Genomic DNA, 72089 nt, shown 5'->3' with positions numbered 1-72089 from the left:
AAACCCTTTTGGATCAATTTTTTATGTATTTTTGTTGACCTACTTTTGTTAAATTTACAAAATAGATTCAATAAAAATACAGTATTAGAGAGCAAAGGTGTTTTCATAGTTTTTCCTGTTATGCTTTCAAAAAGTTTACTGACATTCTTGAATATATGGACTGTTGCACTACATTGTATGGACTCATCCGAATGACGACCTGCGGCTGTTACTTGGAATACAATGAGTAGATCTATTTCCTCAGTACATGATTTCACTCCTATGGCAGCTGTGTTGTCTACCTTATAAAACAGAACATCTGCTACCAAGCTGTTACCTGACAAGCTAAGTTGCAAGCAGTTTCACATGGTATCGTCACTTGTAGATTTGTGATCTGTACTGAGTGTATTGTATTGTATTGTATATGAGTTGGTGCGGCACTTTACTAGAGTTTTTGTCATTTGCTGCTCTCTGGTGTGAATGTAGAGTTGGTATGTATAATTTAGGCAGTGTACCCCTATAAAAAAGATTTTTTTTTATTTTTTATGCTTTTTGGTTCCGCATTTTTAATATTAACTTTTGATTAATGAAGAGACAAGAAGCTATTTTTCAATGGGTAGTAGATAAACCATTGTTGATGTGTTTGGCTGGTTAATTTAATCTGTCAGGTTCTATTTATTTATTTTATTATGTGTTTATGCATTGACAAAAAGATAAGCATGCTAGGCCCATCAAGCTTATTTTTTGATGTGGTCAGAGAGGTGACAAGATACACTGGTCAGCATTATCTGGAAGCCTGTATAAGGTGTGAGAGAGAGAGAGAAAGAGAAAACATTTTATGGAGCAAATATAAAACAGTAATGGCATAAACATGACAGGCCAGCATACACTATAAGTGCAACAATGTGATGAGATGAACTGGAAGGAATGATAATTCTTCAATGCACATAAACAGACAACTGAGCAATAACACCAGCCACTGAGGACAGTGTAAAATTATGTGCAATATATTTTAACAGAAGTAGCTAGGACTGCAGAATCAGAAGAACTAAGAAAGAAAATATTTGGAAACACATAATTTTGTCTGATTCTCAGTACATCACTACTTGTTTGTTGTGAGGTATTCCTCAATGATCCTTGGTATCACCTGGAAAGGATTCTAAAGGTGTGATATGGCTTCATAAAAATAGAGAAGTGGCTTTGCACAGTACAGATGTTCTTCCTTTTTTTGCAGGTCCACTAATCATCATCATATTAGAAGGATGAAGGCTCACAAGAGCGAACATCAAAAGACTGAACAGCAACATCAAAAACATGAAAGGTAAAAAAAAAATACCCACAACATCTGTCTTTTTGCAATGGAAATCTCTTCCTGTGCCTCCATATCCACTGATAATTATATATACAAGCTCCGAGAGTTCACTACATTGGGGAAAGCAGGGGGAGGAGGGGAAAGGAGCAAATGCCCAATGCCTACTGTACCATGGTCCCACACAATCAGGGCTTTGCTATTTGACCTTAAGGTTTTCCATGTTCCTAGTTCGGTCTGTTGACATTCAGTTTTGTGAGCTTTTGTCCTTCTGATAGGGAACCACACATACACACACACACATATATATACAGTTTTAGAGTTAGCGGGGTGGGAGGATGGCATAATGGTTAAGGTGTTTACCTTGCAGACACAAGGTGCAGGGTTTGATTCTCAATGGGATAACTGAATAGGTGTAAAATTGCCCACAAGGGCAGTTAGCCTAGTACTAACCTATGAACCTATATATATATATATATATATATATATATATATATATATATATATATATATATATATATATAGTTAAATGGGTAATGTTCCTTTGGTTGAATAGTACTTTGACATGTCTTTAATCACCGCAATTTGATTGCCTAAACAGTAGGTCAACAGGTGTGTCTGACTGGCAATCCCCAGGTAGTGGAATATTCCTTTGCTCTGGAGACTGTACAGTTTTAGATTTAGAATATATATAATTAGTGGGGAGTGTGGGGGTGCATAAACACTGTTGTCTTTGGGTTTGTCAATTTCAATTTTTGCATGCAGTGAGATTATTGCTCAGTGCATGAACAGCATATATATATATATATATATATATATATATATATACACACACACACACACACACACACACAAGTATCAGGGAGTTGTTAAAGGTCTTGTTCCCTATATGTATTTTTTTATTTCCTGTATAGAAATTAAAAGCCAACATCCTTGTGTTATGTTGTCTGGAAATTTCCATCACTTTTTGAGCTGCTTTAATGGAAAAGGTTTTTTTTTCCCCCTTGTTTGTTTGTTTATTTATTTGTTTGATATGTACTTATTTATTTATTTATTTATTTTAACTGGGTAATCAAAGGGATCCTTTGAAGATAATTTTTATCAAACCTCGGGGACGAGAATCAACACATGATTTTTTTAATTTAAATTTAATTTATTTAAGTAGGTAAATAAATTGGTCCTTTTCTAATTCTTTTCGGCCATTATCCAGGCCACAAGACCAAGAATAAATGTAACATATGAACAATTTAGTGGAGCCAATCAAGTTACATATTTTTGGGATGTAGGAGAACAGCAGAGTACAAGAAGAAAACTCAATCAGATATGGAGACGATGGTTGCCACTTGCCAGGCTTGCCTACAACGCACTAGTAATCAACATTAATTTATGCAATTACTAGTGTCTGACTGTCCAATTTTTCACTTGACAGTTAAATTTCCTTTGTAATTGAAATAAAGAACTAGGAATGTGAGTGGGTACTCATTCTTTAGTACTTTTCTTTCCTGAATGCTGTTCATATTCAGGATGTTTCAGTAATTTGGGATCACACTTATATGAGATGATCACAGATGATTAGTGTAACTGTCATGAAGCTAGAGACACTATCCTAAACTCCACAAAGAAAGTGATGGATGGTCAGGATTGAACTCTAGCTGTTGGAATTATTAAGCCGAGATCTTAGAATTAAGCCACCATTCTGCCTTGCACCTGCACTGTGCATGTTAATCATTCTGCACAGCTTCAAAGGAGGTGTGGAAACAAAGTTATTTAATGTGTAATTGTAAGGCACTCTGCAGAGAAGAGGAATTTTTGGAGGAAGGTTATGTAATGTATGATAGTAAGGAAGTGTGCATTGAAGAATTGTGAGAGAAAGGTAATTTAATGTGAAATAGTAAGGAATTGTATAGAGAAGAGGAAGTCTGAGAGGAAGGAAATTTAATGTGAAATAGTAAGAAACTGCAGAGAAGACATGTGTGAAGAAGGAAATTTAATGTTAAATATTAAGGAATTGTATAGAAAATAGTAAGTTTGGGAGGAAGGTAATTTAATGTGAAATAGTAAGGAACTGTGCAGAGAAGAAGAAGTGTGAGGGGAAGGTAATTTAATGTGAAATGGTTAGGAACTGTGCAAAGAAGACAAAGTGTTAGAGGAAGTTAATTTAATGTGTTATAGTAAAGATATGGGCAGATAAGATACATTTTTGGAGAAAGGTTATTTAATCTCTAATAGTAAGGAACTGGGGGAGGATGGTAATTTGAAATGAAATATTAATGAAGTGAGTACAGAAGAAGAGTGTGAGGAATGTAATGAAATATATAACAAAAAGGAATTGTGTAGAGAAGAAGACCAGTAAGGGAATGAACTTCATTCACATGAAGAGTTTATACAGGCAAGTAGTCTATGCTCAGAAGAGAAGGATTTTCAGTAAGTTGCCCAGCATATAGTACAGAAGGTAAGTAATGGAGTTAATGAAGATAATACCTTACAATTTTCCATACAAAAAGCCCAAGAGAAACTTATTAATAATGGTAGATGGAAATTATGGGGAATGAAGGCTAAGAGGGAGTCGGGAAAAGAGGATATTTATTTTTTCACTTGATATACCCCCATTGTAGCACATGTTTTCAGTATCTTTACAAACACTGACACATAGTTACATGTGGTATTATTCTTGCTGAGTATTTTAAACAATGGTCTTAATGTATCCTACAGGAATTCCCCAAATATTATGGCTAGAGTGGCGCATTAGGCCACATTTGACAGAATGGCTGATAATAGACATATAGTAATGAAACATAGAGGATGTTCAATTTATAAATATACAGATTTTACCCTGCATCCTGTTATTAATAGTCAACATTTAAAATCACCCCAGATTTGGGATTGCTATGAGAAGGCTTGGGTACATGACTTCAAGTGTCATTGTGACCTCTGTGTTATATGGCAGATTATTTGGCAGGTCAGAGTTAGGGTACAGAAGCACATTAAAGATTTTAAGAATGTATCTCCATCCAGCCCTGTCTTAATCCATATTAAACAGAAACATAATCAAAATCCCAAGTTGTTGAAGTTCTTTATTATGTTTTTTTGTTACAATGGAGATTTATATTTAGATGTCTGAGACAGGAAATATGGTTAATATTTTCATATGAAACTTTGCAACCAAAAGGCTTAAACAATGGAATAATTATGAGACATTTTTAAGGTAGTATATATATTAATTTATTTACTTACAACTGTATACATATATGTTGTATACAATGTATGTTGAATTGTTTAATAATATATGAAATGACTTAATTGCTTATTTGATGTAAGTAATATCTGATTGTTTCCCATGGTATCAAAGCATCATGTAAGTCTGACTTTTGGAGTATTTCTTAGAACATGTTGAAAGTGGTGAGATGAGGTGCTAGTTCTAAGTTTTATCATTTTTAGTAAAAATTGCATTTTATTTCCTGAAGGCTACCAATGTGTTAATTTATTGTAGCTTGATATTGGTTAGGCAAAAGTAAAATTGTGAGTGGAAAATATAGACAACTAAGGAATGACACAAAAAAAATCCATTCTGTCAGATAAAAAAAACTATTACTACCAACTACAGCAAACCCACCAAAACAAATCTAAAAAGTTCTGGGCAGGTATCAATAAACTACTGCACCCAGGAGAATCCACCACTCCAACCCCCTAAAGCACTAATCACAATAGTCCAGAAGAAGTTACCAGTACCTTTAACAGTTTCTTTACTGAAACCCTCCAATCTCTAGCCAACCAGCTATCCCCTGATGGCTTAAGTCCTATTACTTTTACACCGAGCTCTCAGCCCTCTTTTCACCTCCAGTCTGTTCCCATATCCCTTGTTTGAACCCTTATTAAGAAACTTAAACCAACCACCCTCTCTGCTGATATCTTACTGGCAGAATATCTGCAAAAAGCTGCAGATGCCATAGCCTATCCCATCTCCATCCTGATTAACAGAACTATAACTGAAGATTCCATCCCCTCAAGCTGGAAGATATCTCATATTATCCTTCTGCATAAAGGTGGTAACTATATTGAATTATCAAATTATAGAACCATAGCCATATTATCACCCCTGGCTAAAATCATGGAGAAATGTATACATAGACAACTGCTGAGCTATCTTATCCAACACAACTTACTCGCCAACTCTCAACATGGTTTTAGTCCATTTCATAGCACCACCTCTGCCCTCATTAAAAAAATCGCAATAATAACATTCTTTCCTCAGCCCTCTTTATTGGTCTCTCCACAGCCTTTGACATGGTAAACCATCAACTCCTCATAAACATACTTAGATCCTTTTCTCTAGATAATCTAGCTATACAATGGTTCCAATCTTACCTAAATGATAGAAACAGGCTGTCCTTTGGCAAACCAAGATATCAAGCCATCTTCCCATTACCCTTGGTGTTCCGCTAGTTTCCATATTAGGACCTCTCCTATTTTCAATCTTTATTAATGACCTGCACTTAGTCATTCCACATGCTACCTGCATTCAATATGCAGACGATTCCACATTAATTTGATCAACTACTTCCCCTTCTGATCTTCAGACCTTAACCCAAAAAGTGTTCAACATAGTTGAAAACTGGCTCCTTAACCGTCAACTCATATTGAATCCTAAAAAATCAAAATTACTACTATTCTCTCCTACCCATAGGTCCTTCCCGCTTACCTTTACTGTTAAGTCATACAGTGTCACCATCATATCTCCTGATCCCTCCGCCAAACTATTAGGGGTATTGATTGATAACCTGAAATTTGATCTACATATTAACCATACTATAAAAACAGTCAATAAAACACTTGGCTTACTATACAGTATTAAGCCCTTCCTTACACTTCTAGCTAGGACTGTTATTGCCCGTACCCACTTACTCTCTACCCTCCTTTATGCCTCCCCCATATTTACAAACTTGAGTAAAAACAACATTAACAAACTGGCAAGCTCCTATAATAACTTTGCTAGATTTGCCACAGGAGCCGCATACAGAACTCACCACTGTCATAACTTGAACCAGTTAGGATGGTTAGAATTGCCCAACCAACTACAATACAATCAAATTATAATTGCACATAAAATACTTTACCAACCTGATAACACTCCCATACTTAGGAACCGTATCACCCCATACAACAACCTTAAGACCCTATGTTCATCCAACAGGCTTCTAGTACAAATAGTTAAAACCAACAACACAGCCAGTGACTCCTTGTTCTCTAATTCCGTTGGCAAAAACTAGAACTCGATGCCTATTGATTTTACTTTGATTTCTTCCATAACCCTATTCAAAAATAACCTTAAACAGTACTTCAAAACATGCTGGCTATGTCCCTGCACTTACCCTAACTAACTGTCTCCTATATCCCTAGGTTCAAGGATACCTTATGCTGTACTATGTTTGAATGTTTCTGATAGCCCATGAACTCTGTATGTTTTAAAATGTCAGACATTATGTCATTGTACATGTCAATCTTGTGTATTTTCTAATGAAGTCAATACTTGTATCTTACATGTATAAATGTAATGTATAGTCAATGTCTATTGTTGGAGCTTTTCTCGCCGGGCCTCTGCTGAAAATGGACATATATCCAGTTGGAATAGCCTGGTCAACAAATGTAAAATAAAATAAATAGATAAATAAATAAATAAATACAGGCCTATTAACAAAAATGGCAGACAAAAATCATGGACAGAATCCTCAGAGAAAGCTTAGCAGCATTTCTGGATTGTTACAGTCTCCTCCATCACAGCGCTTGGCATGAGGTCATGGCCGGAAGGAGTTCTCATTTAAGTCTGTTCCAGTTTTATGAGAGTGCTACAAGAAATTCTGACAGAAAATAGCAGCACATATGGTCTATGTGGAATTCAACAAAGTTTCTGATTGAATCTCTCTCTCTCTCTCTCTCTCTCTCTCTCTCTCTGGAGAAAGAATAGAAAATTATTGGATTTGGGACAGCAGCAAAACTAAAAGAATGGAATGATATATGGATATAGGGCAGGACACAGAATGTTGCGGTGAGAGGAATCAGTCAGGAATAAGGAAACTAGCTAGTGGCATAGCTATTTTAAGAAATGTACACAGAAGATAGGCATGGGTATAATATTGGCAGAACACTGTTCAAATGTTATTAACTCATTCCCCCCGGTATAGCTCTTTTGAGTGTGTACCTTTAACTCCCAGTGGGTGTGGCTTGAGCCTTTAAAAAAATGAAGTTAATCACCTTACAGTTCTAACAAAAACTCATTGACAACGGTCAAATAACAATCCTATTGTGTTTGCAATCATGTATGCTTCAAGATAAAATATCCTGATACTTTGTATGTATCAAAGTTTTGGAATTATTAATGCTAATATGAACAAGCAATATTTGATGTCTAACGGTGCAGTAGGAGGTTGCTGCAGAAACGCCTGGAGGTGCACTCAGGTGTAATGAGTTGCCTGTATATGTAAGTGCAATGATAGATCAAAATGAGCACCAAAGTATTTTAATAGAGGAAAAAAACATACATTCAATACAAAAAGGAAAAGGCAGCCCCCCGGATTCTGCAAGCCTTGCACGGCATGCAGGATTAGTGCAGGAGCTCCAGCAGGCAATATGTCTGCTGTGCGATCCAGAAATAACCTGTAGGGGCATACACGAGCGCTCCTGCACTAGTCCTGCATGGACTCAGCCCCTGTATGCAAATTACCCTATTTGCAGGAGAAATCCATGCAAATGAGGTCAATTTGCAATCAAGGAAGCTGGAAACCGGCTGTGCAGGACTAGTGTAATCTGTAGAAATGTACTCTACCAGTTAAGGAGTACATTTCTGCAAATTCCAAAATGGAGCCATGACAGCTCCAAACAAAGGCTTGATATAATTTAGAAAGCATGCCAATGGCCAAGTAACTTTTTTTAGCTTATCTCATCTGCTTAAGCATAGGGCAGCGATGTGCAAATGGGATCGGGGGGAAAATAAAAAAATAAACCTAAAATAAGCATTCTAACTAAAATCGCTATACTGCCATTATAGTCAATTGCAGGCAGAAGACAACATGGCCAGTGAATAGTGGTTGCTAAAGGTGGAGGCTTAGTGTGAGACATGTAACCATGCATTAGCGCAATCCTATGCAAATGAGAGGAATGATAGTGAACCCCAGATTTCCCCTGCATGCTAGTCAGCACCCAACAGTGTAAGAGCAGGAATAGCTTGGTGCAAGCCTAGGAGTTAGCTGATATCATGGTGGGGGGTGTTAATCATACTGTAAGTGGATTGGAGCCCTGTGGCTAAGGTTTGCTCCTAGCTTAGCACAGCTAGGCAAGGATGTGTGTCTGAGGCTGGCTAGCATTCTTTACATTGCCTAAGCGGGTGTTTTAAAGAAAAAAAAATTAAACTAGGAAATAGCAGCTCTGTGCACATTTGAGCACTGTGTTTGTGTGGCATGCACCCCGGGCTTAAACAGGAAGGCAATGGGAAGGGAAAACAGTAGTAGGAAGGTAATCTAGGAGAACTAGCATAGCTGGCAAGTGAAATGTATCAGAAACATCCAGTTACACAGGCAGCAGACCAGCCCAGCCCAGAACACTACAATAAACTATGCAAACACCTTCCCCTCTGGTTTTTCCCATACTCTACACCACCAGCGGGGAACTTTAAACAAACAAAACTACAAAATGATAGGGGCTGCAGCAGGCATCATACAACAACATGTGCAAGAGGCTGAGGGTGGTGAGGATGTGAAGGATGTCAACCAACCCACAGTGAGGAGATGAAGAAGAGTGTACAGACCCAGGGTAACTTACTAGGGGCTACATGAGCTGGAGATAGTGGAGCACTATAGGGTGGACAGAGACCTCCTACAGCAAGTTGTTGAGCTGTGCCGGCCACGCCTGACACACCGAACTGACAGAGGGGAACCCATCCCAGTGGATACCAAGGTATGTGTAGGCCTAGGAATACTAGCCACATGTACCTCCCAAAGCTCAACTGCGGATATCATGGGGATCTCACAGGCATCAGCATCCAGAGTATTCCATCAGTTCCTGGATGTCATGTCAGCACATGCCAGTGAGCACGTATATTTCCTCAACACCTGTGAAGTGATGGCCAGCAATATGCTTCTCTTCCACCAAATAGCAGAATATCCTGAGGTAGTGGATGCTATAGACTGCACGCACATATGCATCAAAGCACCACCTAGTGATCAGGGTAGGGTCTACATCAACCACAAGGGCCTCCCCTCCATCAACTGCCAGGTTGTGTGCGATGCCCAGGGCATTATAATGAATGTGTGTGCTGGCTGCCCTGGAAGCTATCATGATTTCCACATCTGGCATCTGACGCAGCTGTACCAGAGATTTTCCAATGGAGACATCACTTACAGTCACCTAGTGAGGGATGCTGGTTATACACTGGAGCCGTGGCTGAGGACACCCATCAGAAATGCACACACACCTGAACAAGAACACCATAATGAGGCACACTCACAGACCAGACATAATAGAGCATGTGTTTGGGATGCTCAAGTCACGGTACCAGTGCCTAGACACATCTGGTGGAGCCTTGCAGTACTCACCAGCTACATGTGCTCAAATTGTTATGGTATGTGCCATGCTACACAATATGATCCTGTGGAAACAGCTGAAGCAGGAACAGCACGGGGCAGGGCCACACAGCCCCCCACCATTGCCAAGGCCTGCACAGGCACAGAGTGACTCAGAGGAGAAATAACCTGAGCCTGCCCCAGTAGGCAGAAGGAGGTGTGCCCAGTATGCCCTGGTCTTGGCAAAGAGGCAGCGCATAGCACATACACTGACACAGGAGGGACCCAGGGAATGATACCTCTCTCTGACTCGCACATGCAGTAAAGGGGATGCCAAACATAACACTAACTGTGCTCAACCATGTGTAGGGAGTGTACTATGTGCATCCAGCATAGGCAGCCCTGCAGCGCCACCCTCAATCCTGGGACACCCACAAGGTAAGTCACTCAACCTACCAATTGCTGAATGGAGTAGAATGTGTTGTTACCTGTATCTATGGTATGGATGTAAGCATGCAAGGGAATCGGGTGGCTGAATGGTATGCCAGCAGATAGTAGACACCTATGGTGGCACCATGAGATCTGTAACAAATACTGGTGTCACCATAGTAGCCAGTACTACACAGGGTGACAAAACCCACTGCAGGAAATGTGCTAGGCCACATGTGTGTCCATATGACTCACACATGACAGTCAGGGAGGTTCACATGCCCAACAACAGTCTTAGCCAGCAGGACAGGTGTAGACAAACACAAACAAAGGCTGTGCTATGGCCTCTGAATGATGCCTATGGGTAACCCCCCTCCCCAGGCCTACACAGACAGACTACAGCAGGTCAGGCAGTGGGAATTTAGTTCTGAAGGGTAGGAAGTCAAAAACTAATATGTAGGTCAATCAAGGCTAAGACCTGTAGTACACTGATATGCCTCTAGTCAGAATGATAAGTTAGAATATAGAATGAAATGGAGTACCTGACATACCAGTGCAGTCATAGCAAATGTGTACAAGTGTCAGGTGTGCCCCCCAATCCTGTGTAGAAATGTATTAACCGTCAGGTGTGCCACCCAATCCTGTGTAGAAATGTAGAAACAGTCAGGTGTGCCCCCCCAAACCTGTGAAGAAATGTAGAAATAGTCAGGTGTGCCCCCCCCAATCCTGTGTAGAAATGCAGAAACAGTCAGGTGTCCCCCCCCCCACAATCCTATGTAGAAATGTAGTAACAATCAGGTGTGCCCCACCACTCCTATGTAGACATGTAGAAACAGTCAGGTGTTCCCCTTCCCCCAATCCAGCATAGAAATTTAGTAACAGTTAGGTGTGCCCCCTCCCAACCACTGTGTAGAAATGTAGAAACAGACAGCTGTGCCCCCCAATTCTGCATAGATATGTAGTAACAGTCAAGTGTGCCTCTCTTCCACAATCCTGTGTAGGAATGTAGAAACAGTCAGGTGTGCCCCCCCAAACCTGTTTAGAAATGTAGTAACAGTCTGGTGTGCCCCCCCAATCCGATGTACACATGCCGTAACAGTCAGGTGTGCCCACCCACAACCCTAAGTAGAACTGTAGTAACATGTATGTGTAGGTACAATACCAGTGGTGCACAGATGCACAGAGGTGGCCAAGGTAGCAGGATAGGTTGTAGCGTCTGCACAATATATAGGTATGTGTGTGTTAGGTTGGTGTGTGTTTCATATTGTGTGAGAGTGGTCAGTATGTATGCATGTTGAGGTAAGACCTGGTGGCCATTGCCCACTACTGATGATGACAGGGACAAGTCTTCACAACTGCAGTGCCAAAGACAATACCCACCAGTATAACACATGCTAGCAGTAAGCCATTGTAAATGTATGGTGGTAATATGTGTCACCATCTGAAAGACTGACATGGCATGGCTGTTGGGCTAGATATACAAGCAGTGCACAGGGGGAAGTACCCCAGACATACAGTATATATTGTATCACTGTGAAATGGAGACACCCTTGAAATTGTCCATACAGGTATGCATCACATTACACATCTGGTCCTGTAGTAGGAGATACCAGTGTTGTCTGCCTGAACACTTGCAGATCACAAAGGAGGTAGGACTGATGTACTGAGAAACAGCTGATGTACCTGCACATGCCAGCATAACTGGAATGCCCAATGCATTTCTGTGTGTCAGATGCAAGTAGTGTCCATAGCACACATGCACCCAGCTCATGCAATCACCACCCACAGGTACCTCTCTGGTCGTATCCCAGCTATGGGGAGTGAGTACAATATGACCCCACCAGTATATGGCAATAGTGAATGAATGCAGCATGCAGTGCAGGTGTCCCATGCAGGTGTGTTGTAGCCATAGGAAGCACCCTGCCAGCATCCACACCACCTGAACAAGACTGATAGAAGGGATTGGCATGAACACTTAGCACACCTACCCTGTCCCCCCAGGGGAATATACAGTATGGCGGTCTGAGACTGTAGGACTGACAGAATGCAACGGCCTGCCACATTTGGCCCGCATCAACACCTAATGGCCCACAGGCCTCTGCAAAGGGCCTGCGTCTCACATGTACTGCCAATGCATGTTATGTCATGGACACCCAAATAACAACATACACTCCACATAAGCCATATGCAAGGCCAAGTGGATAAACCACAGTAACATGTCCACCATGTCCCACTGCATGAACTGTGGACCAACACCAAAACACAGCTGTGATGGGGTGATAACCTTAGGGGAAAGTATCAGAGAATGTATGCATAATGTATGGAAGAGGATAGAATAACAGGGGGAGGGGGACATGGGCAGCATGGAATGTGCAAGGTCCAACACAAAGCTGTGTGCACACACTATCCCTGGCTTCAAGCACATAAATGGGTGGCTACATACCTGCCCATACACCACAATAGGGATAATGTCCTGACTCATGGCCCCTGCCTCTGGATAACCTGTGTGAATCTGTACAGCTATGAGGTATTGCCACAGCAATATAAGGCCATACTGTCATGTCGATGGATGTACAAGTATGGGATCCTCTGCCTGCGCTGTACCAAGGTGCTGAACTGGATACACAGACCCAGCAGCAAGTGTCTGCAGCTTCCCCTCCAGAATATCATAACTTACCATGAATGTGTAGGTGTCTGCCCACAATACCCCACACAGCTGCAATCACCCTTGTCCCCCAAGACATCACTGTGAGCAGGAATGTCCACCTGACAGTACATGAGGGCAGACAACATTACAGTGTATAACAGTACACATGTCTGAATATCTAAGCAACAGCAGTACCATGTAGCTGAAGCAGGTGAGACACAATCACCTACAGTACACACTATCCCCTGCACACTTTGTCCCCATATTGCCAAATGATCAGTGGATACCCTGCAGAAACTGTTTGCTACCTGTAGGTGTACAACACAAAGGTCTGCACTGGAGTACAAACTACCTGGAATCGATCCACACATTCAATACAGAAGGGCATACTGGGCATGCTCACACACTTACAGAAATGAAGGCAATGTCAGACAACAACATACTGAAAGGTCATACTGGGCAGGCTCACACACTTAAACAAAAGAAGCCCATGCCTGTAAACAACAGTGGACCATACATATATGGCAGTTGCAGATGTTAGTGCAGACACTCCTCAGTATGCACCAGTCATGCTTTGCACACATAGTGGATAGGAATACAGACATATATCCAAGGACAACACACTATAATAAGCCAAAAGTAGATGTACATAGATGTGTGGAAGAGAGTGACTGGGACAAGGAGCCATCCATTATGAGGCCTGTCCCACCCAGCACACAGCCAAATGGCTACAACCACATGAGATCTAAATGTCACTCACTGTAGACATTAGCTACCAGTATCTGTCAGCATTACAGACTATGTGGTGCTAGTGCTAGCTGTGCAGCAAGACTGTACAAGGAAGTAGTCATCCAGCAGCTATATACATGTACCTGTGGAATATAACCCTGCGTGTGCCTGCATGTGGTGTGTCAACCTCTAGATTAATGGGTTATGGTCCATGCACACACTGCCCTCCCCATAGCCCTACTATGACAAGCCTGCTGAGGTCATCCACTTTGAAATACACCTTTGGGAAAGTTGTTGCCTAGTAATCTCCGTGGCGTGTCGTATAAATGCATTCTGCTGTAGTGTGATAAACTAGTTAGGTAATAGTCCTAATCCCAAACATGGCAACTGTGTGTGAGTGTGTCTCTCTGTCTGTGTAGAGAACAGTGCCTTTTTAGGCATGTCACATCCACTGCAATTCAAACCCCCTACTTTGGCAAGGCTGCTGATGTCATTCACTGTGAAATACACCTTTTGGAAAGCTGTAGCCCAGTAATTTCTGGGGTGCATCCTATAACTGCATACTGCTGTAGTGTGGTAAACTAGTTAGGTAGGTGTTCTAGTCCCAGACATGGCAAGTGTGTGTGAGTGTGAGTGTGAGTGTGTGTGTGTGTGTGTGTGTGTGTGTGTGTGTGTGTGTGTGTGTGTGTGTGTGTGTGTGTAGAGGGCAATGCTTTTTAGGCTAGTCACACCCACTACAATTTAAATGCCTTACTTTGGGAAGGCTGCTGATGTCATTCACTGTGAATTACACCTTTGGAAAACATTTGCCCAGTAATCTCTGTAGCGTGTCCTATAACTGCGTATTGCTGTATTGTGATAAACTAGTTAGGTAGGTGTTTTAATCCCAGACATGGCAACTCTGTGTCTCTGTCTGTAGAGATGAATGCTTTTTAGGCTAGTCACACCCACTACAATTCAAATGCCCTACTTTGGCAAAGCTGCTGATGTCATTCATTGTGAAATACACCTTTTGGGAAGCTGTAGCCCAGTGATCTCCATGGCATGTCCCATAACTGCATACTGTTGTAGTGTGATAAACTAGTTAGGTAGGAGTTTTAATCCAAGACATGGTAACTGTGTGTCTCTGTCTGTGTAGAGAGCAATGCTTTTTAGGCTATTCACCCTCACTGCAAATCAAATGTCCTACACTGGCAAGCTTCCAGATGTCATTCACTGTGAAATACATAATTGGGAAAGGAGTTCTCCAATAATCCCTGTGGTGCATCCTATCACAGCATAATGCTGTAGTGTGATATAGAATGCTGGTAGGGGTACTATTCCCACACATGGTAGGTGTGGATGTTTGTATATATGTTTCTATGTCTGTGTAGGGAGCAATGCTTTTTAGGCTAGTCACACTCACTACAATTCAAATGCCCTATGTTGGCAATTTTGCTGATGTCTTTCACTGTGAAATACACCTTTGGGGAAGGAGTACTCCATTAATCCCCATGGTGCATCTAATAACAGCGTAATGCTGTAGGGTGATATAGAACTCTGGTAGGGGGTTTATTCCCACACATAGCAGGTGTGTGTGTTTCTATGTCTGTGTAGGGAACAATGTTTTTTAGGCTAGTCACACTCATTCAATTCAAATGCCTTACTTTGGCAATCCTGCTTATGTCATTCACTGTGAAATACACCTTTGGGGAAAGAGTACTCCAGTAATCTCCATGGTGCATCCTATAACTGCATAGTGTGATAGTGTAATAAACTAGTTAGGTAGGAGTACTGATCCCAGACATGGCAGGTGTGTGTGTGTGTCTGTGTTTGTCATTCGTATCATGTGTGGAGGTGGCTGTGAGTATTTAACAACTGGACTCATTGCGGAGTGGGTTTTGCATATTTCTTATATGGTGGCCCTAGTATATGTCACAATGTCCACTGTACAGGGATAACAGATGTGAAATAGCCGAGAGGCTGGGGGTGCAAATCCATAACCCTACGTGTGACATCAAGGCCAGGTGAACAAAGTTAGCAACCCTTGTATTACCCAGAGAATACTCTCAACTAATGTCTCATGCACACACACACACACACACACACACACACACACACACACACACACACACACACACACACGCACACACACACACACACACACACACTTGCCTAGGCTACAACCTCTATGTTGGTAGTACCCTACATATTACCCACTGATAGTAACCATGGTGTGATTGCAGTGGGCTAGAGAGGGCGTGGCACCCTGTCCATCAGTCCAATAGGCACGTACATGCAGACAGTGCACCTTCCCAATGTTCCCCACTGGACACCTGCAACACCTGTGGTGCCATCAAATGTGATCCACAAAGGACATACCATGCCTGAAACACATGCCCTGTATGGACAGATGCCACTGACACCAGGGAATACATGTATCATGCTATCAATGTAGGTGCAGGGTCAACCTGCTGTCCATTAACAGTTCCCACCACATGAGGCCAGGACTGGCACATCTGATGATAATCTATGTACACAACATGGGCCAGACACCCCAGGTACAGTTCCACATGTCACTGTACATGCATGTGGGACATGTGCACATCCCAGACACCATCCATGTCATGGACTAAGGAACATGGCAAGCAGTGCACAGCAATGGCCACACACAATAGTTACCCAGGTGACTGGATGGTGAATACAATACCCACCTGTGTGGGCAAATCCAGACACTACACCCCTGAGCCACACGGCAGACCATTGTCATGTGGATTGATGCCAAGGTATACCTATCGCCAGGCCTTGTATAGTCATCTGGCGCAGTCGACCACTACACACCCGTGAAGCAATGCACCCATGCATGTCAGTACTGGCACCCTGTGTCTGTGTGTGTAGTGTATGATGCCTATGACCACATTCACACTCACTTCAACCCCTATTGGCATACTGAAGCATGCTGTCTGATGTCAGACACCCCCACATAACCTTTGCCCATATTACCTCTGTATAACTCCTATGATGCATGTGATCCCTGCACAGTACTGTGTTGTGGAAATCTAACTAGTGATGAGTTGTATTCCTGACCCTGCCAAGTGTGTCAATGTATGTGGGTCCCTGTGAGAGTGTGGCTGTGTTGACGCTGACACCTGTTCATGCGGAGAGGCATGTGCACTACACCTACAGTATACATAACATATCACTGTTGCAGATGTTACTCACCACCACATATACATTTGGAGGGCTCCTCAACATGTAACCTATGCGGTGCATCCAATAACTGCATAGACATGTGATAACAATACATAGTCAGGCAGGGATTTGATACCCTGTACTGGTAGGTGTATGCCACAAACATCCATAAGTTTTACTCTCCCACCCCTCGCTGACTTATCTTTGCCTCTGTCTGCCTCTCTCACTCCCTCTCTGGTGGATGTGGAGAATTACACCTGCTTTGCTTAGGCAGCAGCATGGGTATTGTAAGTGATGCTCATCATCAGCTGATGGCCTCTGCATGAATTGCAGCCCTCTTCTAGCTGACTGCCTGTGGAACAGCTGTGGTAACATTCCCATAGCCAATTGCATAGAAACACACTCCAATATCTAGGAACATCATATTGGTGCTGGGCCTTTTCATTCACTGTGAGCAGGAACTAGATCTGTTTGGCAAACAGCATCACAGATGGAGTGGCGATTTGCCTCTAACAACATATACTGTGGAAACAGGCCAACACACAAGAAGGGGATGTGCCTCTAACAACATACACTGTGGAAATAGGCCAACACACAAGAAGGGGATGTGCCTGACTTGACTACAGACTGTAAGTGCTGCTATACTGCATTTGGAGTAATGGTTTAACAGAGTGTGTGTGAATATGGATGTCCTACATGTTTTAATACCTCTCATGTCAGTGGTATGTTTTTGAGGAATCCCCATCTGAAGGGCCATCTGCAGACTGGGCAGTGTGTGGTGCCTTGTGTTTCTTGTGTTACCCACAGAGCACCTATCTGTGAACTGCAGAAGGTAGTGTGAGGATTGCAGTCAGTAGATGGTGACAGCCATGAGAGTTACTGACTTCATATCCCTCATAGGACATGTGTTGCAACAAACCCTGTTACAACAGTAAATGTATGAGGTTATCACAGCAACATGCCAATATTGGCCAAGTGTTTGTGCCTCCAGCCTCAACTCTGTCAACCTTTGTACATATGTCATGCAGTAAGAGGTGTATATGTTCAGTACACCATATTTATTGACATCATATCTGATAACAAGCCAGTAAGGTATAAGACTGTTACACGTTATATATAGTAGGGTTTATATTTGAGGACATAACCTGGGCATTCTGTGGTTGTGTGTACAGTACTGAGGTCTGTGTATTTATGGTGATTGTCGACAGTGTGTGCATTGTGAATATGTACCTTGGCCTGTGTACAGACTGCGGTAGATGTCATTGTTTTTGGTCCTATTTTATCTGATGTTACATGCTGCTCCACTGTATGTTACCCTATGGGCCAAACACACACATGTCCCATACCACAGACAGGCATCGGACCACACTGTGTAGCGGCCCAGTATATGTAGGGTTGGTGTGTGAGTGACACATATGAGGATGGTGTTGATCAGATAGTCCATATACTGTAGGTCCCCACCCATGGGCAGTCACTACTGCACCTTCACAGCCCCGAAGGTGGCTGTGCTGGGGGCTGAGTCACAGAGCCAGGCCGACCCTCTAGTTGCAACACACGGCCCTCGAGCTGGAGTAGCAGATCTCCAACCTCCCTGCGGAGCTTGTTATGCACCACGACCCAGACCTGGTGACGGGTGACAGGTTCCTGTCCACACCCACTCCCAGGGGTGGGATGAACCCCATCCTCTGAGGCGGTTCCACCCGAAGGTGGTGCAGGACCAACAGATGAGGAGGGACCCAGTGCCACGGCCAGCTGAGGTGGAAGAGGTGGGTCCACTGGGACTGGCCTTCCCAAACGTGCTATGGTGTTTAAATTTTATCATTATATGTGGGTTAGTAATAGTCAACACATTCCAGGGTTAGGTATAACAGCATGGATAGATATTCTCATTAACCCAGATACCAGCTATGGAACAGTTGCATAGCAAATGGAACACATACATATATGGGACGACAGTGGTAATAACAACAGCATGCAGGTACATTGATGGCACCATGCCACCAATGTTGGAATAGTTCAATATGGCACATGCATGGAAACAGATTTAAATAAATATCAATCAATAGGACATAATCAGAACAGTGAAGTAATTACATACCAGTTGAGGTGGGTACGTAGTTTATTGTTGGAGATATGATGCAAGGGAGAGAAAGATGTCAATTAACAACTGGTATATTCATGTAGTCCACATTACTTTCCTAGTCAGTGCTGTTATCTGTACCTTACAAGTATTACTACACTACCCTATAGCCTAAGTTTGGACAGTGATATGGCTGTCATCATCTTTATACATGAACTGGTTTTACCTGCAGTATACACCTCTTACCTGGTATACCTATGGAGGAAATGTTCGTTGACACAAACTGTTTCCACACATACTCGCAGATTCCAAGTTGATGTTGTGCACATAGCTGTGCATCTCTTTCTGCACAGACTCTGGCCATGTCTTGTCCATATGCAGGTGAATCGGGACATATCTAGACTATTGCCCTCTTCAACTGTTAGTGACTTACCACACTCTTATACAAGCTTTCCTACAGAGTTATATTATGTGGCACAGTGTGGGTGACGTGATCAGTGATACCTTATTATTCAGAGCAATTGCAACACTCACAATTCTATACAATACCAGCATAAACAGTACTAATACAATGTATCAAGGTTTTCATTTCTCGGCACAGTGTTCGTATCCGACGTACCTCTGGGAGCGATGTTTGTTAGCACTACCTGAATGTTGCCACACAAAGTTCCAGATTACACATTAGTATTATGCACATATATCTCACTCTGTTACTGTACACACTCTGGTCACAGCTTGACAACATGGGGGTGTAGATAAGACATACTTGGTTTATTGCTCTCATAACAGTTTCTGGAGTTGCTAGAGTGACAGGTTTGTTTTCATAGATGTGTGACAATCAGTTGTATTCCCTGTTTGCTGCCTAAATATCTGGGATCATCCCACAGACGTCCCAGGAGGACAGGGTGACAGGCAGCAGATATGGGCCCATATACTGGACATTCTGGTCTTATCTGTACAGTTGTGGGGTATGATTCTGTATGCAGCCTACTTCAACTCCCAGGATTCAGACCATGGCTGTGTCTGCTACAACTTAAATACTGTCCATCAGAGTTGTGTGTGCTATATAGATATTGCTGTATATCTCCTATCTGCTTTCTGTCTTATAATTCTCCTGTGGTTTTGCATTCTGACCTTGTATTACAACAATCTTATACGGGATTTCCTAGACAGTTATATTTTGTAGGACAGCGTGGGCAACAGTGATGAGTAATACCTTATTATTCAGAGCAACTGCATCAGTCACAATGCCATACAATACCAAAGTAAACAGTACCAGTATAGGGTATCATTCTTGTATTTCTGGGCACAGTGTTGGTATCTGACAGACCTGTGGTAGAAATGTTTGTTAGCACTACCTGAATGTTGCCACACACAGTACCAGATTCCACATTATTATTAGGCGCATACATCTCACTCTGTTACTGTACACACTCTGGCCACAGCTTGACAACATGGGGGTGTAAATGGGACATACATGGCTTCTTGCTCTTATAAGGTTTTGGAGAGTTGCTAGTGTGCCAGCTTTCTTTTCATAGATGTGTATCAATCAGTTGTATTTCCTGTTTGCTGCCTGTATGTCTGGGATCATCCCACTGATTTCCCAGGGGGACAGGTTGACAAGCAGCAGATATGGGCCACTTTACTGGGCATTCTGGACATATCTGTACAGTTGTGGGGTATGATTTTGTATGCAGACTACTACCACTGCCAGGATTCGAACCATGGCTGTGTGTGCTACAAATAAGACAGTTCACGTTTCAGTTGCATGTGCTATTCAGATTTTGTTGTCTGCCTTTTTACTGTTTTTTGTCTATGTGTCCCTCAGTTGTACTAAATGGCCTCTGCGGATTACACCAGTCATATACAGGCATCCCTACACATTCTATTTATGGTGCACAGTGTGGGTAACAGTGCTTAATACAACAGTACTATTATGTGATTGCAAATTTACATTACCATATGATACCAGAGTATACACATGCAGTCCAGCAGTTAGACCTTTATTGTCAGGCTATTACGCTTTTATTTACATACAAACTATATGAAATGCTTCCTGCCATAATCTCCAGTGTATGCAGAACTTGCCTTAAGCAATACAGGTTTTATACAGGCAATTAATTTACTAATAATTTTAGATTTATTTCCTATGACAGTACATGCAAGAGTATTACTGACCTGCCTCATGTCACAACCTCTTCAGGCAACTTCTGTGGGCCTCCTGGTTCACAGCCCATTCACTTGCAGCTGTGGAGGACATAAGAGGAATATTTAGCCATACCTATCTATGATATGCATGAGCTGGCAATTATTACACACATAGTGGAATGATACTTACACACAGCTGGGACAGCCCCTGCCATTCTAGCCTCTTGGATCCATTGCTCCAAGGGGTCCCCCTTATGCCGCTTCAGGTTGGCATAGTGATGCCTGACCTGCTCACCAGTTTCAGGTATGCCAGTGGCACTGGTGAGGTCACAGGAGAGACGGTCCCAGGCTTCCGCTTTATACTGGGAACCCTGGTACTGACCCTGCAGCAGTCTCTGCTCATGGTTTTTGACAAGTAGTCCTGTCATGACTCTGGACTCCTGGATGCACCAGCGCCAGACCTCCCAACTGTCCCGAATTACTCGGTTTTTACCGAGTTTTGGGGTCTAAATGAAGGGGTGCCACGATTAACGAGTGGCACCCCTTCATTTCCGATTTCTTTGCTTTTATTTTTTTTATTTTTTTAATTTTCGCGCTGTCGGAGCTGACATCATCGCGTACATGATGACGTCAGCTCCATCAGCACTACCAGCCAGTCGGAACTGAGCTCAAGGAGCTCACGTCATCATTTCCGGCTGGCTGCGAGCAGTAGCTGCCGAAAGAACCAGGCGGGAAGTGTTTAGAAGTAACTGTTGCTGCCAGAAGAATTGCTGGCTTTGCTTTAGCCTAGCTAAAATGACTTTGGTGCTGCTGTCAAGCCAAGAGAAGGGCTTTGCTTTGATGCTGCTGCCATACCCTGTAACAACTTAATGGATCTTCTGCTGCCGTACCCTGTAGCGACTTAATGGATCTTCTGCTGCCGTTTTCTGCTGCTGGTTTGGAAATGACTTGGATATTGGATTAGGTAAGGAACAAAATGTGAGTGTGTGTGTGTGTGTGTGTGTGTGTGTGTGTGTGTGTGTGTGTGTGTGTATTATGAGCCTGTCAGTTAAGGTAACGGGCAGAAACTTCAAATGCTGCTGCTTGGAAACATATTTTGTGTGTGTGTGTGTGTGTGTGTGTGTGCACACACACACACACACACACACACACACACACACACACACACACACACTTTTCCCATGACAACAGTTACAGTGCAGATCTTATTTTAATAATATTACCTATTTTACTATTTTAACAATAGTACCTGTGCGCACCGTTTTATGGAGGCATGTTCAGCTATGTTATGTTTTGTTTGTCATGGGTTTGTCTGCTAAGACTCCATTTTGTAAAGATCTCTGTACATTTAACACAATTTAATTAGGCAAGCTAGGTCCTATGCAACCATTTCACCATACGTTGTGTCTTTTTATGTTATGAGCATTTTATAACATAGTTTCCGGACTCCGGAGTAGTCACCTTTCATATATTAACGGTTTCCCTTTATTTATGGTTATTCATGAAATGATTGATTAGAAAATAGAGAGAAAAGTATTATAGCAAGCCCAGAAAGGAGGAAGTACACTTTACAGCATCTCGTGAAAAGCATCTTTCACTTGTTTCATGGCTAGTAAGCCAAAACAAGTTATTTCCAACACAAAGGTTACCCTTGTATGTTGTTTGAGCACCATAACTGCAGTTTTCTGAAGTGTGAAAACTCAAATGTAATTACAGGGAAATATATACCAACTTAAAATTTACTGAACCTTGGATTAGTGGGAGTGGCAAGCGACAATTTGCTAGCAGTGCTTTTACTTTTAATAGTGTGGTAACTTAAGTAGTATTTGTATGTTTACATTGCTCTCGAATTTCTGTGTCATTGTATTGTGTATCTTTGGATCAGGTAGCAGCACAGTATGATGTTATTTGGAATCGGTATTGTTTGGTTAACCTTCCTGTCCGATACAGTGGATAGCCACATTTTAATGAATAACTGGGTATTTTGAGAGTGAGGCATTGCGTTTTTCATGTGCTATGTATAGATAAACCAGGAGATGTTAATTTAAGCAAAGGTATATTAGGCAGGTGCTGTCAGCATTGTACCTGAAGTGTTCTTTGTGTGGTTAATGTTAGCAGACAAGTTGTCTGTTTAAAGCTTTTTGCTGTGCATTCCGTGTCAGTATTTGAAAAAGGTAATCCTAGTTTTTCCCCTTTTTCATGCGAGGTCTACATAGGTTTGGGTAGTAATGATCCCTTGAATAATGGTCATTATAAAGGTATGTTGGACACTGTTCAGGATGGAGGTGTGCATTTTTATCTGTGTGTGCATGTGTGTAAATGCCCCCATTATAATACACCTGGTGGCTAGAGGTACTTAGGCTCAAACCCTGTACCCTGGGTATAGGGTAAAAAGAGCCTAATGTCCCTAGCCACCACCATTTGTGAATTGTTTTTGTTCTGTTCCTCAAACTCTGTGGTTTCAGGATGCTTGTGACAAATCACTGATGAATTTATTAAATAATGACAGGCATTTAAATTTCAGACTTCATATTCTTCAGAAAATAAATGGCAACAAAAACCTTTTATTCTAGCAATTTTATAAGTTTATAAGATCAGTATTTGAATTTGTACCTAATTTGGGGCTGTATTCTCCCATTGTTGGCTTTGTCCAGGTTTTTGTGCTAAGAGGTTGAGAATTATAGTAAGAAGTGAGAAATGAATTCACTAAATGATAGCCATTTAAGTTTCAGTCTTCCTATCTTTTGGGAAACAAGCTGCTGATGTGGCATAGTGGTATGTTGCTCTGACTGTGAAATACATGGCAGTAACACATTTTATTCTAGCAACTTTCCAAAATTAAATAAGCGATGCTTAAAATGTGCCCCTGGTTTTTGGCCTTCTGCCCCCCCCCCCAAAAAAAAACATAATTTGAAAATAAGAGCTGTGCAAAATACCTATGCCTTAAATTACTGTCATTTTATTTTCTTATGTATATTGTGTGTGTGTGTGTGTGTGTGTGTGTGTGTGTGTGTGTGTGTGTGTGTGTGTGTGTGTGTGTGTGTGTGTGTGTGTGTGTGTGTGTGTGTGTGTGTGTGTGTGTGTGTGTAAGTAGTCTTTTATGATGGAAATGTTCTGAATTGGGCAGTTTTTTTATTACTGGTTCATGCATTTTGTTTTATTGCCTACTGAAAAAATGTTCAAACAAATTTAAAATGTGCTCTAACAAGTGTGCTGTATTATAAAAGGAATATAATTTACTAAAGCCATGTATGTTTCTTGTTTTGTGTGCAAGGGGTCAGTGATTTGAAAACAACCCAAAAGGTAATCTTTATCCACCACTGGCCAGATGTATTTTCTTTGGATGTGGTGCATGTTTCAATGCTATTTTAATGAATGTGAGTTTGAAGGGTAGAGAAGTTTTAATGTAAAATCTATTTTCATTGTGAGACAGTTTAACAGGTGTCTATTGGTGTTTGTCCATTGTGCTGTAAAGTGTAAAAATTAAAACCCAAATAATCATTGTAGAAGTAAAGCAGTATGCACACATTAGTGTTTATGGTAAATGGGGCAAAATAGCCAGGTAAAGGGACATTGGGAATGGCTGCAGGGTGACTCTGGTGCCATATTTTGTTTGCCTGTTCTTCAATTTGCACGAAAGTTGGTATCCCACAATTCCACTGGAGTGGGTGGGGTTACATAATTATGTATGCAAATTTTATGTTAAACAGCGTACAGATTTGTACCTATTTTTCATGGGCCTTGTCCAGATTTTTGATGTTTCAAGGTTGAGAGGTATGACCAGCGCTGCACCTGGAAGTGCACACCTTCTCCCTTTTCTGCCATTGTGCCTGCAAGGGAAAGCTACAACCAGTTATGAGATGTATTCCCACCTGTTGCGTTTACATAGGGCCAATTTCCCGCACTTTTCCATGATTGGCCAGTTTTGAAAAGGCTAGACTATGGGCAAACCTGCTTACCTAAGGTTGGCATTGTTTAAAGGGGCATACCACTGGGCACATTTAGTTAGCTGGCCTACACATTACTTACACCTCCTAAGCTGGCCTGTGCAATGCTTAGCATTGCTTACATTAGACTTGCATTATATTTTCATTTTGGCATTGATTTCTTTTTTTTTTCCAAAATCTCTTTATTTGAATTTTCTGATATTAACAGTGATATATCCAGTCAAACACACAAAACAAACAGTACAAACAAAAAGGAAACATTCAAAAAACTAATAACACAAGAAATATATATACACTATATACATTAGAAGTCACTACATCATCAAATGGAGAATAAAAGGTTTTTAACATCACTTAAGAAAGTGAGGGATAGTATAAGGGACATATTTTATAAAGAAGATAAATATAGAAACTCAGCCACTTATTATACTTAATGTAATTAGGGAATACAATTAGATATATAAAGAGGAAAAAGGGAAAGAAGAGAAAAAAAAAGAAAAAACTAAAAACTGGTTATAATGCAGTTATTGCATAATATAAATTTGTCTTATCATGTCAGTGTACAGACTATCTTTGTTAAGAATTACATCTAATAAGTAATCCCAATATTTCTGATAATAGTGTTTCCTTTTTGTTTTTGTATAAACTAGTTTGTGAGATGAGATATATTTAATAGCAAGGTAGCTAAAGCCTTCCCATGTAATTGGAGATGTGACATTCCAATTTTTAGTGATATAAAATTTAATAAGGGCACACATCATGATAAAGACATGTTATTTTTATTTTTGGAAGTCAAGTTGTGTTAATGTGCAATATAGCTGTCTCCCATGACAGGGTTGATTTTTCATATCCCATCTTCTCTAACCTAGCTCTTAAAGAGCACCATAGGTTGTGTACCTTGTTACATTTCCACTTGACATGGAGAATATCTGCAGTTTGGTTTGGACAGTGAGGACATATAGGCGAGCAGTTGGAATTGAACTTATTTAGTTTTAATGGGGTATAGTATGCATTGTTATTTGTCATAATTTGTGTATATAGCAGCTTCTTAAAAGGAATGAATTTTATCGTATTCTCAATGGCCAGTCTCTTATTTTCATCTGTCAGAGATTGTTTTTTTTTCTTGCCAATAGTTTGAAAATAATAGAGAATTCCGGTGTTTTATATTCATTACAAGTTTATATGTCCTATAAATTGTTTTCCCTTTCATCTCGAGGTTTTCTAGTATTAGTTTTACTAAGTTAATATCCTGCAAGACGACTTGTGTTTGTGAGAATTTAGCATTTATGAGATAATGGATTTGTGTAAGAATAACAGTATATTTCTTAGTAAGATTTAGTTCTAGTCTTATTTGTTGTATATTGGATTCTCTCCATTGGTATATTTCCCATACTGTGAGATCTTTTATCAGAGGGTAATTTGTTAGATTTAAGGGTTTATTGTTTATTAGTAGGTTGGGATTTAGGTGGAATGGTTGTATAAAGGCAAGAGCATCTAATAATTGCAATGATTTAAATAATTTCTGTGTAGTAAGAATCATGTATTTAATTAGTGGGTGTATATTCTTCATGAATATGCCATTTTGATTTAGGTTTAAAAATGGTAGGGATTTGCTGTTATACCCAAGGAATTTCAGTTGTTCAGGCCAGATTTCGGTCAATTGGGGTGTCTAGGTATTTACATACGGGTCATGGCTTATTATCTGTATTAGTCTGTAGGCAGTAATTATACTATAATAGAGTTTGAAATCAGGTAACCCCAATCCCCCTTTATCTTTGGTAAGTACTAGTTTGTCATATTTAATTCTAGTGGATTTGGGGTACCATAAGAATCTTGATATAGCTTTTTCTATATCAAGGAAGAATTTTTGGGGAATATTTGAAAAAGTAGCATTTAGTTGAAAGAGTATTCTCGGTAAAAGGTTCATCTTAACAAAACTAGCTTTTGAGAGTAATTACATATTAATATTCTTCCAACTATTGATATCACTATCAATACTGGTCCATGTATGCAATAGGTTATTCTTTATCATATCCTTAAAGGCAGGAGTAAATATTATTCCTAGGTATTTTATCTGGTAACTTATCTTAATCTCACTCATGGGAAAGTAAACTTCCTTATGACCTTTAAGATTCATGGGAAATATGCGAGATTTGTTTAGATTTAAATTATAGTTAGAGATTTTAGAGAACTCATCTATAGCTTTAAGTATTTTTGGGAGGTCAGTAGTGGGAAGTTGAAAATATATATTTAAGTCATCAGCAAAAGCAGAGAATATAAGATTTGCATTATAGATTCTAGGTATGTGATGGAAGGGTTTTTGTGAAATAAACAGAAGGAGAGGTTCTAGATAAATATTAAAGAGGTTTGGGGAAAGAGGTCAACCTTGTCATGTACCACTGGATAACAGTATAGGGTTAGTTTTGAGCTTATTTATCTGAATGGTAGTAGAAGCTTTCTGATATAGAACCTTAATTATCCTTATGAATTCCTAAGGAAAACCATATAAAGACAATGTATTAAATAGGAAATATAAATTAACTCTATCAAAAGCTTTGGTTGCATCAGCCATGAGGACATATCTGGGGCATTTGTCACTGTTAAGAAGTTTGATAATGGTATCTAAAAGGAGGGTGTTATCACTTGTTTGCCTGTTTATCATAAAGCCCATTTGTTCTTGGGAAATAATAGAGGGGAGTACATTCTTAAGTCTATTTGCTATAACAGGAGCTAGGATCTTAAGGTCAGTATTTATCAGGGCTATTGGTCTATAGTTTGCTGGATCTGTTGGATCAGAATTCGGTTTTGGAATTAGCACTGTTTTGGAGTAATTTAAATAATTATCTGTTATTCCATGTTGTATTATAAAGATGAAAACTTTTAATAATACTTTGGAAATAGGCTCCATGAATAGTTTATAAAATTCAGAGGTGTAGCTGTCGGACCCAGGGGATTTACCCGGTTTGAGTTTGTTTATTGCAGTTATTTTTGATCTTCCATAGTTTGTGGAAATTTTATATTATGTATAAAATCACAAAAACATTGTCTGTAGATGGTGATAAGGGTATGTTGTATAGTTTTTTATATCTGTCTTCAAAAGCATCTACAACATCTTGGTCCTTGAGCTTCACCAGTCCTTCATACACTATTTCTTTAATTCTCGGTGGGCCATTTTTTATGTTAATTAGTCTAGCTAGGAATTTTGAAAGTGTTTGCGCCCATTCCGAATATTGATATATTGACCTTAATTCTAACAGGGAGATATTTTCTAGATAGTGTTTGTGTAATTGCTTTTGCCAGTCTATTACTTTTTCCCCCAGGTCGTTTGAGTATTATTTCTGAAGTTCTAATTCAGCAATATTTATTTGAGTTTCTAGTTCCTTTTTAAAGTTATTGTACTTTTTTTTGAACCATGCAGATTTTTGGAGAATTATATGCAGTGGTGGTGCTGCGGTAGCGTTGTCGCCTGATAGTAAGACATTGTCCTGTTCGATTCTCAGCTAAAGCGTCTTCTGTGTGGAGACATGCGTGAATGGGTCTACCTTCGTTGAAGGTTGTGCGTCAGAGCTGGCAACTCGGCACATAAAAATCTACTGCCAATCATTAGTAGACCGGAGTTCCACTGTGGCGACCCCTAACCGGGAAAAGCCGAAAGACACAACAACAACAACATCAACATACCCCTAATGATTGCTTTGGGAGCTGCCTATTGTATATCATAAGGAATTTGAGTAGATATAAAGTCATTTTGAAGTGGGGTTATGACATTCTGGATTCCCTGTGCTGTTTCTTGGTTTTGAATGATTTTAGGATTTAATGTCCAATTATTGACATAGGGAATATTTTGTTTATTTGTTTGAAAATGTATTAAGAGACTGATTTTTGAATGGTCTGAGATAGTTCTAGGTGATACAGCATAATTTAGTCTGTTTGAAAGCAATGATTGGGAAATTAGAAAAGCATCTATTCTGGACCAGGTTTTATGAGTGGCTGAGACAAAAGTGAATCTTGATATTGTTTCATCATATTGGAATTTAATATAGGAGTCAATTAGTTCAAAAATATTTTGTAATTCTTCAAGAGCTATAGTGGTATGTTGCGACTGCCTATTTTCATTATGTGATCTATCTTTGTCTAGATTTAATAAAGCATTCCAGTCCCCACCAATGATATACAAATGATTTGGGTGGTTAGCTAGTATATTAAAGATTTCATAAATGAAGTGATGTTGATTAGAGCAGGGGATATATATATATATTGAGAAAGAGTAAAGGTTTATTTAGTGAATGATATTCGCTAGTAAATAATACCCATCTTCCATTGGAATCAGCTTTAAAAGAAGTAATTTCTCCTTGGAAAGATTTATTTATTATAATGGCTACCCCCTTAGATAAAGAATTATGGCCTGCAGCTAATATTTGCTTAACCCAGTTCATTTTCCTTTCCTTATCCCACAGTTGGTCATCCAAGTGAGTTTCTTGCAGGAAGGTTACATTAGCCTTGCTTTGGTATGTGAGATGCATGATTAAATCTCTTTTTTTTATCCACTATCTCTTTAACATTCCATGAGTATATTGATAGCATGTCTTAATTTACTTATCATGATGTTCATTGCCTGATAAGCAGAGAAATAGTAATAAAACTTGTATGTTAGTGTGTTAAGCTTTAAAATTGATGCAGTGACTTCTAAACTCCTATACCCCAAATAGGTGCCTATCCACCCATCCCTCTGTATTGGTAATTGTGCATGAGTTGAAAAGCAAAGAAAAGCTATTATTTGTTTTAGAGTTATATATGCATTTAGCAGAGGGATGTCAAATGTACCTAGAATGTTCCAAACGTGAACAATCCGCAGCTACAGACTGAGCACAGCCTGCTCCTTTTGTTTATTTACAGTGTAATGATTTTCTGACCTCTTAAAATAATATGTTAGTTATTCAATTAAATGGTACGTGTAAAGTAAGAGAAAGTAAATTCTTAGAAAATGTTTATAATAAGAGGCAATAATATGTTCTAGTTCTTAATATTTCAAAAGGTATTAAAATGTTTACTAAACAACATTTTATATAGAAGAGATCTAAAAGAAGCTTAAAAGAAAAGGCAGCACTTTGAAGTTCCAAAACAGTTAAAGTAATCATGTTATAAGCAACTAACTATATTCTTTAAAGCTACTGGAAATGTCCTCATTTATATCTGTACTGGCAATATGCATACAACAGCATCTGTCTTTGTTATCCAAATATACAAAGAATGAAAATATGACACCATAATCCAAAACTTGAGATAGATCACATCCAGATCCACTTATTTGTTTTCAACTAGTCAGTGTCACCTTTTCACATGTGCATGCAAGAAAAGACTCTGTTTATCATTTAGTCATAGACTCATTCAAATACAACCCAGTGAACATGCTATTTAGATAGTGATTAAGCCATGTATAAGAACTTACTAATGTCAAAGTAATATACTAATTTAGGCTATTATAAAACAAAAGTCACAACCCAAATTGCATCACACTGCTTCAAAGCATTATTCAGAAAAGAAGAGTATTTTCCCCTCCCCTTTTTTGGTATTGATTTCTTATCTGTTACATCTTATATATATGCCTGGTATCCATGATTCATGTGTACATACACTGTATGGGGTCCTTGTGTTTATTGGGGACTTCAACACTCTATTGCAATTACACCTCACATCTGGGCTTACTGCTGTACTCCAATTCACATATTTATGTTATGTAGTGGGTTATAGAACATATGACTGTATACTGATTCCTTTCACAGGCTCAGTTTAATTTTACTATAGTGAGGACTTGTTTGGTGATACCTCATTTTTCTGTACTGCTGTGATGGCTTGGTCGTTAACTACTGTAACTATAGTCTATAGGGTCCTGGGTTCAAGATCTGCAAGGCTGTTTTTTTTGTTGCTGAGCAGAACAAGGGCCATTGAATACATAGTGACTGAGGCACTTTTGAGCAGTTGTAAGTGGGTTTGCGCGAGGGTAAGCAATGCTAACCTCCGGTTAAATATGCTTACAGAGAGTTATCTTCAATATTGCTTAACCTGTGTGCGCATTGCTTGCCCCCATGCAAACAAGCTTAAACTCGCTTACTAGTGCTTAAATATGCTTACTACTGCTTACCAGTGCTTACTCCCGCTTACAATTGCACTGATTTAGACAGTAATATCTAATGGTTCTTGGGCAAGTGGGGGATTTGGAAGCTGTATGGAGTTGTCATTCATTGCACATTTTAACTTCCATTTGTATCCATGATTCCTGCATACATATATTGTATGAGGCACATGTGCTTATCTGTGGACTTTGAAATGTTATGACACTGACACCTCACATGTGCATCTAATGCAGTACTCCATTTCACAAATATATGTTATTTAGTAGGTTATGCAACTAAAATATTGGTCATAACGTGATTTGCCATGGAAAATGGAATGTGCTGCAGTGGGACTCAATCTGGGAATAACTGCTCGTAAGGCGAATGCTCTGCCCACTACACTATTGCTATACTGCTTCATTTTTTACATATCTTTCTTGTTATCCTCTTCAGCCATTTAAGAGTAGCTAAGCGATGGGCACACCCGCTCACCTACGGTTAGCTTTAATCGGATTCATAATAAAAAAGTAGGTTTGTTTATTTGATTTGTATTTACTATTGCTGTTGTACACATGGGGGAATGTTGCTGGGGATATGCGGACACCTATGAGCGGGCTCACTCATTACTTTAGCCTTTCTGCTTCATTGTGGGGGGATGTATATTCTAAAAGCTCTGCTCTCAGACACGCCCCCTGCACTCTTACACACTCTGTGTATGATTAGGAGCTCAGGCAGCGTGCCTTCATTAATATGCATGGCACGCTGCCATCCTGCTCCTAAATGGCCACTTCTGTGCAGGACTAAGCTAGTCCTGCATGGAAGATTAGTAAATCTTGGAAAATTTTTATACAGATAAATAATATATATACATATTTACATAAATAATCTAGCCAACAGAATAGTAGCTTGAGTATAGCAAGTATACACATAGTAGGGTACTAGTAGAAAGGGAAGGGATTAATTAGAAGTATATTTGGAGAGCTTAGTTTGGGTCTTGACAAGGGCAAGTTTTGGACATCAGTAGGAGTAGTTTGAAATAATATAATCTGCATTAACTTGAGTGAAGACAATATTTTAAGAATAATTGAAAAAGAAGAAAAAATGGGAAAGAAACCTCCAGATCTCTTATAAAGGCATTCAATGTTCAGTGGGCTCCCATCAATGTGGTAATTAGTGGGAACTGAGTTTTTCCCAAAGTGGATGACGATGCATTTTTTTGCATTAAGCTTAAGGCCATGGTTTTGACATCAGTCATTGGTCTCAGTGATGCCTTTCTGTAGGATGTCTACATCACTTGGGGAGTTAATAATGGCTCCCAGCTTGCAGTCTTTTGCGAACTTGTTCAGCCAGAGTCCCTACGTGTTGGCTTGGACTTCTGAGAAGTAGATGCCAAACAGGAGAGGACCCAGGACTGATCCCTGTGTGACTCCACTCGTGACTGGTCAGCAGTCTGACTTGGAGTCCGCTACTTTCACACTGTGGGTTTTATCTGTGAGCCAATTTGCAACCCACCTAATGATATAGGGGTTGATGCCTAGTTTGGTGAGTTTATCAATAATTCCTGAGTGGGGAATGATATCAAAGGCCTTGGCCAGATCGAGGTAGGCTGTATGAACTGTCTTGCCCTCATCCACAGCTTTGGTGACTGGATCAAAAAAGTCAACCAGGTTGAGCAGGCATGATCTCCCTTTCACAAAACAAAATTGTGTGGGATCTAGAGTTTGGAGATTCCCTATATCCTTGTTAATTAGGTCCATGATGATGTGTTCCATAGCCTTACATATCAGACTCATCAGGCTAATTGGGCAATAATTCCCAGGGTCTGTAGTCACTCCAAACACAAAAATGGTCCAGCACCAAGGAGGATATGAAGGAAATCAATTCTTGATTGTGGCAACTCCAAAAATAGTAGCTAACCAGTTTCAACAATAATAATGCCTTCTTCAGTGCTAAAACTCAAAGAAATCCTGATGATGATTTAAATACTAAAACACATAATTAGAATCATCTTCTTATTGGTTCATATCAAAATTAGCTAAGCTCATTAAGGCCAGGCTTAAACAAAGCACCAAGTCTAACAATCCAACTTGATTCTTTTTTGTTTAAAATGGTATACCACCCTGCTTTACACATTCTGTTGCCCTTGACTTTATCTATAATGATAAAATTAAATCTAGCAGTGGTGTGGGTCAAAGTGTGTTTGAATAGTGAGTTAGACACTCTCTTGTTTCTAATGTCACTGAGGTTTTCACTGATATGAAACCTCAGTGGCCGTGAGGTTTGTTCCTCATAGAAGGTGGAACAAAAAATGGTTGCTAGCTATATGACCCAGTCACTGCTGCAATTTCCAAAAGAATAAATCTTATATATCTTGAAGGTATTGCTGCTGGTACACTCTTTAGTCTTTAAGACATATGTACACGCAGAACAGTGACCACAAGGAATACTGCCCACGAGTTTGTCCCCAAATAGTGTCAGCTGCTGCTGTATATTGGAAGGTGACGAATGTTTATAATGAGTGAAATGAGAGTTGAGTGTAGGACCTTTACGATATGAAAACAAACAACGTGGTGATAAGAGTTCAGATAATTTTATATTTGTATGTCCCAATGGTTGTCAATGATTTGTCTAAATGTGTTAATGTTGGGTCCAAAGGAGATGACAAGGCATATGGGATGTTAGCGGTATGTTGATACTGCAAAAAATTGGCCCTAGATTGTTCTGAGGCAAACGAACAGGCCTTATTTATATTATGAGCCTGATAGCCCCTGCTGAGGAACCTATTAGTTAGATCCTGTTGCTATAATAAAAAGCCCTGCTCCGTAGAACTGATGCATTTAATCATCAGAGACTGGGACTTAGGGATGTTGTGGATGATGTGTCGAGGATGATGACCTGTTGCATGAAGCAGGGTATTGAATTGGGGAAATTTCCAGAAAATGTCTGTTCTCAATGTATGATCACTCTCTCAAATGACACTCACATCCAAAAAAGTGATTTGATTATAATCCCAATTCAATGTGAAATGAATCCCCCACTTATTTTCATTTAAGTATTGTACAAATTCCTATACATAAGTCACATCTCCTCTCCACACCATCCAACAATCATCCAAGTACCACCGCCAAATGTCCAATTCTTCCATAAATATATTGTGGGTGGCATCATAAATAAGCTGTTCTTCAATGTACCCCATGAACAAGTCAGCATAAATGGGGGCAAAAGAAGCCCCCATGGCAGTCCCTCTAACTTGCCAGTAACATTTACCATGGAAGTAGAAAACATTCTTTGTTAGAACATGTTCCATTAGACAAATTAATAAATTGTTAAACCCAGGAGTGTATATGTCAGCTTTTTCCAACCAAATGTGAATGGCTTTTAGACCTGCCCAATGGGGGATTTTAGTGTATAAAGCGGTGACATCCAATTTGCACATCAACCAACTGGGATCCAGCTGAGTGCTGGTAATGATCTGAAGAAACTGGGTGGTGTCCTTAATCCTTGCTCTGACCATAGATAGTAAAGGTTGTAGATATTCAGTCAAAGACCCCCTCCCCGAAACGATTGGTCTCCCCGGTGGTTGGGCAGGATGTTTATGTATTTTGGGCAGCAAATATAGGTATTGAGATTGTGGGTCAGGTACAGTAAGTTGGAACATTACTCTTTGACTGATAATACCTTCCTCCTGAGCCATTTTCAAATAACTGATCAATTTTTTTTTTTAATTTGAAAGTGGGATCCAGTGGCATGTGCATATAGAATTGGCCATTAGATAGTTTATGTTCAGCCTCAGCTAAATAAATGGACCAGTCCATGACAACCACCACCCCCCTTTGTCTGCTGGTAGGATTATCAAATCATGATTTTTACTAAGTTTGGTTAGAGCCTGTTGTTCCTGTTTGGTGAGAGTGTGTCTGATGTTACTGTATACAATTTTGTTAAAATGTAGATATTTGAGAACAGATTCTTTGAATATTGAAACATGTTTGTCCATGGGTGGCATGAAATTGGATTTGTGGAAGTGAGAGCCAGTAGATCTTCGAGACTGGTCAGTCCCTGAAAAAAAATAGTTTCAGATTTAATATTCTACAAAAATCATTAACATCATTGACAAATGCGTCTTCATTGACAAAAAAACCCTGGACAAAGTTTAAACCCTTGTTCGATAGGTTTATTTCAATGTCAGACAAAACCTGACTAGAGATATTGTGCACATTGTTGTGATTAGCATTTAGAGAGGTAGAATCATATTCAAAAGTTATTGAATGCTGCCTACTCGTTTGATGTTTTCTACCCCCTCTGTGCCTCTTCCCCCTAAAGGGTCAGTACTGGGCCTTCTCTTGGCAATGGGTGATTCCTGGGTGGAAGTCAATTCCACATCAGTGGCGGATGAAGATTCATCTACCGATGTACCCCATGACCATTCCCCTTATTCTTCAATATTGACCTTGGTCTTTTTCTTTTACTAACCTGTTTGTTATAACCTTAGTCCTGGAACCTAACATTCTTTTGTATACCAAAAGGCTTCCCTCTATCATAATCTGAAATGCCATGATTAAACTTCTGCATCTTCTTCTTTTTTAATTGCTGTTCTAAAACTGATAGGTCTTTAGCCAGTAAATTAAGGTGTTTGGTAAAAAAAAGTTCCCCTTCATAACATTTTACCTCCTCACAATTAAATCTGACTTCCCCAATGCATTGGTCAATTGTTCTGTCATAGTATGAAATAAGAGCATCTACAAAAGCCATAGAGGCTTTATGTTTGGCCTGAACCCAATCCTGTGATAACTGATCATCCACCTGGCTCACTAAGGGTTTAATTCAAACTCTTAGTCCATGTGGGGTGATATCTTTACATTTGTACACCTTAAAAAAGTTTCAGATGCCAAATATTGGACCTCAGGGTCCTCATATTTTTGGTGAGTTTTTGAAAAAGTGTACCATAAATGATATCAGGGTCTGTAGTCCCTGTGGTGGAATTGTCTAAACCTGATTGTCTCAACCCAAAGACTTCCAAGTCATGTCTATCTGCAGAAAGACCCTCCAATAATTTTGAGAGATCCATCTTAAATATCCCCTGTATATCTCAAATTCAATGACTGGTACCTTCAAGACTCGTTATAACCAACAGTAATAAATTGAAATATAATAACTGAATGTGTCCCTAGATCAGGACCAAAATAAACTAAAATAGTGAAGACATGAAAATTATATCACAAAAATAGAAATGATAACCTAGTTCACATAAATAAAAGAGTGACAATGTCTAGGAAACTGAATGTCCAAGTCGACCCCCTCATCTGAAAAAGATACCTACAAATAATCAATTTCTCTACACTCAATATATGTAAAAAAACACCGCCAGTATAGGCATCAATCACCAGAACTGCAACAGAACATAAATGTAAAGGATCAGCCCATAGTTAGCTAATTGCCCTGTTCCTTGAATAACAAAGTTGTGTTAGAGGTCATAAACCAACAGTGAGAGTTGGAGAATGAAATGGCTGACCTTCGTCTCTGCCATAAATAATAAAAAATGCACCCAACACACAACCAAAACACAAACATGGTGGGGGAGATGAAAATCACCCATATAAATGTTAATAGCCCTCAACATTTGAAGTGAGCTGTTGTGTTTTCTTTATTAAGGCCAGAGGCAAAGGTCAGCCATTATGGTTTCTAACTAAGAGGGTCAGATGTTGACCCATAACAGCCATATTTGATTTGTTCTGTTTGTGTTTTGATTGCACCCCCCACACCCACCCTACTTATATATTCTAACAAAGAGATTGCACAAACAGAAACACAAACAAAACTCACACACGCATCTTACAGTCCCTCACACATACACATCACAGTCGCAACACACACTTACACACACTAAAGCCCCTAACCAACACACTTACACAAACTTACCTAAATTCAACCCAAACATCCACACACCGCACCAGCGGAAGCAGAAATTCAACATCTCCATGTTTCAGGATTTTGAATTGTGCGCTTCTGCCGGTTTTGGAACTTTGAGTTTTCGGCTATGTAATTTTGAAATACTGAATTTCGGGATTTCAGTATTTCGAAATTACTTAGTGGACCCATATATATATATATATATATATATATATATATATATATATAAATATATATATATATATATGTATATATATGTATATATATATATATATATATATATATATATATATATATATATATATATATATATATATATATATATATATATATATATATATATATATATATATATATTAGCTATAGCTATAGATATGTATATATGCATATAGATACATAGATATAGATATGTATATATGGGAGATGCTAAGTTGGTTGATTGGTGGTTTAGTCCTATCTGCTTCATTTGGTTGGCAGGAAAGCTGTTGGCTTATGAGGATGCTATAATGTCATGGTTGGGGAATATGCACTATTTCTGGTATTGTGCAATGCCAGAGCTGATGTATTTAATTTGGGAGGGGTGTGAGAATGACAGCCCTCGCCTTAAAAAATTGTTTTAAATTTTCACGCTCCAAGGTTGTCTTGGAGCATACACATTACTTTGCCAATGTTCTGTTGTTGACCTTTACTTGTCGATTTTTGGAACATTGATGTAATGAACCTTCAATTATCTTCAGCATGGATATATATATATATATATATATATATATATATATATATATATTCATACACACACACACACACACACACACACACACACACACACACACATATATGGATCTACTTTAAATTATCAAACAGTGATATTGTCAAGTTGCACAACAGCCAGACTAAAATCATGAAAGTTTACAATTAAGGAATATCCATATCTTCAGAAGTTTTCACAGCGTAATAGACACTTGGCCAATCTGGTGAACTTTGCTCTTTTCTCAGCTGTAGGGTGAGTTTTGTTTGCTTTGTTTTTTTTTTTTTTCTTTTTTTTTTTTAAGTTTTATTAGCCAAGTGTTTACTCACACAGTGAAAACTTCCGATGTTCTGAATGTTTGGTAATGTAAATTTTGGTGATTTTTGTCTCACTCTTGTGCAACTCGTTGATATGACTGCTCGATAATTTAAAGTAGATCCATATATATATAGGTTGCTGATATTTCATTCAGTAGCCATTACTGCATAAAGAAGAATGTAGTACTCTGCTGTGATTTTTAATAGACAGTTTGAGAAATATGTATGTCAGTTTGAAAGACTGCAGTAATGTAAGCTATACAACATCAGGTCTGCAGTTACAAAGAACATCCCACAGATGGGTAGTGGTGGAAGAAAAAAGATATACTATAAGTGTTCTGCCACATTTAACTATTTTCAACACTCCAAAAAAAAAAAAAAAAAAAGAAACCTAAAGAATTATTAACAAATTTTGATGAATCAGTACCCAAATGATTTATGTACAAATACCAAGAGGATTGGAAAACTGCTCTCTAAATTTATGATGTGTGTTTAGAAAGAAGCTTAGAAAACACAAATTCTCTTTTTGTAAAGACTGGGGCAGATTTACGAAGGCTTGCACGGAGTCTAAGATTAGTGTAAGACGGCAGACAGCCAATATGTCTGCCGAGCGATCCAGCAACAGCCGGCAGGGGCGTGCATGAGAGCTTTTAAAACTACTCTTGCATGGACAGTGTTATGGTATGCAAATTACCTCATTTGCTGCTGAAAGCTATGCAAATGAGGTAAATTTGCGATCCAGGAAACACTAACCTGTCTGTGTAAGAGTAGTGTTTTTTGCAGAAATGTACTCCATTGGTAACGGAGTACCGTTCTGCAAATAGCTAAATGGAGCTATGACAGCTCCAAATAAAGGATGCATCTAGTTGAGGAAGCATGCCAATGGCCAAATATAAGGCCATTGCATTTGCAAATGTAAATCCTTAAAATCCATTTTTTCCCGATCTCCGATGTTTAAGCATAGCGCAGTGCCGCGCAAACGTGCGTCGCTTTAAATAAAATGAAAAAAATTGAGAAATAGCCAAAAATGGGCATTTTCACTAAACAGCTTGTTCTGCCATGCAGGTGAATGGCAGGCTGAAAACAACATGGCCACTGAGTAGTGGCTGCTAAAGGGGGGAAGCTCAGTGTGAGAGATGTAACAAAGCATTAGTAGGCAGTCCTATGCAAATGAGGATAAGGATAGTGAATCCCAATTTTCCCCGACATGTGAGCCATGTTCCTAGAGTGCAAGTGTAGGAGTAGGGGAGTAGTAGAGTAGAAGATAGGTGACATCATGAGTCTGAAAGACTGTAAGCTTATTGGAGCACAGTGGCTTGTGTTTGCCCTGAGTTGCTCAGGATTGCAAGAGGCATGTCTACAGTTGTCCTAGCTGAAAACAAGAAACCAAAGGCGTACGCCGTGGATTTATCTGAAATTTCTTGCAAACGTGCACACAGCGTGTGCGTCCATGTGCACGTATTTGCGCTTGTTTGAATGGCGCTGCCCTGGGTGGAAACAGAAAGGGAAAAAGAAGTAAAAGAAGTAGTAGGAAGTTAACCAAGGAGAACTAGCAGAGCTGCCAGGTGAAATATACCAGAATCAGCCAATTACACAGGCAGTAGACTAGCCCAGCCCAGCCCAGCACTTTAAACTCTGCAAACAGCAGTCTACCCTGTTTTTTCCCAAGAATTCTGCAACACTGCAGTATACAAAGAGTAGAAACTTAAAAAGCTTAAGTCAGACAAAATGTTAGGGGCTGCTATTGCTATCACAAACCAACATGTGCAAGATGCTGAGGGTGGTGATGTTGTGAGTGCTGCTGAGCAACCCACAGTGAGGAGATGGAGAAGAGTGTACAGACCCAGGGTAACCTACCGGGGGATACATGAGCTGGAGATAGTGGAGTGCTATAGAGTGGACAGAGACCTCCTGCAGCAAATTGTTGAGCTGTGCCGGCCACGCCTCACACACAGAACCAACAGAGGGGAACCCATCCCAGTGGATACCAAGGTATGTGTTGGCCAATGAATACTAGCTATAGGTACCTTCCAGAGACCAATTGGTGATATGATGTGGGTTTCACAGGCATCAGCATCCAGGGTACTGCACCAGTTCCTGGATGCCATGTCAGCACATGTCGTTGAGCACGTATATTTCCCCAATTCCCATGAGGCATTGGCTAGCAATACGCGTCTTTTCCACCAAATAGCAGAATACCCTGAGGTAGTGGGTGCAATAGACTGCACGCACATACACATCAAAGCACCACCCGGTGAGCGGGGTAGGGTCTACATCAACCACAAGGGCTTCCCGTCCATCAACTGCCAGGTTGTGTGCGATGCCCAGGGCATAATAATGAATGTGTGTGCTGGCTGCCCTGGAAGCTAACATGATTCCCACATCTGGCATTTGACGCAGCTGTACCAGAGATTTACCAGTGGGGACATCCCTGACAGTCACTTAGTGGGGGATGCTGGATATGTACTGGAGTCATGGCTAATGACACCCATCAGAAATGCACACACACCTGAACAAGAACTCCATAATGAGGCACACGCACAAACAAGAAACATTATTGAGCATGTGTTTGGGATGCTCAAGTCATGGTTCCGGTGCCTGGACACATCTGGTGGAGCCTTGCAGTACTCACCAACTACATGTACCCAAATTGTCATGGTATGTGCCATGCTACACAATATGATCCTGCGAAAACAGCTGCAGCAGGAACAGCATGGGGCAGGGCCAAACAGCCCCCCACCATTGCCAAGGCCTGCACAGGCACAGCGTGACTCAAAGGAGGAGCAACCTGAGCCTGCCCCAGTAGGCAGAAGTAGATGTGCCCAGTATGCCTTGGCCTTGGCAAAGAGGCAATGCATAGCACATGCACTAACTCAGTAGGAACCCTGGAAATGACACCTCTCTGACTTGCACATACAATAAAAGGGATGCCTAATAACTTGACACTACCTGTTTTCAAACATGTCTAGGGAGTGTACTATGTGCATCCAACATAGGCAGCCCTGCAGCACCACCTGAGGCATGATTGCCCTATTTTAGGCAATATAAAGCAGTGCTAAGCACATTTTACCACTATTTAGCATATTTAAACACAATTGCATGGAGCTGCGCACCGCGCTAACTAGCGCAACGTCGGGCAACGTTGAGCAATGTTGGGCAATGTTGGGCAAAGTCGGGCAATGTTGGGCAAAGTTGAACAAAGTCAGGTAAACACATTCACACCTGCTTTACTGTTCCTTAAGCAGTCTGGTCTGCCCAGCAGGAAAATAAAAAACAGTAATAGGGCTCGAACTCAGGATACTGTGCACTATAGTCACAGTACTGAACCACTAAGCCATGACAGCATTTGTCTGGCACAGACACAGCAGGACAATTGTAGACTAACACAAACACAAACAAATGCTGTTTCATGCCCTCTGAAGAGGCATATGAGTAACTTCCCCCCAGGCCTATGCAGACAGATAACAGCAGGCCAGGCAATGTGATGTGGGTTGGGTAGGCTATGAAGTCACAAACTAATATATGTGAAATTGGAAGCTAAGATCTGTAGTACAGTAGTATGCCTCAAGCCAGTACGATAGGCAACAGTACAGACTGAAATGGAGTACCTGACATAGCAGTGCAGACCTAGCAAATGTGCATAAGTGTCAAGTGAACCCCTCATCCTATGTACACCCACAGTAACAATCAGGTGTGCCCCCCCGGGTAGAAATGTACAACTAATAGCTGTCCCCCCTGTATGTAGAAATGTTGATAAGTCTATGCAAAGTAACTCATGGAAGCCCTGCAGGCACAGTGTGCTTCCTGTCGATGTACAACACAAAGGTGAGCCCTGAAGTAAAAATCAACTTGATTTTTAACACACATATAGTATATATGTCCATACTGGGCATTCTCACACACTTCAACAAATTTAGCAAATTTCAGTCAGCAACATACTGAAAGGTCATACTGGGCATGCTCACACACTTAAATAAACGAAGCAAATGTCAGTTAACAACATACTGAAAGGTCATGCTGGGCATATTCACACACTTAGGCCATGTCTGAGTACAGCAGTGGGCCACACATATCTGGCAGTTGCAGTTCTTACCCCAGAAACTTGTCACTATTCACCAATCCTGCCTTGCACACACAGTTATACGAAAACAGACCCATATAATATATTGGACTCCTGTCATAATAAAACTATGTACTACAAGTACTTAAGTTGTTCAAAGAAAGTGAAAATTCAAAGATCAATTAATCTCCGATCAGTATCATCAATAAACAATGAGCACTCCTAACATTATCCAATCCATGTTCTGGCATAAATATTGTCAAAGAGTCCATAGAGAACCACAAAGCTTTCTTTCGCTATGTCATAAATATCAATGTAAACTCATATATGTTCTGAGTCAGTGCAAAGTGTAAATGAATACATGTACATGACTGACATTGCCAACATCTTGTCAGACAGGTTCATACATATTTACCCCCCTCTCACTGACAAAAGGGCCCATTATCATACCTGGAGATTGTGAAAACCCAGAAATCACATATACAATGGTTAAACAGCTCTTTCCAAACCTAAAAACACGGCGTCAATGGGATGACATGGTTTCCCTAGCTGTGTCATACGTGAACTCCAAAACAAACAGACCCTGCACCTGAACAGTCTGTTGAGACTCACCCTCTGTACAGGATATGAAACTGTTGAATGGGTTACAGCAATGTTTGGCACACTCCACAAGTGTTGGTGCAAAACAGACCATGGGAACTATTGTCTTATAAGCCTATTAAGCCTGATCTGCAAGGCCATGGAGTCCATCATGATGGAACTCATAAACAGAGCTATTGGGAGCCTGCAAACACCCAACCCTACCCCATTTGGTTTGGTCAGGAGCAGATCATGGTTCCCAAACCTGACTGTTTTCAAGGCAGTCACCCAGGACATACATCAATGAAATGAGCTACACACGTCCCACATAGACCTTGAAAAGCCCTTTTCCAACATCCCAGACACATGTCGTATCCACAAAATCAACAACCTGTGCATAAATATGTATGTCATCTAATAGAGTGCCAACTGGGGAACAGATAGATCCCACAAGGTAAGAATTGTGGTCTCCTGTTCAAGCTGGTAACAACTGCTGTCCCCCATGGCTCAGTCCTGGGACCCCTCCTGTCTGGTGTATACTTTTCAGAAATACAGTCAAACACACGAGGGCTATGTTAAGCAAAGTTTGTGGATGACTGCAAAAAAGTTGTCATAATCGATGTTTGGGACAACAGAGACATCCTTAAAAAGGGTCTTAGTCAGACAGATGTGGTGTCAAAATTAAATTATGGCTTTGAGCTACAGTCATACAAATACCACATAGGTGCCAACACCCTAAATATGGAGGTGATAATAAGGGATCTATAGACACATGTGGATAGTCATCTCTACTTCCAGAAACACATTCACAAACTGGTTAGAAAATCATGCTATGTGTTCCCACAAACTGCCAAGGTCTTTGCATGCAGGTCAAAGGAGGTTCCCTCTACTCATCAGTCATCAGACCCGTCAGAGAGTACCACAACACACTTGCGATGAATCTGACTAGGCACCTTCAGCAGCTGGAAAGACCACTGAAGTACCTCAACAAGAGGATTGCTGGCCTCAAATAGTTGCCCCATGCAACAAGACTGAATTTAACTCAATCTGTACTCTGTTACATACTGTCTACTCAGGAGATCTCTGCCCAACAGACAGGTCCATGTCCAATGCAGAACTGATGTACATGTGCTATCTGAAGTAAACCCAAGCTCACTGTACCACATGCTCTAGGGATATCATCATCACAACATTAAATAGAACATGTTGGAGGGATACATTACTAACTCACAGACATCCCTTGCTTTGGAACAGGCTCCCAACCGACATTAAGCCGAGTCCCTCACTGACACTCTTCCAGAGGAGTCTTGATGAGTGTATGTGAAACTGGACTGTCACACCATGGATCACTTCATCAGCTCTACTACACAGAGGCCTAGGGAACTAACTCCATGGGTGGTGATAGCTGCACACTCTGGCCATACTAATATATGCCTTCAGGCAGATAGCCTATTACCTACCTATGTACATATATATATATATATATATATATATATATATATATATATATATATATATATATATATATATATGTAGGGGGAACACAGTATAATAAGCCAAAAATGGATGGGCAGAGATGTGTGTAAGAGGGTGACCATGATAGGGAGCCATCCAGGACTGTCCCATCCAGCACACAGCCCAATGGCATGAAAGACATGAGGTGCACATCTCTCCCACTGTACATAACAGCCACCAGTATCTGTAAGCAATACAGTGTATGTGGTCCATGTGCCTGCTGTACAACATGACTGTACAATGAAGTACACATCTACTATCTGTAGACATGTACCTGTCACATAAGTTCATAGGTATGTAGTAGACTATCTCCACAAAGGCATATATCAGCCTACGCAAGTTGTGCATCTTTCACCACACCATTGGGTAGTCTCCCAAGGCCTAGTTCTAATAGTTAGTACCCTATGCCCCTTTCTAGTGGGGCTGCTGATGTGTTGCCTGGCATGAATTGCCTGTTTCCCATCCACTCATCAAGGTTCCAATTGAAGAGTGTCAGCGAGGGGTTCTGTCTGATGTACATTGGGACTCTGTTCCACAGCAAGGCAAGTGTCTGGGATGGTACTCTATCCCACCAGCATGTTGTATTAATCGTTGTGATGAGGTTCATATCTCTGGAATGTGTAGGGTGACTCAATGTTGTTATCTGTAGATGGAGGATGTTCAACAGTTATTCTGGACATGGCTCTGTATGTTAGGCAGAGAGTTCCTCTGAGTAGGCGGTACGCAATGAAGAACAGATTTAGGTTTACCAGTTGTGTTGCATAACACAACTGTTTGAGGCCAGTAATCCTCTTGGTGTGGTACCTATGTGTTCTCTACAGCTGCTGGATATGCTAAGTCGAGTACATCCAAAATGGTGCACTGTACTCAATGATGGGTCTGATGACATAAGAGTAGAGTGCCAACACTACCTCTTTGGATCCTGATGCAAACCCATTTTTGATTATGTGGGCCACATAGGATCTCCCAATCACTTTGGCAACATGGTTGTCAAAGGAATGATGACTATCTACTTGTGTCCCCAGATCCCTTATCACCTTGTTATTTTTAAGGGGGTAACACCTATGTGGTAGTTTGTGGGTATTTTGTTTTCAACAGAGAGGATCACTATGCATTCCTCCACAGTGAGCTTGAGGCTATTTTTCTGACACCACACATCTGTCTCATAGAGTCCCTTCTGGAGAATATGTCTGTCTTCTGGGGAATCTATTATGGCAAACAATGTACAGTTCCCAGCAAACTTAGTCAACCACAACCCTCCTGTGTTGGCATGTACATTTGAGAAGTCTATACCAAACAGGAGGGACCCCAGGACTGAAGCCTGGGGGACACCAGTCATTACTGGTGTAGAGTCTGACATGTAGCCAGCAACTCTTAATGTGTGGCATCTATCTGTGAGCCAGTTTGCAATCCATCTTGTGATGTATGGATTCATGGCCAGGTTGGTGAGTTCATCTATGATACCTGACTGGGGAATGGTGTCAAAGGCCTTAGTGAGGTATAGGTAGGCTGTGTTGAGCTCATTTCAATCATCTGTAGCCTGAGTAACTGTCAAAGAAATCCTCCATTTCAGGAGGCGTGGTCTGCATTTGATGAAGCCAAACTGGGTGTGCTCAACTGTGTGAAGGTTCCCAATCTCTGTATTGTTGACTTCCATTATGATTGGCTCCATTGCCTTGCAGAACACACTCGTCAGGCTCATAGAGCATGAATGCCAAGGGGTTTATGTGGCCCCACCCCTGTGGAGTGTGAAGAACGTTGCTGTACAACATTCTATGGGTGCATATCCTGTAGAGAGCATGTAGAGAGAGGTGTAGGTATCCTTGATGAATATGGATACATCCTCACCCTATGTGCTATGATTCAGGTTCTGATGCTGGAAGGTATGGAATGAGTAGTACCCTGGTAGTGCTGGTGTGCTGTCTGGAGCCTTGAACTAGGTTTCTGTTACTGCACATATATCAATATTCTCCATAACGAGAAATGGCTCGAGTGTGTGCATCTGGAGGCTGAGACTTCTGGCAATGAGTAGCATTTAGCTCACTTTGTCGTTATTTGTGTTGGTTACGGGGTTTGGTTAATCCTGCATGACCGGTGTTCCACACCTGAAGTCAGCGCCTCATTGGTCCCATCTGACCATAAGCTAATTACCCTACATATCCACATTCTGGACCCACACTCCCCATTAAGGAAACCATGTTAAAAAATGTCTCCAAAGCCAACTTCATGCTTCTTAAGACAGAAGTGCTGAACTGCAGGACACCCATGCAGATGGACAATACAGTTACGACTACTGAATCCTTCACAATTGCACTTTATAAGCACTTACATGACTGCATGCATCGTGCTATCCCAAACAGAACCAAGACGCTATCCTCCAAGAATAGGAAGCCAATCTGGTGTTCATCTGCCATAAACAAACTGCACAACAGAAGGAAGAAACTGTTGCAAAAGAGGGTAAAATCCATGAATGGAGGAGCTCCATGGTCAACATCAGTAAGAAGCTGTGATCCCTGATAAAATCCTCCAAAGCTAGTTATGAAAACAAAATCGACACTGATTCTAAAGACAACCACAAAGCATTCTATAGCTATGTCAAGAATCTCAATGGTAACACTCAGATCTGCTCTGAGTTACAGCACAATGGCACTAAATATACAGACCCAACTGATATTGCTAACATCCTGGCAGATAGGATCAGTGCTAACTTTACCCCTCTCTCACCCCAGAAAGAGCACATCTCTATAATGGAAGACTGCAAAGTTGCTGTCATCACAGCTGCACAGGTAAAAAATACTCTCCAAAGCCAGGAACACAGCATCCATGGGACCAGATAACATCCCAGGCTGTGTTCTTCAGAAACTACAGAACGAACAGGCACCGCACCTACGTACCATGTTCAGTCATAGTCTCAACTCAGGCTTTGTGCCTGCTGAATGGCGCACAGTGACAGTTATTGCACTACACAAGGGGGGAGCCAACATGGACCTCAGGAACTAGCGCCCCATTAGCCTGATGAGCCTGATCTGCAAGGCCATGGAATGTATCATCATATAACTTATAAAAAAAGACATTGGTAATCTCCAAACTCTGGACCACAACCATGTTGGGTTTGTAAAAGGCAAATCATGTCTCCTAAACCTGATAGACATAATTGAAGCAGTCACCAGAACCATAGACAAGGGTAAGGTGGTTCACACACCCTATGTAGATCTTGCCACGGCTTTCAACACCATCCCCCACTCTGGAATTATAGATAAACACACTAAACTAGGTATAAATCGCCATGAACTACAACATAGGCGGTAGTATACTTAACACTGAAAATGTTGTAAGAGACCTTGGGTCACAGTGGGAGGAGAGGCTGGACTCTGCCCTTCTAAGCTGGGAATTTCTGGTTAAAGGCTTATAGTGCCTGCATATTTGAACTGTTTCTTACTGAAATTGGTACACCTTGTTTGCTGTAGCATAGACTAGATCCAGGCCTGCTGAATCTAGCTTTGTTTGTATGCTTGTTGTTTGTTTGCTTGTTATTTCCCTGAAATGCTAATTCCACCTAAAGCTGCTTTTCAGCTTCTGTGGATCCCTAGTGATATCTGCATTGCTTACTGTACTTATGTCCTTGTTTCACTTGAAAGAAAGTTACTGTTTGTCATTTTTGCATTTAAGTTACCTGTAACACATTGCATTTAAGTTACCTGGCACTTGCTCACTAAAGCAATTATATAAGTCAGCACTAAAAAATTAAAAGCACTACACCCTCACAAACTCCCCTTGAGTACCTTGTTCTCCATTGGCCCTTTTTTTTCAATTATAAAGGAATTCCCAATACTATTCTAGCATGTCCAAATGTCAGTTGTCAATCTCCTCTCCGGTCCAGTTGGTGAATCTGGGAATCTTGAGGCAATGTTACAACTGCCTCATGTACACAGACAACCCTCTCCTCCTCCCAACAAATTCCAACACATGTGAGAGATACAACCATATAGCCAAACTGGAGGCTAAGCTCTCTCAACTCAGTACTGGTGTAACCAGTCAGGAGGAGAAGGAAACCACACTCACTACAATTCCAGTCTCACATAGACCTACCATGACAGCAAACCAAACACATAAATAAACAAAAACATACTCAGAGGCTCTAAATAAAAATCTGCCTAAGCAGCAGAGACGTCCAAAGCAGACACCCAAGCAACCGCTACCCCAAAACAAAACACGTGCAACACATAGCTCACAAAGCCAGTGTGCCAAACAGTCACAGCCCTTAAGGCTAAACAACACACCTGATACACTTGTAATAGGGGACTCTATCATCAGGCACACTGACGTCCCGCTCACCAGGCTGAACAAGGAGAAGGTCATGGTGAGCTGCCTGTCGAGTGCTAGGATCCGCCACATAACACAAGCATTCAGGTCACTCCAAGGCAAGTACAAATATGACTCGGTCATTGTCCATGCTGGTGTAAATGACCTGAGACGTACTTCCCTGGACTACATGAAAAGAGACATAGAGGAGCTCTCTGAGCATGTAGCCCAGGCCGGTATGACCCTGACCTTGAGCATCTTACCCTCACCAAGAATTATGCCACAATATAAAGACAAGATGATTAATTTCAACAATTGGCTTAAGTATTGGTGTCATTCAAAGGGGATCCAATGCCTGTCAGCCTGGGATGACATGCTCAACAAACCACGATGCTTCGCTAGGGACGGCTTGCACCTGTCACCCCTGGGCTTTCGGATATTGGCAAAAGCTCTTGCTTCCTCCATAGTGCCTTTTTCAGGCAAGGCTCAAAAGATAAACCCACCTCCATAGGTATCACAAGGGATAAGAAACTAAGAGTAATGCTACTCAATGCCAGAAGTCTAAACCTCAAGATGCACGCACTCAAAACTCTCCTTAGCATGGAGAACATCGATATCTGTGCAGTAGCAGAAACCTGGTTTAAGGCTCCCAAGAGCACCCCAGCACTACCAGGTTATACCTCATACCATGCTTTTCGGCCCCAAAACTTGGACCGAACCACAAAAGGAGGGGGAGTATCAATACTCGTCAAAGATACCCACATCTCCAGGTTGGTGGCACAGCACGAAGCATCAGAGACTATCCATGTGCAACTAACAGTGGGTAAAACTGCCTTCCAGTTTATAGCCTGCTACAGACCACCCTCCCAAACCCAGAAACCCCACTCGGCCTTCCTGAGAACACTGGAAAATATGAAGATCTCTCCAAACACCATTATATTGGGCGACTTCAACTACCCAAAAATAGACTGGGAGCAGTACTCTAGTTCCAACACACTAGCCCAAAGGTTCCTCAAATTTATAAACTCAAATGCTATGGAACAACTTGTTACCACTCCCACAAGAGGGGAAAACATATGGACCTGATCATCACCAACATGGGGACTCTATGCTCCAGACCAGAAGTGCATCCCTCATTGGTAAGATCAGACCATAAACTAATCTCACTGGATATTCACATCCCGACCCCACCCCCTGCCCAGAAAACCACAGTGAAAAACTTCTCTAAAGCAAATTTCACACTCCTCAAAACTGAGGTGGAATCCTTCAAAGCCCCCGAGCCTGTGGAAAATACGGCCCAGACCGCAGAATCCTTTATAAACGCATTCTATGAACACCTTCAGGAATGCATGGATCATGCAATCCCAAATAAAACCAAGACCCAATCCTCCAAAGGCAGACGTCCTGTCTGGTGGACCCCAGCCATAAACAAACTATACAATAGAAGGAGGAAGCTACTACATGATAGAGCAAAATCCCAAAAAGAGAAGGCATCTCTGATCAGTATTAGCAAAAAACTACGGGCACTCATAAAATCGTCTAAGGCCAGCTTCGAGAGAAAAATTGCACAGGACACTAAGGATAATTGCAAGGCTTTCTTTAGTTACGTTATGAACCTGGGTGGGAATTCCCAGATATGCTCAGAATTACTCCAAAATGACAAAAAATACATTGAACCCACAGACATTGCCAACATCCTAGCTGACAGGTTCAGCGCAAACTTCTCCCCCCCTCCCCACCAAAAGGGCAAATATCTATCCCAACAGAGTGCTGCCCCCCTGACATCTCAGATGCTCAGGTAAGAGCTGCCCTCTCCAAAGCAAAAAACACAGCATCAATGGGACCAGACGGTGTCCTGGGCTGCGTCCTACATGAACTCCAAGAAGAGCTAAACCCAAACATAAAACTACTGTTCAGTCTCAGCCTTACTACAGGATATGTACCCAAAGAGTGGCATACAGCAACAGTGGTCCCTCTCCACAAAGGTGGTGCCAAAACGGATCCTGGAAACTATCGCCCCATAAGCCTGACTAGCTTGGTCTGCAAAGCTATGGAAAGGATCATCATGAACCTCATAAATAAAGATATTGGGGACCTACAGACACTGGATCCTACACAGTTCGGCTTTGTTAAGGGCAAATCCTGCCTCTTAAATCTGGTCGATTTCTTTGAAACAGTCACCAAGGCCATTGACGAGGGGAAGGTGGTCCACACAGCCTACCTGAACCTTGCAAAATCCTTCGATACAATACCCCACTCGGGCATTATCGATAAGCTCACCAGCTTAAATATAAACCCCTATGTCACTAGATGGGTTGCAAACTGGCTCAAGGACAGAACCCACATGGTTAGAATTGCTGGAGCCATGTCAGACTCCAAACCAGTTACAAGTGACGTCCCACAAGGCTCAGTCCTGGGACCTCTCTTTTTTGGTATATATTTCTCGGAGGTACAGGCCAACACGGAGGGACTGTGGCTGACCAAGTTCGCAGATGACTGCAAACTGGGCGCCATAATTGACTCTACAGCTGACACAAGCATCCCCCAAAAGGGCCTCATAGAAACAGACAACTGATGCCAGAGCCATGGCCTCAAGCTAAATGCCAAAAAGTGTATAGTCATCCCCTTTGGCAAAAACAAAGTGCCCACAAATTACCACATAGGTGGTAATCCATTAAGTACAGAAGAAGTAATTAGGGACCTGGGGACCCAAGTTGATAGCAATCTCTCATTTGACAACCACTTGGCTAAAGTGGTTAGAAAAACATTTTATATAGCCCACCTAATCATGAAGGGATTCACATGTAGATCAGGGGAGGTCATCGTGCCTCTTTACTCAACCCTCATCAGGCCCATAATTGAGTACAATGCCCGTTTGGGATGTACCTTACCAGACACCTGCACCAACTGGAAAGACCCCAAAAGTACCTCACCAAGAGGATCAAAGGGCTCAAACAGATGCCATATGCTGCCCGGTTAAAGAAACTCCAGCTCTACTCAGTGGCATACCACCTGCTCAGAGGCGATCTGTGCCTGATGTATAAAGCCATGTCCAACCCAGAATTAATGGACATGCTGCACCTCAGGAAATCCAAATTCCATCGAGCTACGTGCTCGAGAGACTTGAACCTCAGCACTGAAATAAATAGGACATGCTGGAGGGACAGATTCATAACCCAGAGGCTCCCTTCACTCTGGAATAAAATCCCAGTCCAGGTTAGGCAGAGTCCCTCATTGACTCTCTTCAAGAGGAATCTTGATGAGTGGATGGGAGATCATAGGTTTACCCCGGGTATCACTTCTGTGTCACTGTTAGACAGAGGCACAGTATACTAACCTCGAAAAAGGGCATAGCAAAATTAATTTAAAATGGGTGGCGAAAGCCAAACACACTCTGGCTAGGCTTATAAATGCCCTAGGGCAGATAGCCTAGTATGAACCTATGAACCTATGAACCTATGAACAGGTGGACAGTGGACACACCTGTGATAATCACATCCCCACAGTAGTCAGGAAATCCTTCTACGTGGCACACCTCATCGCAAAAGGTGTCTCATGCAGAATAGAAGAGGACATTGTTCCCCTCTACTCATCACTCACTAGATCCATAATAGAGTACAACGCCCCTTTTGCTATGTACCTCACAAGATATCTACAACAACTGGAAAGCCTGCAGAAATACCTCACAAAGAGGATTAGCGGCCTGAAATACATGCCATACATAGACCATCTCAAAATGCTCCAGCTGTACTCTCTCGCATATGGCCTACTCAGAGGTGATCTCTGCCTAACATACAAAGCTATGTCAAACACAGAGCTGTTGGACATGCTCCATGTAAAACACTCACAATCTCTCTGATCTTCGGCCCCAAAACCCAGAGTGAAATACAAAAGGAAGGGGTGTATCTATTTACCTTATGGATACCCACACCTTCAGGTTAGTGGCACAGCATGAGGCCTTGGAGCCCATGCAAGTGCAACTAACATTGGGCAAAGCTGCTTATCAGATTGTAGCCTGCTACAGATCACCTACCTTGTTTCAGGAACCTCACTCAGTATTCCTGAGAACACTGGAAAATATAAAGGTCCTACCAAAAACCATTATATGAGGAGATTACAACTACCCAAACATTGACTGGGAGAATTACTTGTGTACAACGTCCTTTGCCCAATGCTTCCTAGAGTTTAAAAACTCAAACACCCTGGAACAGCTGGTCACCACACCCACTAGAGGTGACAACGTACTGGACCTGATCATCACCAACATGGGGTACCAGTGTTCCACACCAGAGATAAACCCCTTGCTTATAATATCAGACCATAAAGTAATCACACTGGACATCCACATCCCCCCCCCAGTCAAGGAAACCACTGTGAAGAAATTTTCAAAAGCAAACTGCACACTTCTCAAGACCAAAGTGGAAAGTTCCAAAGCCCCCTTGCTATAGGATAATGCTATACAATCTGCAGAATCATTTACAAGTGCATTCTATGAGCATCTACAGGGATGCATGGATTGAGACATCCCAAATAAAACCAAGACACACTCCTCCAAAAAGAAGAAACCAGTCTGGTGGTCATTGCCCATATATAAGCTATACAACAGAAGGAGGGAACTAACACATGATAGAGCAAACTTCACAAAAGGAAAGGCATCACTGATCATTATTAGGAAGAAACAATGATCACACATAAAATAATCCAAGGCCAGTTTCTAAAGACAAATTGCCAAGGAATCTAAGAATAACAACCACAAAGCCTCCGTTAGCTATACCAAACATTTAGGTGTCAACTCTCAAATATGCTGTCAGCTACTGCAAAATGGCAAAAAATACACTGAACCAACTGACATTGCCCACATCCTGGTGGACAAGTTTAGTGCAAACTTCACCCCCCCACCCCCAAAAGGGACTGTGTCCATCCCAGAAGAATGCAGAACGCCAGACTTCATGGACATGCAGGTAAAAACAGCCCTCTCCAAAGCTAAGAACACAGCATCAATGGGACTGGATGCTGTCCCAGGCTGCGTCTTACACCAGCTCCAAAAGGAACTACACCCTCACCTACATTCACTGTCAAGACTCAACCTTACCACAGGCTATGTACCCAAAGAATGAAATACAGCAACAGTCATCCAGCTCCACAAAGGTGGTGCCACAACAGAACCTGGAAACTATTGCCCTATAGGCCTACTCAGCCTGGTCTGCAAAGCTATGGAGCAAATTATCATAGAACCCATAAACAGAGACATTGGGAACCTCCAGACACTGGACTCTACCCAATTTGGCTTTGTTAAAGGCAGATCCTGCCTCCTAAACCTAGTTGACTTCTTTGAAACAGTTACCAAGGACATAGATGGAGGTGAAAGTAGTCCACACAGCCCACCTGGACCTCCCTAAGGCCTTTGACACCATTCCCCACTCTGGCATCATGGACAAGCTTACCAGCTTGAACATTAACCCCTATGTCACAGGATGGGTGGCCAACTGGCTCACAGATCAAACACACATGGTCAGAGTTGCAGGTGCCATGCCCGACTCTAAACCAGTCACAAGTGGCATCCCACAGGTCTTGGTCCTGGGACCCCATCTGTTCAGTAGATACTGCTCAGAGGTACAGGCAAGCACGGGAGGAGTATGGCTGACCAAGTTTGCAGATGACTGCTAACTGTGGTCCATAATCGACTCTACGGCTGACACAGACATCCTCCAGAAGGGTCTTACAGAGACAGATACCTGGTATCAAAACAATGCCCTCAAGCAGAATGCCAAAAAATGCATAGTCATCCCCTTTGGATTAAACAAAGTGCCCACAAATTACTCCATAGGTGGTAATCCAGTATGTACGGAGAATGTAATTATGGACCTGGAGACCCAGGTAGGTAGTAAACTCTCCTTTGATGATCACATTGCCAAAGTGTTTAGAAATTCCTTCTATGTAGCTCACCTAATGTCACCTAATGTAACCCACTTTGTCAAGTCTGATGATGTCACCATCCTACAAATATACCTGTGGAAAGAAGCCCCCCCCCCCCCCAGTAATATGTGTAGCGAGTTGTGTAAATGCGTACTGCTCCAGTATCATAAAGTAGTTAGGTAGGGGTTTGAATCCTGCACTTGCCAACTGTATGAGAGTGTGTGTGTTTCTCCTTGGAGAGGAGACACCTTTTTGAAGACTACTGAAACACCTTAAAAGTGGTATACTCATTTTTGTCAAGTCTGATGATGTCACCATCCTACAAATATACCTGTGGAAAGGGGAATGCCATGTAATGTGTATAGTGTGTCATGTAAATGCGTACTGCTTTTGTATCATAAAGTAGTTAGGTAGGGGTTTGAATCCTGCACTTGAAAAGTGTGTGTGTGTGTCTCCTTGGAGAGGAAGCAACCTTTTTGAAGACTACTGAAACACCTTAAAAGTGGTATACTCATCTTTGTCAAGTCTGATGATGTCACCATCCTACAAATATACCTGTGGAAAGAGGAACTGCCAGTAATGTGTATAGTGCATTGTGTAAATGCATACTGCTCTAATATCATAAAGTAGTTAGGTAGGGGTTTGAATCCTGCACTTGGTGACTATGTGTATGCTCAACGTGTGTGACACTGTTGGTCAATGTGTTGTGGGCTTTGCTTTTACTACTGTATGACATATTACAATGACAACAGTATGTGCATTACACATGTCAGGTAGCCGTGTGGCAAATACATATACATACATGTGACCTCAATTATTTCATAGGTGGGAACCCTGCTTTCTCCATGAACACATCTGTTATCTTTGCCAGAGTGTGCTGCTGCTTTCCAGACCTTAGGTCACATCTGTATGCTTGTGACAAGCCTAGCCACTGCTGTGATCCCTGGCCTACGTCATCCGTTTCACATACACTCATTACGGTTTCTATTGAATAGTGTGAGTGAGGGTTTATGCCTGAGGTATATTTGAAACCTGTTCAAAAGCAGCAAAGTCTGTCAAAGATGGCTATTTATTATAGGTGTGCAACAACCTTTGTGGATATGCATGCAGACCCCTTATTGCTTATGTGATCCACAGAGGGATTTTCAAAAACCTCTGAAAATGTGATTATCAGAGGAGAGATGACTTAATACATGGCTCTATGTATACATCGGTACCTGTTCCACATTTTGGGGGCTACTACCTATGTGGTACTCTGGGGATACTATGTTTTGTAAAAGTGGATGACTATGCTTTATTTGGCTTATAGCTTTACAGCATGGGTTTGACACCAGGTATCTGTCTGTATGATACCCTTTTGGAGGATGTGTGTGTCATCTGCAGAATGCATTATAGCCCACAGTATGCATTGCCAAACGTGGTCAGACATATCCCTACTGTGTTTGCTTGTACCTAAGAAAGCTATATGCCAAATAGGAGCGGTCCCAGGACTGAGTGCAGGTGAATACCACTTGTTACTGGCATAGAATAGTACTTGAAGGCTGCAAATGTTACTGTGTGTCCTACAACTGTGTGTCAGTTATCAAGCCATCATCTAACAATTGTTTATGAGCAGGCTGTTGAGGTTATGTATACAACCAGAATGCAAACCAATGACAGATAGTAACAACACTATCACCCACAGCACAGTGTCAAACCGTGTCATGCACACACGTGTACTCAAGTTCCAAAATGTGTGTAGTACAATGCATACTGGCCACCAATAGAAACTATGGAGTGTTAACACTGTCTAATACAGGGCATGTCACCCTGCCCATGTGTCCAGTGCACCTCAACCATGTTCACAAATGTACACCTGCAAATCTGTGCTGCACACATTACTGTCCACTCTATAACACATGCTGACAAAACTACACACATCAGCCAAGTGGCACATGGGCAGACAATACACAATTGGAATAAACACTGGTATAAACAATACTACATTGATAATTATAGCTTTAATGCATCATACCTGCTCAGCTACACATGCAAGGATATCATTACACTTTACTGCTGACAACATGCTACATATTAAAACATTGCTATACTGTAATAAAGTCACCCTGTGCATCAGCACCATGTTAACCTGTTCCTGCATCAATGTAACAGATGACAGGAGGTGGCACAGGTTTCATTATATGCACAGGGTGTGTTGTTGGTTTGCCAGAGGCCTACATTGAGCCATACAATTGACATGTATGTGTGAGTGTGTGTGTGAGGGCCAAGAGTACTGTTATGGGCCAATGTGGATGTAATATGTGTGGGTATGTGTTTGCCCTAGGTGTCTGGTTTATGTGTGTGTGTCTGCATGCACACAGTTTCACCATGTGTATGACATATACGGGGATTTGGGGGACAGCTACAGACTGTACCTGGCAGGCTTTACAGATCACCGTGTCTGGCCACGGATACAGGACCTGTGCCTGGTAGGGGTGCTACAGACAGTATCAGGTACTAATCCAGACTGGGTACTATCCTCAGAGGTTGACATATGTCCACTGGATCCAGGTCCCTGCTGGGACTGGCCAGAGCCACGTGCATGTGGTCTTCTAGGACGGTCTAGAGACAGCCCCCCCCCCAACATTGCTGGGGCTGGTACTGGCACTACGGGAGCGGCTATGACTTGAGGGACGTCCGCGGCGACTGCCAGCTGATGTTGCTGGCATACGTCCACGTCGACGTCTCAACCATCCCGCTCTGTCCTGACACAGGGACATGACATTGTGGAGGACATCTAATGTCTCACCCCAACGTCTATCAATGACCTCATTATGTATGGCACCTGCTAGGTCACGGATACTGTCATTTACAGAGGTGTTATGAGCCCTCTGTGCCCTTAGTCCCTGTCTGTTGTACTGCTCCATATGTGACTGTGCCTCCATGACAGCCTGGAACATGTGTGTGTTTGTAAGAGTTGTGTCACGTCTGCCAGGGGCATGATGACCAGCAGTCCTCTGATGAGAACCCCTGGACATCTGCCTATGTGGTACCATTCCAGACATCTGGCTATGGCTGCTGTGTCCTGATGCATGTGCCATACATACCACACTGTCCTGGCCAGTGCCGACTGTACACTGTCCCTCTGCTAAGGGCATTGGTGATGATGGATGTACAGGCAGTATGACTGTGTGCATGGATGTGGTGGAGACTTGTGTTCTGTCAATTGGTGGACCAACAACAGACCCTGACAAACCTGCCTGTGCCTCAACACACCTATCCTCATTATCACTATGTCAGTGACATCAGGTTCCCTGCTGCACTGAACCAGCCCCACCTCAGCACCTGTGAGAGGAAAACAGGAAACACACTTTAAGACCTGTACATGATGTCAGACCACATGCACACATGCACATGCACACATGCACACGCGCATGCACATGCACACACATGCACATGCACGCATGCACACACATGCACATGCACACATGCACGTGCATGTGCACACATGCACACATACAAATACACTCCTCACTAAAGCAGACAAACACACACACAGACACACACACACACGCCACCAGTAATCTCAGAACATACTCAATAGCAGTTGATGGTGGGGTATGGTATCACGAGCAAAACAGTCATAGTACACATGTCAGCATGCAGGACATGTGTAGCTCAACAGCATGCAGTGCAAGTGTAGCCAATCCTTGTTACTAACAGTATACATGGCTTTGATGCATGTGTTTTGTTGTTCGGTGATTGGCCTCCCCCTGGAACTCAATGCATACATGGACACAACATTGCTGTGCAAGTATTCAAAACTCTGTAATGTACTGTGCACCATCACTCACAGGTCTACATACCATGGCTGGATGTGTATCTGTGTGTCACATAGATATCCAATTCTGATTACAGTCTCTGTGTCTTAAGCAAATAATTGTGGACACAGTTTTAGCTCATGCATGATGTGTATACACATAAGATCAGTGGTGCATGTATAACTGATGGAATACCATTGGTCCACATACCCAATGTACAGTAGTTATGGTGAGTGTAGATCATATTGTGGACATGCCAGTGTTATCCATGACATGGCATGCTAAAACACAACTGCAAATATAAACATCACACATACCCAATGTGTGTCATATGACCTAGCCACTCAATAGCATCACAAGAAATATATGTGTCAGTTGTGCAAATGGTGATTGGTATGCATATTGTTTACAGGTGCATATGTTTGCGCACACACAACATTGAGGTGTATAGCAATGAAAGCTATGTGTAGTACTGTGGTTACAATAACTGGATGGGGTGTAGTACCATAAGCCATCATCATGAAGCATCATGTGGTCACTCAAGGTTACAAATGTGTCCCAAACCAGCACCTATCATGCTGTACTGGAACTGCACTACCATGGCTGCATTCACCATACCACAACCAGTTGTTACATGGGTTTGTAAGGAGGCCAAAAGGAGCATTCCCTAACATGAATGTGTTGTGTGTTGCAGAGTGCTTCACTGCCCCATGATAGGCCTCTACCCCTCAGGTATATTATGTGTGCTGTGTGGATGACATTTGGGATGACATTTGGGACACTGGAGTGTGACTTTACAGAGGGTTTGTGAATCCTTCATGTGTAGCATGTTAACATGTTCTGTGTATGACATAGTTGTGTATGTTATGTGCATGTTGTGTATCGACTCTGCCTATCCAATGGTCACTACAGTGTAGCTACATTTGTTTGAGATGGTCTGTGTATTGCATGTGTTTGAGGCAGCTAATCACATTAGTGAGATGTGCGTGGTCTCACAGCAAACATGCACAGCATGCATTATGGGTAGGTATGTTACATGTGTACATGGCCTACACCTTAACTATGACATGCACTTTTTATTTGCAATAATAAATGTAGAAAACACTCACCAGCATCTGTCCACTGCCTTGCTGTCACACCAGAGAGACATACATAGATATGAGACAGCTTGTCAGTGGCGACAACTGTGGCATTGCTACTGTGGGTTTGCAATCTTACAGTAGAACAGTTTACATTCACAGGCCTACAGATTATGTTCCAAATGATCAGTATTGCACAACAACAGGCTCCACATCTTCTAACTATACAGTACACATCTCACATATGCATGATCTACCAATAGAGGTAGCAGTAGTCTACAGATAGGCCATGTTACCTGCATGTTCCATGTGTTCTTGCTGCGTGGCTCCAACCTCAATCATGGTAAATGTCTGCTGCTGTTGTTGTGTTGGGCAGGTGCCACCAGGCTCAGGAGCAGCTCCCCCACTCTGGTGAGGGAGGGATGGATGTTAACCCCACCACCTGTTGCAAGCTGTTGTCTCCGTACATCAGAAGCACGCTGACGGACATGTCTAAGTAGATCACTGCAGTGGTGGCGTACCTGCTCATATGTCTGGTTATGCAGGCCTACCTCATTTAGTCTCCAGACAACATCTTGCCACATTGCAGTATGCTCCTGCTGGTCTTGGCTGGTTCTGGAGAATAGTAGGCTGTAGTGCTGAATCATACAGCTGGTAAGAATCTCATATTCAGCACTACTGTAGCTAGGATTTCTATGATGTGCCATGATCCCTGGAAGACATAAAGAAAAGATATGTATGAGCAAGTCATATGGCACATTTAACATTATACAGTACAGATATCACTGAACTGCCATATATAGCAACCTATTAGCTAACTGAGATTAAACACTTTCACTACCACTTATCAGTGCTCACCCCACAACTGCTTGAAAGTGCCTGGCACGGTCTATATAATAAACCATGTTCTGCACAGCAACAAAATAAACTCACTATATAAGACTATACAAGAGTACCTAGCACACTGTATGCAACACAATGCATCACCTAGCCACAGCAGATATAGATCAAGCCAATGCATAAAGAAATATGTCATCCATCTCAATGTTTGTAAGGTCCAGTTACAGTATTACCATTATACCACACAACTTGTTGATGGCAAACCCGTGGCCAAAATATGTGCACAATTGTGAATATACGTGGCATACTGCTGTAGTAAACTATAAATGTTGCTAGATACACAGTTATATGTTGTAACACACATATGACAGAGGACATGTTACAGGCATACCCACACACACATCAGACATAATTACAAAACACAAAGGTATGGCAACCCAGATAAGCTTTATGTGTGTACCGTACAGTACTGTGTGTCAGTACTTACAAAACCTTAAGCTTGAGGAATGTAATCTGTGATGACTACAGGGACCACACAAAACAGTGGTTCCAAGCAATGTGGACATACACCATACTTTGCTGTTTAGGCCCAGAGCTTCAAGTAGTACTACAGTACATACAGGATTTGGATTCAATGTCAGTACCAATCAATAAGCATACATGTAGTGCTTTAGCCTCCAATGACACACCCCAGTTATCACCAAGGGACTACATCAGACTGTATGCCATAGTGCTTTATCTGCCTAGCAACAGCATGCACAGCTTTTGCTGGGATCAAAGCAAGGATCCATAATACCATGACAGAAACAGTTTCCCACTAAGCCATCCCACAAATACACATCTTTGACATATTCACCAACACATTGACCATCACACTCAGTCAACTTTACATAGAATCTATTGCAACAAGTAGATGTGGGTGTGTATCAGTATATATGACTGTGTGTGTGTGTGTGTGTGTGTGTGTGTGTGTGTGTGTGTGTGTGTGTGTGTGTATATATATATATGTACATAGATAAACACATCCATTGGTGTACATATACATATACATATAGGCACATATAGAGTCCACCTTTCATGGTGGGAATATCAATTATACAAACGATGTGAGGTATGCAGTAATGTAATGATATCACACAGTCTTGGGATAAATGCATTGAAAGTGTTCACAGCCCAGGTAGCTTTAGCAGGCCTCACTGGCTGCAACATTGCAAACTGAACAAAACACCCACAGTGTTTAACCACCACATGTCATATACCAGCACTGTATCCTGTCTTGTTTGTCACACACTAAAACCTACATACAAATATGCACAAAACAACCTTCACCAACATATATATGTCCACCCTTCACAAACATTTGCAATATGTCCCTTGCTCTATGCACATATACAGATGTTAATATATATGACACATATATATCTCTCCATATGTGTCTGCCATACACACACAAGGTCCTCACTGTTGTAAGTCCCTGGACCTCACAGCTGAACTGTTGGGCCTTGCTGCAACATGAACAGGTGTCACATGTGAACACACAGTAACATTAGAGGGGGTATATATAGCTCCAAATGCTAGATTAGCATACTAGCCTGGTACAGCAATTGCCAATGCTAAGCTATACTTTAATATGACTATCATGCATGTGTTACTCTGTCATGCCCATGTTTATATAAATGTTTGGGCTAATCCCCCAAACAGCCATTGGCCACACTACTGTACAGAACACAGATAACATGGATCAGATGTTTGACATTTAATGCTGAGCTACACATTTCACAGTTATGTCCCACTGCCCACAGGTACACACTGAATTGTCCATGGCAGTAGTTAAGCAGGGCATCTGTGCATAGATACGTACTGCTGCCACATATGAACGGTTCACATTATGTAGAGTACTCTTCAATAACATCTGCTAAATGCCAGTAAATACACATCTGTTGCATATCTTTCCTTTGTATGAGTTGGTATTATTTCTTTTTCTTTTTCCTTTTGTTTTTCACTGTCTCTCTCTCTCTCTCTCTCTCTGTCTCTCTGTCAGTCTCTGCAATAGAGTGATTGAGTTTGTTGGCAGCAATTGCAGCCTGCTTTTATAGGTATTTGCTCATGTGCATGTGATGGCCTCTGCACTAGTTGGTGGCCACCATTTGCTAATTGCATGCAGCCTGCTGTGTGGTAATTGCAGTAATCACTGTCATAGCAACCCAATGCTATAAATTACTAACTCAGGTAGGCGTGGCTCTTTCAGCTTTCCAAGATGGGGACCATGCTTGTTTGCTGTGGACATTGTTGTTTAAGGCTGAAGGTTGGTATAGTTCTTATATCTGAAGCCAGGGGTGTAGCCAGTGATTTAAATGTTGTACTCAGACCTGAATGTTGCTGCTTCCAGTACACACTTGTCAGTGTAGAATTGTGCTCACCCCACAAAATGCTAACCCAAGATACATGGGAGTATGTACTTTCTTTTCTAATTGTACAATTAACTGCCATACAAAACTAGTTATTGAGATGTATTCCTTTGGCACATGAATTGTTTGTGAACTGCTATACTGTGAATATTAATTTACTCACTTCTGAACAGTTTGTGCTTTTTTAGTGTTGACATTAGCACAAGCTGCTCAAGAAAACTGGACAAATTTCAGTACTGAGTATGCCTACCTACATCCTTGGTAGACCCTGAACACACAGGTATATTCTACATTTGGGTAGCGTTGCAGAAGTACAGAGAGCATTATGTATTATTGTGTGATTTTTTTCTTGCTGGACTTAAAGGGTTGCTGTGTACCTGTTAGTTTATCAAGGCAAGTGGTCTGTCTGCGTAGCTCCCAACTGTGGACCTATCCACTTGGTAGCCAGAGGTTAGCCTGTTATTCTTTGTCTGTGCACCACACCAGTCTTTTCAGCACTGGAACAATGGCATTGTTACAGTTGGTTGCTACCAGTACATGGCTACATCCTTTGGTATTTCAGTGTTGTACTCCTACATAAGGGTATGCTTCTAGAACTCCTTCCAAAGCTATTTGTACAGTGTGTAACAGCAGAAAAGCTGATATGCCTGTGTGTTTCTGCCTCTGCCAGGCCTCTCAAACACTCAGGTACATATTTGAACAGACTCAGGGAAAAGTAGGGAAAAGTGAGGTACACCTTTAAAATATTAATGCCATTAAGTTGAGACTTTGAGAGAACCAGAGCATATGGATTAATACACCTTTTCTGAAGTACAAGCAGTGTCTAACTCTTACTTATTGTCATTATTCATTAAATGTAATTCACCACCTTTCTGGCCAACATCAGTACTTTTCAGAGGGATTCAGAGGGACACAGCTAAAATTTGTTTCAAAATCAGGAACATCCCTGAATATTAGGCACAGTTGGGAGGTATGGCCTCTGCCCTAATCAGATATGCCAGTGTTTGTCCTCCTATGATACAGTGTGGGGGTTGTAAAGTGCTGCTGTAACATTATTTCCTGCTAGAATGGCTGCTTCTCTTATCACAGTCATGTAATGCAATTCCACAACAACTGCTGATAAAGATCCACAGAACAAGTTGTGTGTTATGGCATTCCTATTTTTCCTTTACATTCACTCACTCTGATGCATGATATATTTATTTCAGCACCAATTTGTTGTATATCTACCATGGCTTAGTGGTACTTCATGCAGTGTAGTGTGTACAAAGTCCGGGGTTCGAGACTGACAGAGGTGTTTTATTTTGCTGCTGAGCAGAACAAGGGCCCTCACATACAGAATGACTAAGGCACTTTTAAGCAGTTGTAAGTGGGTTTGCACAGGTTTGCACGATGCTTAGCAATGCTTAGCTAAGCGCACACAAGCGCAGACTCGCTCAAACCTGCTAACTACTGCTTAAAAGTGCTTACTCCCACCAACCCCCACGCTCATTTCTTTGAAAGAAAAGAAAATGGGGAGATAGGAAAGTGGAGAAAAAGGGGCACAAAGAGGGAAAGATAGTAGGAAAAACAGCTCGGGATGTGCAGGATGGGTGTAGGGAAGGTCCATAGCTCCCCTTTTCTTTAACAGCAACAGCTGTGCATATGCAATCAATGGGAGGGAAATATGAAACCTTCCACCCCTGAGAGAGGGGTGAGGACAACAAAGTATGTTGTACTGCCAATTAAATTACATTTTATGTGTCCAGCGGACATGTGTGCAAATTGGGCAGCTATGTATGGGGCGTATTTATTTTTTTGGAGCAGATTGCCCTTTTTTTTTCAGGTGAGAGTGGAATGTGGGGTAGGGGAAGTAGGTATATTTGGGGAGGTAGGTTGGAGAGGTAAACAGACAAGACAAATAAGATGCATACAGGGGCGGAATATGACACATGTGGTGGGTGAACACCATTGACGGGGAAGGATGTTTGGAAATAGCAAGCCCATGAGCCCACAGATGGCAACAGTGGAACTGAGATCCCCACCCATGGGCAGACACCACTGCACCTTCACAGCCCAGAGGGAGGCTGTGCTGGGGGCTGCGTAGGAGGGGCAGGCTCACCCGTGAGTCATGCCACTCATGCCTCAAGCTGGCGTAAGAGGATCAGTGACAGAACGCTCTCTCTACAAACCACAGCCCAGACCGTTTGGATGGGGATAGCTGGCCCTCTTCCACCCATGCTTGCATGGGGGGATGAGCCCCATCCCCTGCAGTGCTTCCACCCGAAGGTGACACAGGGCCAATGGAGGAGGAGGTCCCAGGCTGGGCACCGGACCTGCTGGTCCCAGGTGCCATCGCCAGCTGAGGTGGGACAGGTGTGTCCGCTGGGACCGGCCTTCCCATACGTTCTATGTTTTGGAGGATTTAATGAAAATATGGGTTAGTAACAGTCAACAGCATTCCCAATTAGTTATAACAGCATGCAGAAGTATTCCCATTAATCCAACACACCAGAGTTCCAACAGTTGAACAGCAAGCATAACACATACATATATAGAACAACAGTGGACATTACAACAGCATGCAGGTTTAATTGATGGCAACAGCCCACCAATATTGTGGTATTTGAACAGGGCACATGCATTGAAATAAATGCAGATATTTATAAACCAATAGGACATATGTCCCAACAAATGTTTTGAGATTAGACATACCCATTGAGGTGTGGAATTGCATTTTTATGCACATACAGTAGGGTGGAAAAAGATAGCTCCATTAACAACTTATAAATCCTTCTAGTTTACACTACATTCCTATTAACTGCAGTTATATGTGTCCTACATGTATTATTACACTACGCAATTGTCCTTACATTGTGTAATGGGTTTTGCTAGATCTTTATATACATGAGCTGTATCTGACATACAAACTGTCCGGGATGCAGATGTTACTGCTACATATTTTGTGAGTTGCTCAGACACACTACTGCTGAGATGGTACACTGACAGCTCTACTTTCCTATAATTATCTAGATATGTTCAGGTGAAATTATCAGTTATGTTAACAGCTCCCTACATTTCTGGCAGCACATTGACATTTCTGGGGAACACAATACCAAGCTACTCATGTGCCAGATTAACCTGTACATGCTGGACATAAACCAACAGTTGAGGACTGTAAATATGCTTAAAAGCTACTGGCACTCCCTTCATCCACTTTATATGGGCCTACCCAAGTGTGGGTTAACAGCGCTTAATACAACAGTACTATTTCTATAATGCAAGAGTACAACAACATATCAAAGAAAATGACACAGACACACCCCAGGAATTATACCTTTATTAAAGACTTAAAACACTTTTCTAGAGGCTCTCTCATTTATTTTATATAACAGTACATGCAGAACAATTATTAAAGTTATTATACCTTTATTTATTGTTTTAAAACACTTTTTTTCAGGCTCTCTCATTTATTTTATATAACAGTCCATGCAGAATAATTACTAACCTGCCTGGTGGTGCAGCCTTAGCAGCCTATCTGCATAGGCTTGCTGGTTCGCAGCACTGACACCTGCAGCTGTGAAGTAAATTAAGTGATATTGAGACATACCTATCCATAGTATAGACTAGACTAGCAATTCTTACATACTTAATTCCATGGCTACTTAGTAGTGGGGCATTTTCCATCCCACGGGCCTCCTGGATCCACTGGTCCAATTGATCCTCCTTGTGTCTCTTCAGGTCTGCGTGGTGGTGTCTGACCTGCTCACCAGTCCATGGGACACATGTGGCACTGGTGAGTTCATGAGCTAGATGGTTCCAGGCTTCCGCTTTGTATTGGGTGTCCTGGTACTGGCCCCGCAGGAGTCTATCCTCATGATTATGGACAAGGAGCCAAACCATTACTTTTGACTCCTCAATGCCCCAACACTGTGCTCGAAATCGAGAGCCCTCTCCAGCACCGGCCATGCTGCTTGCAGATGGGAGCTACAACCAGTTATGGCAAGTATTCCTGCCTATGGAGCTTAAATATGCCTCATTTCCCGCACTTATTTGTGATTGGCCAGTTTTGAAAAAACTCAGCTGAAGGCACACCTGCTTAGCAATGGGTAAACTTCCATTGATATGTATGTGTGTGTTGAAAGTGCATGGTTGTGAAATGCTGTCATGGCTTAGTGGTTCAGTACTGTGAATATGGTGCACAGTATCCTGGGTTCGAGCCCTGTCATTGCTTTTTATTTTACTACTGGCCAGACCGGCTAGGAGGTGTGGCTCTGTTCAGCCGGCTTTGCTCAACTTTGCCCGACGTTGCTCTATGTTGCTCTATGTCACTCGACGTTGTCCGACATTGCTCTACATTGTGCTATGTTGCGCTGGTTAGCGCGGAGCGCAACTCCGCGCAAGCATATTCTGTCTGCGCTAGTTGGCACGAAGCGCAGCTATGCGCAAAGCCATTGCACTAGTTAACGCAGTGCTCAGCTACGAGCAATTACATTTAAATATGCTTAATACTGGTAAACTTTGCTTAGCAGTGCTTCACATTGCTTAAGATACGTTACTTATGCATCCATCAGTATGCATAACCATTTCACCTTCTTATAGATATATATATATATATATATATATATATATATATATATATATATATATATATATAATTCGTTCACTACTACATAGGCCATTTCAATGCTTTTTACAAAAATTTAAATGATAAATGTCAGGAATTATTTTTATATACAGATTTCCAACAGAAAATAGAAGGGGGAGTGGTGGGACTCGAACCGGGAATGCCTCTTCTTAGGGTGAAGGCTCTACCACTACACTATCACTATTTCGCTTAATTTGCATATAAGTTTCTTATTATCCTCTTCGGTGTCTAAACTGCTAACTGTAGCTAAGCAGTGGGCAAACACGTGCAAACACGTGCAAATATGGGCAGCTATATCGGAAATAATAAAAAAACAATTTTTTTACATTTTATAATTGTACAGGGGTTTAGAATGTGGGGGGTGTAGTGTTGGGTATGTACACATTTAAGCAGACTTGCTCATGTAAGTAGACATTTCCCGAGTGTCAGACTTGCAGGGGCATGGATTTTTGGACTGTTCAGCAGTTCGACACACCCCCTGCACTCGTGCATGCTCCCTGTTAGCCTTAGAGTTGAGGCATCGAGCCCTCATTAATATGCATGGTGCGCTGCCATCTTACTCTTAGACTGGCTCTTCCATGTAAGACTAATCTAGTCTTACACGGAGGATTAGTGAATCCTGGGGGCTGTCATTTCAAATGGACTATAGTAGTGAAACATTTTTCTTATCACATTTTGTTTTTTGCTCACTGTGCAAAACATCTCTCAGTGTTACAAATATGCAAAACTAAATGTCTTCATTTACTGGAAGTAGCTTGTATCCTGTAAATAGCAGAAATGTACTCCTATAAGGGGACATGTTTGTATACTAAGAAACTGTCAAAAGCAGTTGTTCCAAGAATTCAAGCTCTCTAATCACACTGAATTATTTATTTACTGATTTTGCAGTGAAAACAGTCTGTACTGCTCCTCTGGGTGAGTTTTTCTTCTGCTGCAGTGATACACCCTGCTGCTACTTATACATCTTTGTGGCTTCTTATGCCATACTTTCATTTCTCAGCTCTTATAGAACAAAGGCACTACACTTTGGTTGTCATCTACCTGTTTTTTTATTTATTTATTTATTTTTTTTTTGTTGGTCAGTTCAGAAAAATGTAAGGCTGTATCAATAAACCAAAAACAACTTGACACACTCCAATATTTTGTTTGCCAGAGCAAATAGAATATAATATTTGTAAAGTAAGTACTTCTAAACAGTAGTTTTAATAAAAGTAATATATTGTTGAGTTGAGATTACATGTGTAGGCAGAATATAGGCCAAATAAATAAAATAAGGCACCTTGACAAGCCTATTTACATAATAAAATACTTCAGGATAGGGAATATCAGGTTCCATGGGAAGAAGCAGGGAGAGGGCTGAAGCATTACAGACCAAGGGCTGTAGCTAGAGGTGTGGCTTTTGTTGGGTTTTTGTCTCTTCCAAACATGACACCCTTAGCTGTGCTGTCAATATCCTGCTTTTAGGCACTAAATTTATGACCTTACATGACATCCAAGAGGTAAAAGTTAACAGTGAGTAGGGCAACACAGTAGAGAATGGAAAATGAGTTGGGTAAGGTCAACAGCCTTAATTATTTAGGGATATTAAGCCATCAGAAAATATTCAGTCCTCAACAAATATAGAGACTTTGGCATTATCACTGGTTGAGTAGAAGAATAACATTAATGGGAGTCCTGCTCTGATTTACTGCAGCTGCAAAATTTTGTCAGTGGTTCTATTAACCCTAGCAGCTACGGAATCCCCCTGCACATGTAAAGCAGAATAATAGAAAGGGGGTTGCATATGGACATCACTTTGCAATACAGTGTAACAGCATCACCTAGGAGCAAAAGCTATCACACACTGCAGTGTAACAATGATTCTCTTTCTGCAACTTCCTTTTCACCGGGAGCCAACAAAGAACAGGCAATTCAAGCATGAAACCATTTAATATTATAATGTGGCAAGCACATTTTCATCTGACAAAAATCCCTCCATAAATGCAGTTAGGAAAGGTATAAAGATATATAAAATATAACTGCTAGGAATTAAACTTTAGTGCAATGTGCTTTCACAGTATAACCCTATGTGACAGTAAAGGAAAACATTTTGATCTAAAACAATCAAAGTCTAGGATCATATACTTTTCTTCAGTGGCATAAATGATCTTTAGTACGTCAAGTCCAGTATTTAAATGTGTATTATCAATATTTTAGGTCAGAATACAACTAATCTAATAAAAGCCAGATAAAAATCTAATTCTTAACTTTAGAGTGCAGTTGATTATTTTTCCTATTTTTTATTTTAAAAAATAACTAAATAAACAAATAACTATAATAACATTTTAACACATCTCACAACTATTTGCATGTATCCATATAATCATTTTCTTAAATCTCATATACTATAAATACAGTCTAAATAATATATAGTACAACAAACGATTACTGTTTCAAACTGATTCTAAAATTCATTCACATACCTCTGTAATAAAATTTTCAGTTTTCTCCAGTATTTATAATCAGGTTTAGCAAATTTAGATCTAAGTATGATCATTTTCAGTTTCTTTTTGACAGACAATATTACATACATTTACAAAATCCTGAAAAGGTGGGTTTTGCCACTATTCCAGTTTTAGTGATAACTTTTCTAGCTTTGCAGAAAGACTCCATAATAAGGGATATTGAGCCCTTTAAATGCATTAAAAGATTGGAGTTATCAGACCACAGTGCTCTTGTAAACATCTGGATTTTTGAACTCCACTTTAAATAAATCTTGGACAGAAGACCTCAAAAGATTGACTGATCGAAACAACTATACCTTCTGTACTTTATTAAAGGAGAAATAAGCAAATAAATAAAATGCGAAAGAAGCTAAACAAGCAAATGCCATAAAATGCTCATGTTGCAATAATAATGATACAAGAACATTCAGTTTAAAATATGCAAAAATCATGTTGAGTGTTTCAGTACATCATTGCATATTTATGAGATTGCAGCTCATAGCCTTGCTCTAGACCCGAGAATAAACCAATCAGTTTCATTCTCTGAAGTAGCCACCTTTGCCAGACCATAACAAATCCTTAGCCAGTGCTGGGCAGTAGTTGGTATGAAATAAAAAAAAATGAAGATGTCTGTATTGATCAGGTCCCATATAATAATCTGTGATGTCATCTAAATACTATCCATATAAATGTATTAACCAGACATGCAATTAATCCTTACTGCAATGGGATTACTATATTGTGTCTTCTTGAATGCTATGTGCTATGTGCCAGAGTCCTGCACAATATACCCCTATATTCACAGGACCTGCAATGCAAATAAATCTGTAAGGTATCCAGGAATGCTTCTGGAGTCAGAGTCACAAATCCGTTATAGTCAGTCTGATGTTTTCTTACTAAGTATGAAGACTAAATAGGATCTTGTGATCCAAAGATGGGCCATCTCCATACTCATCCATGTAGAGGTACAGAGAGAAGGAGAGAGAAAGACACTAAAGAATCCTGGCCTAATTGCATGATGTGGCTCTGTGCCAGAAGCAGCTGTCACTTGTACACATGGTATATCAGATGCACAGCCACAAAATCTCTCTTCCGTGGCACAGGTGGCTGGCCAATAGTAAGTTCTATCCATTCCCCTGCAAACAGGGCCTGGGGCATGTCCTCTCACACTGATGATATAAGGCCAAATCTTCTACTGCTATCCTCTGCATCTTATGTGAGTTATGTAGACATGCACAGCTGTTATGTTGCTGTTAAATAATATACAACCGTGGACATACAGAGATAATTAGATAATCAGTCACTGTTCTGAATGTCTTCTAATATGGCATGAGTAAATGAAGCATTCAGGAATGGTCACAATAGTACCTTTGGAACTCTGCTCAGCAACAGTATCATGGGTAGATTAATGCGTGCTGCCATCCTTACAGAAAACTACTATTGGAGATTCTGGATTCTGTAATGAAGCCTTATGCTGGTGCTACATATACATAAATTACAGTATCAGTCACTTTAGATTCTACAGTTCTGACCCATATCATATCATGAGATAAATTATCCCAACATTACATTATATTACAATCTAAGAGGTGGATCCAGACATCTACCATGAGATAAAGACATGCTGGTACCACAGATGTTAGCACCAGAAAATCATGCATTCATTCATTGTCAAACATCGGCATTATCTAGTCATGATTTTAGGGAAGCTAAGACCAGTCTAGGCAAGTAATGGATGACAAACTCTGCTGGAAATAAAATGTCATCCCATCACAGGTTTCATACACCCACTCATTTTGCACATGTACCAATGGGGAATTTAGAGGCTCACCACATCACCTATCGTTCTGTTTCTGGGATGAAGGACAACAGCAATCCACCTGATAAAAGCCAGAGCAAACAGGCTGCACATGCATGTGCTACACAGGAGGGACTCCAGGTGATAAATGACCCACCAAACCTAGAGCCGTAACTCACAACACAAGCTTCTGTACCAGATAGTAGAAATGTATTTATAATATGCTTGGGGTGATTGCTTCAGGCAGTGACTGCTACATAATTATCATTATCAGATATACCCTACCTAAAATACACATAATTGCATAAAAAGTTCTAATATGAAAGCAAACCAATGAAAAAGGGTACAGATGCTGATGGCAGAAGTGATTTGTTTCATAAAGATAAGTAGCAACATAGTATAATTTAATTAAGATGAATAGTTCTCCATAACAAAATGACAGACATATAAAAAACACAACAGCTGTAGTTCTTAGAGGCACATAAAATTGCATATCAGTAATTTAAAACTTGTTCTAAACTTTCTTACCTTAGTTACATTTAAGTATGATTCTCACATCTGCTATTTTGGTAACATCAGACATTGAACAAGCCAAGTAACCCCATCAAA

Source organism: Protopterus annectens, chromosome 4.part0, assembly GCF_019279795.1.
Source record: "Protopterus annectens isolate FY-2018-M chromosome 4.part0, PAN1.0, whole genome shotgun sequence".
NCBI classification, from domain to species: domain Eukaryota; kingdom Metazoa; phylum Chordata; order Ceratodontiformes; family Protopteridae; genus Protopterus; species Protopterus annectens.
Note: the sequence above shows the minus strand (reverse complement) of the source record.